Genomic DNA, 72,089 nt, shown 5'->3' on the forward strand with positions numbered 1-72,089 from the left:
TATATCTGCCTCCTTGTGTACATTTGGAGTCTCTCTGCTATTACTCTGTTGCTCTTGGTGTCTCTGACTGCTGCAGTTATTCATTCCACCTTCATTTCTGTTGTTTGCAGTGGTAGAGAAGCAAATGATCTCTTCATTGCTGGTTTTCTTTTTAAAAATATTTCAAACACTGCTTTATTTTTTAATATCCATCTCTTTTTCATGTATGGTTAAGCTCAGATTTCGAGGGTATATTACCCTGGCTTGTATTCTGACCTCCCTTGCTCTTCAGAACATATTATTCCATTCCCTCCTCCTACCTTTTCTAGTGATTCCCTCTTACATTTTCTAGTGGGTGCAGAATAGTATTGCATTATTTTACTCTCCTTTCCTTTTTATTTGAAGGTCTTTTAATCTCTTATATAACTCATTTATGAATTGAATTGTTAAATTTAAGCTCTATATATCTTGGAATTTGAGGCTTTGGGTTTTTTTTTTCTAGAGGTGATTTGCGAATTCTTTCAATTGGTATTTCATTTTCTGTATTCAGACGTTCTGGGCAGTTCTTTTCTATTATTTCCTGAATTATGATGTTAAAGTTTTTTGTCCTTTTGTGTTTTTCTCTACCCATCCTGTCTTCAAGATAAGTATGTTTTGCTTGCATTTGAGCATATTTTATTTTATACATTATTTTTTTTACTTTTCTAGAATGTCCTTCACTTCTGTCTATTTGCGTTCCCAACGTATTGGTTTCTCTTTTGTTTCTTTAATGAAACTTGCCCTTTTGATTTCATTTTTTTATTCTGCCCATTATTTTTGCTGTGCAGACCATACATTTTGCTCTCATAATTTTCATTTCTCTTTTGAGGAACTGTGTTGTGGTTCCTGAAATTCCACAGGATGCTCTGTCTATTTCATCAGGTATTAGATTATTTACCTTTGTTTTCATTCATAGATGCTTGAATTCATTTATTAGTGGAGGCCATATTTCCTACTGTATTTACCGTTTTTGTTTTTTTTTCTGTTGATTTATCTGTTTATATTCAAGGTTTTTGAGTTTTCTTCCTGAGATCTTTGGTTATTTCAGTCTTTTTTCCCCTTCCCTTATAGCTCACTTTCTGACTCCTTCCCCTCTATTGTGGTTTCCTTGGGGACTGAATCTCAGAATTTCTGTTTCCTCCCATGCTGGGAAGTTCACAGTTCACCAATGTAGGTCTCTTCATCAAGTGACTTTGAGGTGGTTAGAACTAGCCCCAGCTGGATGCTGTGCTGTTTTCCTCAGGCTTAATAGAGTGCTGGACTGCCTGCAACCCTCCCTATATGTTGTCCTCTCCTGGTGTCCTGTACCACTCCCTGTATTCCTTAATTCTTTGGCCCAATGCTGACAGTTCAAAGCTTTACTGCACTGGTGCTGCAGGGTTGTAGTCTCTAGTAGGCTTTTGCTCTTAAAGAACTGGAGTTGTGCTGGATGGGTGTCATGGCCAAGGCAAATTTCTGCAACTTGGAAAAGGGATTTTCATAAAAGTGGAAATGGGAGGGGGGATCAGTATAGGAAGGTCTATTTTGTAAACCTGTGTCATATCTTTGAACCTGCTAGAGTAACCTCACAGCTGGTATTGTGTGAGGTAGGGAAGAGGTCCTGAGCAAGCTTAGGATCAGTAAACCTCAGTGTGTGTGTGTGTGTGTGTGTGTGTGTGTGTAACCTTTTGGATTCTAGATATTTTAGAGTATGGTGATAGCTGAAGTTGCTTTATCTTTGGTGCATAATTTCTGTTTTGGAAAGATTTGAGAAGTCATGGGGACCAGGAAAAATGTCTAAGCCTCCATCTTGTTGCTTACATGACCAGGAAAGCTATCCTATCTTTTTTTTTTTTATGTTTCAAAATTTTTGAGTGTTGTGCTCCAAATTCCATTTTCCTCTATGGTTCTATGGTTTTTATTGCACAGTTTTTCCTAGCAGAGTGATTTTTAGTAACACATATGTTGAGTTATAGCAGAACTGGCTTTATATATCTTTCACTAGTTCCCTTATTTTGCATGATGTTGAATTAAATTCATGATACTTGAACACAGTTTTAAAATTCTTTTATCATGAAACCACACTTATATCACATTAGATATCAAGCCTCTCTTTGAAGAATCCATTTTTCTAAGTCTAGCCAAAATTATATCACATAGGTTTTTCAATGAGGATTTAAGCCATATGAGTTTCGTTTACCTCCATCTCTTGGAGAAGTCTTTCGTAATGGGTGGCATGGTGTAAGTTCATTTTGAAATATTCCATCTTCATTTGGGAATTTATATAATTTAGCTGCTTAGTATATTAATATGTTTGATAAAGTTCATAATTTCCTCAATGAGAACAAGACTTTTAGGATAACTAGAAGTCAAGTCTCAAGCATTTTGGGGATATATGTTTTAATTTGAACATTCCTAGGTATTTTAGGCTCCCTTAAAACTAATACTGACAGTGCTTTTAATATATGACCTTGAATTAAAAAGTGTGTTTGAGTTTATCAGTAACAATTAGTTTTTTTCAGTTTTCAGTATTCTAACCTCTGGATCATTTTGGCCATGACAGGTTTTTTCTCTTCTTCAATTCAGTGGTAAGCAGCTCTTCCCCTCTCCCCACCCCCGGTCTTAATTTTTCAAACTCCAAGAAAGTTATACCCAGTGTAGAGGAGTCATTTAACAACTCCTCCTTTTGCCAGGTCCCTCTGTAGGTCTTCAGTTGTATTCTGATGGGTTAATTGGGCTATTTCACATTAGAGTTTATCCATTCTTGGCATGTGGCTCTAAGCCAAATGGATCACTCATGTTATAGAGTGTATTAAAGGCAGGGAAACCCCTTAATCCAGTTTCATCTTGTCCAGATCAGGTGTTCTGATTCAGCCTAGTGTCAGAAGCACACATGCATGACCATCACAAAATTAAATTATCAAAAATACTACTTGTCCCAACTAATTTGAATGTGACCACCATACTTCTAATTCCTTTCAACCCTTTTAAAATCCAGTTTCCCAAAATCTAGGACACAAGTTTGGCTATTAAGTAGGCATTTCTCTCTACTTATCACTTTCCTCAGTTTTCCCCCATTTCTGCCACATCTTTAATATTTAGGACTCTTTCTGATTAAAGCATACACCCCCAAAATGCTTGAGATTTGACTTCTAAGCTACCCTGCAATAATTAAATCCATAATAGAATTTTCTGCTTATTCCTTTTTTTTTTTTAAGAATTAAGATATCATTAAGGCAAGCCAGGAAATTATTACCTCTTAGTCTTTTAGTTAGAGCATTACAGCAAATATTTGGATAACTCAAGTCTCATATCACTAATATATAGCCTCTCAGACTTTTGAGGCTGATGGGATCAGAACCCATTTAGTTCTCTTTCTGTGCAGGAGGGCTGTAGTAAAGATATTTGACAAAAGTGTTTCTGTTTCTCTTTCCATTGTTTCCACCAGGTGTTTGTTGCTATTGATTTCTGGATTTGTTTACACAAGTATGCTTTTTAGTATTCAGTGCTATTTCTAGTCTCCTCTTAACCAATCCTGACATTTTGAAAAGGGTAAACCTTTCCAGAACCATATTTAAGTATTATCACACTAAGTCTCAGTGATTCCTGAAGTCAAATTTACGTCTTACTTGCCTAAGCTTTGGGGATTTGTGTACCAACATGAGATTGTGTGGGCTTTACTACCAGTTCTTTCATTGGGTATTCCTTCTCTGGTGTATGTGTCATAACTATTTTTCCTTAATTATAGCTACTCTTTCTATGGTGTCCAGCTTTGTGAATAAACAAAGGTAATTTTATCCCTCTCCTATCCTTTTGTAGTCCTTTGTATTAGATATTTAAGAAACCAGGCAAATATGTTGATACCAGCCTTTGTTGGGTGCACTACATCCCTGCAAGAACCTGTCATTTTAGGCTGTGGTCCAGAAATCTAAAACTTATTTCCAGTCACTTTTTTTTTTTTTTACACTATTTTCTTTTAATAAATTTTTCTTCTCTGCATCCCTTGCCTTCAAAGGGCAGCAGAAAGGAAAACACCAACTCTACCCCTATGGCCTTCACTTTCTTGCACAAGACGTAGTTGTTTTTCAAGTTCCATATAATGAGTAGGTAGTAATCATCAGGTTGGATGAATTTTGGTAAGTTTTCTGTCATATTGGATATATGTGTCTGGGAAGATAACAGACTTTTTTAAAGGTTATAAAAAAAATTTACTGCTTTAGTATTTTTCACTGGGAGAATGACTAGCTACCACTCCTTTTGTCTTTTTGAACCTTTTTGAGTGATCATTCACTTAACTGCTTCAGTGACTACATTTTATCATTTCTTGGAGAACAACCTCCTTCTGAGAACATCCAATTCCTCTTTCTTTAGGGAAAGCCTCAGTATTTTTTAGATTGAAGGCAAACAGTTGTCTTCTTTTCCTGTGTGGCTTTTCCATTTTTTAATAACCTCCTGACAAAGGTCAAATATTTATTCTACTTAAGATATATATGTATATATTTTGCATCAAAGCTCCACTCATTTTTTAAATTAAAAGGCATTTCATTGCCTTTGATTACCTAAAGTCTTGTTACTGTGTAAAGAAAGTACTTTATAAACTGTCAAAGCAGTGTAAATATTACTTGCTCTACTCATTGCTTCCAGTGCCTAGAATATTTGTTAAAATGTTTCTGATGGATGGGGGAAGAGACCTCTAAAATATTGACAGTTTGGATTCAGAAATTTAAAAATAGTAAGTTGTTTGAATCAGTGCAACAATCATAATAGCAACATTTCATATTGTGTTTTAAGGCTTGCACAACACTATAATATTTGAGCTTAATAACAACCCTGAGTTGTAGGTACTGCAGGTATTATCCCCATTACACAGGTGAAGTAGCATTCTGGCTTTCCACTTACTATCACTTAATACAGAACCAACCCACTTCTAGTCACACATTTCTTTGATTTTGTTATATGCAAGTTTTCATCAACATACTGTAGCCTTTGTATACCCATCATGTCTCTCTTACTACCTTGCCTTTTAGTTGACAGCAGTTTTGATTTCTTTGAAATTCTTTTCCATGATTCCACATAGTACTGAATTAATATTGATATTTAAAAGATGAGGCTTTTATTTTGAGGAGAATCTGGAGTTCATTGAAAGTACATTCAGTTTCTCAAAGCAATTCTGTACCTCTCATTATTAATTCAACAATGGATCCAATACATCACACCTGTGTATCATCTATTACAAGGTATACCTGCTGATGGGCCTTCAGTGTTAAAACTCAGCAACCTATCCCTGTCTTCTTGCCTAGAGGGGCACTCCTGTGCGCCTCCGTAAACCTTCCACTAGGTGCTCTCTCCAACTTGCATTTCATAGCCTGGACAATGTTGCATTCTCCCTTTATGTATTTTCTGTCTGGATAGAACAATCCTACAGCTTTGGGTTTTAAGTCAGAAGATCTGACTTCAAAATCTAGAAGTTAAAATAGAAACCTAAGACCACTATTTATTACCTGCATGAGGTTAAATGTCAGATAAAAAAGTGTCTCAGGTAGCTTCTCTACATCCTAATAGCTAGTCCAACCCTTTTATACACGAGAAAGTCTTAGTTACAGAGAGGTTAGGTGACTTCTCCATTTCCTTGATGTAGGAAAAACTTTTCGCCCTAATCTCCTTGGACCTCCTCCACTAATTATTGATTTAATGCATCATTTAATTTTGGGTGAAGGGTGTATCCGAGGCGGATTGGAGTTCTAATTTTTACTAAGCTCACAAATTTCCATAGAAAATGTTCCCAATGAGTGAAGAATGTAAAGTAGCCTGAATTGTTTTTACTCAGAATATTACAGTATTATTCAAGGTCTAAATGAGTTATGACTAGGGTGTTTACGTTGATGAGTTACTAAATCTAGTGCTTTTCCTCGGTGGCGTGCCTTTGAACAACTATTCATTAACAGTACACATTTATCATGGTCTGCCAGATACAGTTGCAGTTACCGCTGGGTGCGCCGGAAAGGAGGTATAGGAAGGCTCGGGCAGGAAACGCAGCTGGTGCACGTGAGGACACTAAGTCGTGGGTGTTTCCGGTGCCCACCCACTCTCGCTTACTCCTCCCCTCCAAGCCGCGCCCGCCCCGGGATGCTTCCCCGCCCCTCGTTTGAGCTAGCCAATGAGCAGCGTAGCTCCAAGAAAGAGGTGGGACTTCCTGTTTTCAATACCCGGGATGGTTAAATCCTTCTGTGGAAAGTCAGAGTTGCTAGTAGGCTCCCGCCGAAGTCGAGGATTATGGATGGAAGCCACCATATTTTCCTTCCTACGGGGTTTTAACCTCCTCCGGTTTCTTCTGGTAGTTTCTGTTTATGCCGGCGTGCAAAGCGCTTTCATAGGAGTCTTACCGATGACTCTATGGTAGGCAGCGTAGCCATTGTTGTCCTTTTGCAGGGAAGAAAACCGAGGTTCAGGAGTCACGTGGTTCCTTCCTCCAGTTAACCGTTCCGGGCTCCGCCGAGCGCTGGGGAGAAGTGTAGTCTCCCGGGCTCACATTGCCTTGGATGGGGGAAGGGTGTTTTGGAAGCCGCAGTAATTTCCTCATAGGAAACAGTCGGCTTTCTTTGTCTCGGGCTTTGTTTCTGGCGTCTCAATGCGGAGGCCCCGCTCTTTCCCTTCTTCGCCCCCATCCCCACCGCGGGCTGGTGAGGCCTCGTCTGTAAATGCGAACGAAGCCCGCCTGTTACATCAGAATAAAGTTAGCAAAAATTATCCTAAAGTACCAAGTTCACGGACCCCGGATTAAAAACCGCCGACGTAGAGGCTGGCAGGCAGCAACAGCCTTCCTATCGCGAGAAATTCTGAGTCACCAGGCGGGAAAAGAGGTTCTCTGGGGAAGGGGAGGGGGTGGCGTTTTAGGGGTTTAGGGCCTGGACGCGGGGCTCTGGAAGGGATGGCATGGAGGAGGGGGAGCGGTGAGAGGTGGACAGAGGTAAGTTTTCGTAACTCACATTGATTTAATATTACGCGGCGCTTTACCCAGTAACCTTAGCACCGGCGTTATCTCCGGGATTCACGTGAGGGAAACTGAGGCTCACACGGTCGTAGAGCTGCTAAGTGAGAGGACGGGGATTTGGATGCAGGGCATTCACTAGAACATGGGCTTTGTGAAAGGAAGCCGTGGGAAGAGGAATTGGGGCCAGGTGGTGAAGGACTGAATGAAAGATGAGGAGTGGGAGTTCTATCTAGGAGGACTGATTAGAAGATAAGCACAATCTGACAGGCAGGAGTTAACGAGAGCTTAAACCGAGGCGTTGGTGTTGGCACCAAAGAGAAGGGCGTTTGTGAGAAAGAAAGATGATTCTGCAAAGGTAGAATCACCAGCACTTGACACCTGAGAAGAGAGAGACAAAGATGACTCCCAGGTTTTTACCCCAGAAGCCTGGGAGTAGTGATGCAGTTAACAAAAATAAGGCAAACAAGGAAATGCAGGTTGTTTAAGGGGAAAGGAGGAGTTTTGGACATACATTTGGAGTTATTCAATAAACGTTTGGAAATGGGGTCAGTCATACAGATTAGGAGTCAGTTACATAGATAGTGGGTAGTTGAAGTCAGGTGACTAGATTGTGCTTTGTTACGTAAAAGTGTAGAAAGAAAAAGAGGTCTGAGTAATTTAATACATGTAAGTCCTTGATTGAAGAATGACATTTTATCCATAATGTACAGGTAATGGAAATGAGAGACACAGAAAAGTTAATCCAGTTTTACCAAACATAACAAATAATTACTGAACAGACATTAAAACTAATGTCCTGCTGTACTAATTCAGAATGCTTTTTCTACATGGCGTCTTACTTGCTTAGGCTTGGTTGTTTAAGATTTATCTTAAGGGGCGGCCAGGTGGTGCAGTGAGTAAGAGCACCCACCCCAGAGTCGGGATGACCTGGGATCTAATCTGGGCTCTGATACCACACACAGAAATAACAAGCCTTATAATCTTGAGCGAGTTACTTAACCCCAATTGCTTTAAAAAAAAATTTATCTCAACATCTCTTTTTTTAATCTTTTGTTTTTACATCATCTCCATTGCAAAATATATTCCTTCTTTTCCCTGTAAACAAACAAGCTATTCCTTTAGTAAACCAAGCAAAACCAATGCCAACTATGTGCAGAGCTGCCTTTGCTTTCGTGGCATGCTAGTGTAAGGGTTAAATACTTCTATAATGTATATATAATATAATATAATTAATATATGACCTGCTCAGAGAGGTGAGTGGGTCAGCATTCCCATCCTTTTCTCTTGGCTTACTTCTTACTCTGTCTTTTTATGCCCAGTTTCCACTTTTATCTATGGCCAGTCAATGCTGTTCCTTAAGCATTTTGTTGAACACTAAAAAAAAAAAAAACTAGTTGGCATGGGAATTGCCTGTTGTTGAGGATCATACTATATTCACATTTATTTGTAAAAGATTACTTATTGCCAAGCAACAAAGCTTTTGCCCCCAGTGAAATGGCCTTGTTTGGGGGATCAAAGGAAAAGGAAATGGAATTGTATGGTTCAAGTCCCAGACAACACCTAAATGAAATACTATTTACTTAAAAAAAAGTTTTATTGATGCCTTTTTTCCTTTTGTTATAATTATTTCAACCCACCCTCTGTTCTGAGTCCTCCCTTGTGTCAAAAAAATAGGCAGAAAATCCCATTATAATAACCACATCAACAATTTATATGACATTGACCTCCTTCCCCTGCTTTAATGGAGAGTATTTCCTTAAGTCTTCTTCACTGATAACTTTTATTCAGTTTGATTTCCTTTGAGTAATTTGTTTACACTGCTATTGTGTATTATTCATTCTCTTACCACGTATTTTGTTATGCATTCCCATGTTTCTTCAAATTCATCATTTTTTGTTGCAAAGTAATATTCCATTACAGTTCTTACTCCCTAGTTTTTCCCAGCCCGATCAATGGGCACCTGCTTTGTTTCCAGGTTAGTATATATTGGATTTTCTTTCTGTCTTTGATTTTCTTGGAGTAAATGCCCAGGAGTGGGATTACCTTGGGATGGCATAGTTAGCTACCTTTATATGAAATACATAACTAGTATGTGTCCTATAAATATCCCTCTGATCAGTATTTTTTTTGGTAGCTGGAATCGCAAAAAATTTGGTTGTAATCCAAACATTCTGTATAATATTCCTGATGTGTTTTTTTTTTAACAATACTTGTGTGTATGTGTGTCAGAGGAAAACTGTGTGTGTGTTTAAATAGACATAGTGGGGAAAGTATTCAAAAGTATTGGGGTTTGAAAAGTATTCAAAAGTAGTGGGGAAAGTATTCAAAAAGCTTCAGGGTCTCAAGAGCCAACTACTTGGGATTACCTGAATGCATATGACTTTGAGAGAAAACAGCTTACATCATTTCACATATTTGTAATTTCTGTGGGAAATGATACAGCATTTCAGAAAACTGCTTTTTTTATATCTAAGGGTTTAGGGGAGATAAAAAATGATGGAGTTCTGAAAATGGATTGATGTTGAGATGGGGTTTTTTTTAAGTGCCTACCATTCTGAGCTAATTACTGAGGTTTTTACTTTATATAAATAAAACAAGAAAAAAAAAGGATAGTAACAATATAAACATATGGTAATGAACATTCACTCCTTTTTTTTTTATCCTTAGCACTTATCGTAGTACTGGGATATAATAAATGCTTATTATCAACTCATTAGAACCTCTGTTCCCTCCTTGCTGTACTTCCACATTAAAATAAAGATTTAATGAATAAGGGATTGCAGGGAAAATTCTAATCTCTGATTTGAATATAGCATGTGTAGTGCAGTAGAAGTAGAGTTAGAATATATAGTTTCTCTGTGGTTTTTGCCACTTATTATTATCTTGGTGTCCTCAGGCAAGTCAGTTAATTTCTCTGGCATCAGTTTCCTAATCTGTACAAATGAAGGTGCTGGACTAAATAACTTCACGTTTTATACATCTCTAAATCTATAAAACTGATCTGTTCTTTTATTTTAACAGGATTAATATGCATTGAGAAAACTGCAGTTATGGCCTATTTAGTATAGGGTTGCCCTTGGAAAACTCTTGCATTCATTAGCAATGGAGATTGAAGTTAGAATGGTGCTTTATGAAGATGATTCAGTAGAAGTACACTATATTGATGGCTCCAAATTACAGCTTTCTCCATGTGGTTCTGAATTCCTTTTTGAAAAGGCTCCTCCTATTTCAGCACATCCTTTGCAGCAGCCAGAAAGAATTCATCAAAGGACCCAATTTGTTATTAGTAATTACAGAGTACGTAAGTGTGGGATATTCCAATTATTGTTTATAATACTAAAGAATCCTTGAAGGGGGTTGGTGAAGAAGAAAAATAATTAGTGCTCTGTATAACTGTAATTCCCTCTTGATTAAAAGATGTATCAAATTAATGATTTTACTTGTTTTTCTTTCTCATAGGAGCAATTATTGCAGGCCCTAGATTTTAGAAATTGCTTTTCTAGTTGCCCTTTTTTACCTGAAAGCATCATACCTTCTGAAAGAAAACAGGTGAGCTTTTGTTTGTCTCATATTTTCTTAAATGTAATCTGAAAAAGTAAACTAGGTATCATTACTAAAGATTTTATTGTTTTAAATCATTATTGTGGCATCTGGAAATAGAATCACAGTTGTGGTATTTATAAGCCCATAGAGTCTATGTGATAACAGCTTTGAACATTTCCATATTTAGGAGAAGTATTATGTGGTCTGTCATCACCCTATCCTCAGGCCAAGCCTAAACTTTTCACAAGAGATGGCCAGCCATCTTTTTAATTCTTAAAAATCTATGCAAGTTGTATGGTCTTTGTGGTTAATAGAGACATTTAACCATTAGATTATAAAAAGATGCTATTTACAGTCTTAATATTTCTTTTTCCTTATTTAACACTTTTAACAGTGACTTTTGCTTGGAAAGTATTGATTTTATCTATTCAGTTTGACCCCTACAGAATGATTACTTATTTTTCAAAACACTGGGCTAGACCCTGAGAATGTTACACAGACAAATGAGACATAATCTGTTTCCTCAAGAGACTTGCAGTTTAGTAGGGGAAATAAGATGGACACAAATAAGTACAATACAGATTAAAATCTGATAAATGTATGAGAGGTACAAAGTGCCGTGAAAGTTCAGAGAGAAGGTCAGGGAAGGTTTCATAAAGAGGGAGGCATGTAGGCATTAAGTAGAGTTTCTACAAGGACTGATGGGAAAAGTTCATTCCATTCATAAAAAATAAGCTAAAGACATGGAGACTAGTGTAGAGTACAATTAGTTTGAGACAGTTTGAATGGTTCACTGTTAAGTCTGAAGCAAAAAATATGGGAAGAGGGTAGCTTGAGTTAAATGTGGAAAGATACTGTCCTAGAATTTAGAACTAGAAGAGATTATAAATATATCTCTAAAAGAATCTTTATAGAAATTTTCTACTTTAAATCTCTCATTTTACAGCTGAAGAAACTGAGCCCCAGAAAATTAATTGACTTACCTAAGGTCACACAGGCATTACACAACAAAACCAGGACTGAAAGTTGGGTCCTCTGAATCCAAGTACACATTAGAGCCAGATTGTGGAGGCCCTAGAATTAAGTTTGGACTTAATATTTGGTAGATAGTGAGAAACTTGAAAATTTTTTAACAAGAGTAGTGATAATTAGAAGAAATGTGTTAAGATTAATTAGGTATCAGTGTATGGGGATGGCTTGGAGGTGGGAAAGACATTGATCATTCAAGAGACAATAAGGAATTGAACCAATGTAATGGTGATGATCATTAGTTGATATATATACATCTGTATCTATCTATCTCCTTCTCTCTGTTGATAGAGATATATAGTACATTAAAGTTTTCAAAACCCTTTCCATACATTCTCATTTGAGCCTCACAGTAACTCTGAGGTAGATTGTGGCAGTAACAATGAAAAGGAGCAGATGGATGCAAGAGATAACAGAGAAGAAAGGATGGATATGTTTTGGTCCATTGGTTTGAGGAAGAAAGAAGGAAAAGATAACTATTGTTTTAATTCTAGGCGATTGGAAGAATGAGAGTAAACAAATAGATCACAGTAGAATTTAATTTGGACATGTTCAGTTTTAAGTTCAGGACCTTAAAATTGAATGTGCATACTAGACAGTTAATATACTTTGAAATGTCAGAGGGTCTGTCAAAAGAAAAATGTAGACTAGTGTTTCTTAAAAATATACTTTCTGGATGGCCGTTGTGACAATGGAATCACTCATTATTTGTGAATCTAGGCAGGGCTCCAGGAAGTTTTCATGAGCACGTCCAGAATGAGCCAGTCTTTTAAAGATTACTGTGAATAACTCAGGAATCCTGTCAGTTCTTTCCATATCCTTGGATATAGTTCATCTGGACCTGGTAACGTAAACTTATTTAGGATTAGCTATGGTCTTCTCTCAATATCTCATTAATTATCTTGGGTTACAGTTCCCTGTTAGCCATTTTTATTCTATCATTTCTATCCTGAGAATCATTCTCTGTGGCAGAGAAAATAGGAGTTCTTTAGACATCTTCATATTTTTCCTAATTGAAATTATTTCCATTTATTTTGACTTTTATTCTTGAGAGCTTCTTGCTCTTTCTTCATTAATTTCTCAGGTAGAATCTTACACCTTAGAGTTTTAACTGTCTTTTCAATGTACCTTTTGAAATCCACTATTTTTCAGACCTCGATTTTCTTTTCTTTTTCCTTCATGAATTTTAAGATGGTGTGGTCATTTTCTCCTTTCCCCCCAGCTATTTCTTTTTTTTTTTTTTTAAAGCAATATGGGTTAAGTAACTTGTTCAAGGTTACACGGCCAGTTATTTCTGGATGTGGTGGTAAGTATCCGAGCCTGGATTCGATCCCAGGTCATCCCGACTCTGGGGCCAGTGCTCTTACTCACTGAGCCACCTGGCCGCCCCTCCTCCCAGCTATTTCTATTGTTTCTACTTCATCAACCAGTTTTTCCTTCTTGGTCTGAGAACAGCAGTTCAAGCAGGTCAAGAATAGTTCAAATTCAGCCTCAGACACTAACTCAGACTAAACAAGCCTCAGACAATAGCACCTAACTCCCAGGGTTTTTATGAGGATCATATGAGATAGTATATGTAATAGATGTATAATGTAGCTGATGCACAAAGTCATTGAACAATGTAGGTATGTATAATAGTATATGGAAAGTACTTAGCAGAGTACCTGGCACATAGTAGATACTTTAAAAATGTTTTTTCCCTTTCCCATTTCCTCAGTGATTTAGGAAATAAGTTGTTTGACTTTTGTTTAGGGAGTAACTTAGCACAAGTTCAGAAAAGTGAAGTCCCCTAGTCACTGTTATATCATATCTCCATGCAAGTTTGTGATCTGTTTAATGAACTAATTTATTTCTTCTATCTAGGTAGTTTATCAAACCAGTTTCATTTCTGTTTTTCCTTCTGCTGATCCACTCTCAAATGCTTTCACTGATTCCTGAGTTTCCTAATATGAGTAGATACTTTTAATATTTAGTTTCCAGTCACCATATTCCAATCACCAGTACCTTCCCACTAAGGCTCATTCATACCTATGATGTTAAATTTGCCTTCTTGCATTTAGTATCTCATATTTACTTTCTTCATTATCCGTGTATGGCAGGCAGAAGAGAAGAAGCAAGTTAAAAAGTGAGAAATTGAAAATGACAGATGGAAAAGCAAGGACCCAGAGAAAACAGGAAGGGATGGGATTATATCTCTGCCTCTGGCTAAGCTACTTAGAAAGAGAAATGGAGCAGGAATTAGTTATGCAATAGGACATAGTACCAAGGATGAGGGATTTAAGAGTGGAGAAGAGCTTATTGTTGAAATGGCCATTTAAGACTCTGAAGAGAAGGAATAGAAGCTGGGCAGACATGTTGGATTGAGAGAAAGAAATAGAGAAAATTGACTTCATGATTGAAGTAAAGTACAGGTTCAGAAGTGAAGCTATTGACTTGTTCAAAAATAACATAGACGAGTCGGCTAGGTGGCACATTGAGTAAGAGCACCGGCCCTGGAGTCGGGAGGACCTGGGATCGGTTCCAGCCTCAGATATTTAACACCCACCCAAAAAAAACTGGCTGTGTAACCTTGGACAAGTTACTTAACCCCAATTGCTTTAAAAAAAAAAACCATAGTTCTCTGAAAAGGGAATTTCATAGTTAAAAATCTTGACATTGAGCAGTTTGAATGATAATGAAGTCTAGAGTATCACTTATTTTGGTGGGTGGCAAAAGTAAGGTGAAGATGGAGGTTGTAACAGTTGTGAGAGTTAAGACCAGGTTGTGAGAAGTAAGAATGTTAGTTAACAAGGAAGATATTAGTGGTCAGGAGGGAGAAGAAGACTGAAGAATTCAGGAGAGTACTGTGGAAGGCAGTAGATGACAGGAACCACATCTGGGGAAAGGGACATAGAATCAGTTGTGTGGGCTTAAACCTTTGTGGCACAGTGGTGCTGAGATTGGAGTTATGGTACCCACACTAAAAATTTTAGATCTACCACTTCTACTTTTGTTACCTTCAAGTTATTTACATGGGATCCTCAGTTTTCTTATCTGCGAAACAAAGGTGGTTGGACTAGATAACTTTTGACTTGTAAATCTGGGTCTTTGATATAAGAAAAGGTTATTGTGTTATGGTGGCAGAATGATGTTCTAGAAGTGATAGTGGGGAGTAAGCAGTATACCATCATTTCCTCTTACCCTTCAATTATCAATGGTGGCAGGCCAGAGTTGATGAGAGAGAGACAGAAAGAGAAAACTAGCCCTGAAGAGAGATCTTTCCTGAAAAGTGAAATTTTAGTTACCCAAAGAAAATGGAAGGACTATAAGAAGAAGAGTTCAGGGATGGTCTGGGAGTAATACTGGGAAAGTATAGGGAAGATTTTTTTTAGCCTTAAGCCATGAGAGTACAGAGTTGGAAGAGACTTAATTTAGAGCCCTGGGGTTTTAGGTGGCTTCCAGTGGCCTTTATTACCAGGGCAGGGACAGTGACTTGGACTCCAGAATGGAGGCTGAGTTGGTCCCAGTCTTTCCTTTATGAGATCTCTCAGAGGATTATCACTGGGGCAAGTTATTTAGTCCCCCAAGTTGGAATCCTAATATTGTCTGTACCCCAGCACTACATAAATGAGAGTTGAATTGCTTATAGAAAATGTTTACTTATAATCCTTATTTTTTTAAAACAGTCTGTTTTCACTGATATCTCAGAAGTCAAGTGGCCTAGTCGTGAAACACATGATGCAGTGATTTGTATGGATGATGGCACTGTGAAGATTTCATCTTTAGATGGTCGTGCTTATCTTTGCCTACCAAAACAGCAACATGAATTTACTATACATTTTTTATGCAAAATCAGCCAGAAGTCTCCCTCACTAATGATACTGGCAGAAAAAAAGAACAATAGTCTAAAGAAAGTGGATAAACAATGTGAAAAAGCAAGCAAAAACTGTATGTTTAGAGCAACTTCTGATGGACAAACCTTGACAAATAAGGAAAATAATTCATACTACCAGATCATCAAATCCAAGGAATTGTTAGGGGAAAATAACTTGATAAATGGATCTGAAGGCAAAGAGAAGGCATTTTTATCTCGCAAGAAATACACCTTTGTGTACACATGGGTGAAGCAATGCTGGTCTCTGGACTCCTGTCCAGAAGAATGGAAATACCCTTTATCATTGGCACTTGATTTTCTTCATAAATTTAATAAAATATCAAAAGCTGACCAGAATGTTAAACAGATTACAGTTTTAGCATCTCATATTTCAAAGGAAGGTGAAGAGGTTTCTGTTCTTCCCAGAGCTCTTCCTCTCAACTGTCATAATCCACATCTGCACAGGTAATAAAAGGATTACTTGTTTATTAGAAGAAGTCTACTGTTAAAACTAACTTTACATATTCATATTTAGAAAAATTCTAAAACACAATAATTTTTAAATCTTAAAATGGATATAATAAATTTTATTTTTAAGTTTTTTTTAATATACCACTATTTTTTTAGCTTATTCATTTTCAGTTAAACTTAGACCATAAACCTAGATTCAATCCCAATGAGTCCAGTTTGTTTTTCAGTCATTTCCAGCTCTTCATGACCCCATTCAGTGTTTTCTTGGCAATTTCTTGGCCATTTCTTTCTTCAGTTCATTTTACAAATGAGGAAACTGAGCCAAAAAGAGTTAAGTGACTTGCCCAGGTCACACAGCTAAGTAGGTAGAGAGTCTTCCTGACTGCAGGCCTAGAATTCTATCCACTGAGCCACCTACCTGTCCTCTAAGTCCAGTTAGCTTTGCACCCAGAAAAAAAAATATCCCAAACCATACAACTATTCCATACCATTCATTCTTAGCCCCAGACCCTAACACATCTTCATGTCAAAAATAATAATGCTTTATAGTTAAAGCATCATATGTTATGCTTTTCAATCCTTATAACAATTCTGTGAAGTAGTATGTGTATTATTTTATATTTTACAGATGAGAAAACTTGAGTCTCAAATTGTGCCTTGTCTAAGGTCATACTTAATCCAAATCCAGTTCTGTTTTGTAAGGAAAGATGTCTAGGTAGTTGAATGCCTACCTAGAGACATAATCATAACGATGATTAAACCTGAAGTTTGTTTTATCACAGAAAAAATACAAGAGTTAACTTACAGGGATTTTAGCCAGCCCCCAAATGTTGGTTAGTGCTTATGACAGTAACATAGCAAAAATTTTGAGATTCTTTGAATAAATTCATCAAAGTAAACTTAAAATAATTTAACAATCTAAACTGTTTGGTTTTTTTTTTGCTTTTTGGTGGGCAATTGGGGTTAAGTGACTTGCCCAAGGTCACATGGCTAGTTTTTTTATGTTAAGTATCTGGGGCCAGACTGGAACCCAGGTCCTCCCGAGTCCAGGGCTGATGCTGTATTCACTGCGACACCTAGCCACCCTCTAAACTGATTTTTAAAAAATTATTGATGCCTTTAGTTTTAAATCACTTATATTATCCAGTATCTCTATCCCTGTCCCAGAGTGTCATCCTTTAAAATAATGGAAGAGGGAGGAAAGTTCTACTTTAAACCAAATCTGATGTTATTCCAAATCTATAGTCTACTCACCTCTACAAAGAAGGGAAGGTGGTACATTCTCATGTCTCTTCTTTATTGCCAACCTTGGTCGTTATAATTTCATACCAGGCTAAATTGGCTTGTCTGTAATTAATTGTATTAGGATTTATTATGATGGTAACACAAAAAATCATCAAAGAAGTTGTTAAGTTTAGATAAATATTTTTCCACTGGAATTTTCTTTTGAAAATTTAGTTTCATTTTTTCATGCTCTAAATTTAGGGGAGGGAGGGAATCATTACATGATTATTGTATTATATTGAATTTTTCCAGGTAAACATGGAGTACCACTATAAATCCATATTTGTTTTTACTTTGTAACAGGTGGAATTTCTCTAATTCATCTTCACAGGAACAAGAATATACCTATCCTGAACTGGTAAAAGTAGTATGGTACAAAGGTACAGCATTTAGGTAAGATAATCATGTGATACATTTTGTTCATTTTTTAAAAAAACATTAACCAAATTTGACCTAATGTAGAAAAATGTCCTCTTTTAATCAAAATTTTGTTCTTCCTGGCTGAGCAAAGAATTGATTTTTGCATGATTATCTTATTATTTGAGTTCATATATATAGAAAAAAAAATTAACTTTGATTTAACATTGATCTTCTCTAGACTTACTCATGAAACTGTAAACTCAATAGAAATTTTTCCTGGTGATGGATCCATTCTCAAATCAGAAGGAACTTTTTTGGGGAATTACTTCACATTCTCTTCAGTACACAAAGAATCAGAACAAGTAGGTCAATAATCATTATCTCCACACAACAATATTGTTGGTTAAGTAGATGTATCTTATACTTGTAATTTTGTTTGACCTTTTAAATTGCAAGGAGATACTTCATGAAATAAATTGTTTTGCAATTCATTGTGTCATGTTATGCTGCCTAGTACTGGCACAGACTACATTATCATTCAATTTGCAGAATTTTGTTTTAATATCTTAGCATGGACATACTCATTCTGGCAGCTCATTGAAAGTGTACTTTCATCCCACTATACTTGATTTGCCTGTTCAATCTTGGTTTAAAACATTGAACAAAAGAAGTGGAAACCAACCGCACTTTAGCACTTTGATCCCATTCTATTTCTGGTGTTCACTTGCTCAAAATGTGTAACATATTGTTCTTATCTAAACTAATTGGTTACAGTTTTTTAAACATCAATAGATGTTAATATTTTGAGTATATAAATTTACTGATCAAATGAATGCATGAAGAATGGTGCAGAAATAGTGGTAGTATTAGTGAATAGTGAATTTAGTGCTGGTGGAAGATTAAATAATTGGGCTTACTAGACATAATGTGCTGAAATATGTTTAAGTAATGGACTTTAATTTACCCAGAGACTTGCATTTGATGTCTGTTCCTTAAGGGACAACATTAGAGTATCCAACTTCTCTTTGTATGTAGGATGGATCATAACAAAAAGAATTTTTCTGCCATCTAAACAGAATGGAAGATGGGATAAATAGCTTAGGAACACCGGTTGAAAATTGTCACTTTTTTTTTTTCTCTTTGGAGGGCAGTTGGGGTTAAGCAACTTGCCCAAGGTCATACAGCTAGTTTTTTTGTGTGTTAAGTGTCTGGGGCCGGATCCAAACTCAGGTCCTCCTGGCTCCAGAGCCAGTGTGCTAGCCATTTCACCACCTAACTTGCAGTCTTAACCTGTAGTGTGTAAACAGGAATGAAAAAAGTAAAATATTATGACATATAATAACAGTAGCTAGTATTTATATAGCCTTTTAAGATTGCAGAGTGTTTTACAAATATTTTTATCCCCATTTTATAGATGGGGAAACTGAAGCAGACACAAAATTTAATTGACTTGCCCAGGATTACTCAGCTAGGAAGTTTCCAAGACAGGGTTTGATCCAAGTCCAGCACTCTTATCTACTGCGCCACTGGCTGCCACAGATGAAATAGCAGTATTCTTGTCTGTAAAATGTAGTAATATGTCTCCTTTTATGCAAAGTTCAACTATTACAAAGCAATTTTGCTGTCTTTTTTAATTAAAGTTGTATTCTCCCTATACATTAAATTCACTTTTGTGTTTAAATAGAAAGGATTGAGGAGAAAACAGATACTATGACATAACTGGATTTTAGTAAGCTATGATTTAAAATTATTCAAAAATATAAATGCAGAATGATTAGTTTGAGAGGATGCTAACAATTAGGGGAGAGCAAGAATGGCTTAACGTAGAAGGTAGGAGACTGGAAGTGGTGGGGCCTCCCACAGAAGTAATAAAGTTTAGAAGAAGGAAGAGTCTTAGGAGAAAAGATAGTGAGTTAAGTTTGCACATTGTTGAGTCTGAAATGTCCCTGGGAGAAATACTGCGAAATTTCCAGTTAGGCAATTGGAGAAATATTGGGATATAGAGATGTAAGGCATCTGCATAAAGGTAATTAAAATCAGATGGGAAATGTGACGTTGCCAAGAGTGTAGCAAGAGAAGAAGGCCTAGGAAAGAACCTTGGAGAATATTCACATTTGATTATCATTCCAAAATTTTAAATTGGGAAAAAAAATAAAAAGATTCTTTTGAAATAACACCTGTGACAAGAGCTGCATGTGCCCTGTGGTATACTGGAGTTTACTCATACCAGCTTACAAGAGCCAAATGTTAAATTTTCAGTGTGAGCATTTATACCTCTGAAATTAGCCGATGCTACAAATCAGGGATTGATTTGTTTTGTTAGCTATCTAAAAATGAAGGAGAAAATGATAATAATTCCTTGTATTTATGAACTGTGATAAAAACTTCATTTTCTGTAAAATGCAGTAAGGGTGGTGATGGCCTAATAATCACTTGTTTTTTAAGTGTCAATAGTTGTACCAATTTAGAACTAATTTATTTCTAAATACATTTTCAGAAAGAAGATAAAATGTATTCAATAAGAAACCTTCCTCCAGATATACCAGGAAGACTATATTCTGTACGTTCCCTTATTACACAGGCTACCAGGTAAGCTATCCATTTTCAGCTTTATGAAATACTATGTTTATAAAAATAGTAGCACATTTTCTGTTACTTAGGAAATAAGATTAGGAGCTGGTAGGTATTATGAAAGTATGTAATCTTGGGTAAGCAACTTTACTTTCAATTTTCTCCATAAATAAAGGCCTAGAGTCCCTGATTTCTAATCTCTCTGAGCTCTAACTTTCAATGACTGGGTGTAGTTTTGAACTCCAAAAATACTTTCTTTTAGGCATCCCAGTAGGAAAATACCCCCATGCCTAGGACTTAGGTACATCTGTACATCTTCTGTCTGCCATTTATAGCTTCAACTAGGAAGACACCTAAGATAATGCAAGTTCCAAAGACATACTTATGCCTCACATTGATATTTTTCTCCTCCTAGTTAGTAAACTCTACCATAAGGAAGGCTAAAGGTGCTTTGAGAGTACTATTCCCACTATCTCTAGGCATTGCTATACTTCAGCTACTATGACTTCCCTTAGCTGACTGTGACTATTTCTTAAAGAGATAGGTTTCTGATTGACTAGTCCAATTTGGAATCACTTGGTAGATGAGACTTCAGCATAGCTGTCAAGGAAATGGAGAGGTAGCATGGCATGGGAGATACAGAGCCAGCCTTGGACTCAGGCAGACATAACTCCAGATCCTTCCTCTAACGAATGCAATGACTGTTGACAAGTCACTCAACCTCTTAGCCCCCTAGACAACTGTTAAAGTCTAGAAATTATAGATAAGTAGCCAGTCAGTGTTGGAGAGTTTCTATTCTGGAAACTCCTCATACTAAAGAAATCACAGATCCAAACCAAATTTTTTTTTTTTAGATAATTTAGGAAATCTAAGAGGGAAGTATGTACCCTAACTGAGATATTAGATGAAAGGGCAGCAGCAGTGGCTCCCTTCTAGGGCCTTAAGTATCAATCATGGGGAAAAGAAAGGTTATGACAAAACCTAATGCAACTTGCTACTGTTAAGAGCTAGAATATACTATTTAAGTTGTTTATATTTAACTAATTTTTTTGTGTTTACAGAATTCTTCAACATTGTATCAAAATTAGACTTTCTTTAAGCCATAACTATAATATATGCTGCTGGAAAATGGTATGTACTTGGCTCAGCAGAACAAAATAATTTCCTTAGTCCTCCTCAAAGCAAAGTGCCTTCTACCACCTCTGATCTCTTCTATTCTTTTAGAATCTTTTCTTGGAGATATTTTGGAAATAAACAGATGGCACCCTCAAAATTGTTTTGTCTCCAATTCAAATTCTTTCTATGTGTATTTAGTTATGTCTAACCACTGGTCCCATTTTATATTTTGAAGTGCTAGTGCCATTTCCCTACCTAGTATATCAAATTCTGAGATGTAGAGTCTGTAGAGAACGGCTTTTATGCCTCCTGTTGATGATCATTACCATTACCAAGAAGAGTAGAATGCTCAAAATGCTGGTGGAACTGTATTTTTTCACACTGGTTTTTCTTGTAGTTTCAAACACAATCACCTCAGGATAATCTGACTTATTTGGGTTTCATACATAGTTGTATTCAAGGTCATTTTCTCCTCAATTATCTTTTGCTGTTTTTAAGGTGATAATGCTCATAATTCAATCATATTCCTCCACAATATTCTACAAATAAACTTGGACTCCAAATATTTATTGCCCTTGGCTTCTTTGTTTCTCCACCAAGCAAAAGTGAACAAATATTTTTTGTATGAGACAGCATTTGGGATCTTTCACCCTTATTATGAGAATCAGTAATAATGTCTTTTGAATATTTTCCTTTTTTCAGTCTGTAGCTTGTTTGAATAGATTAAGTAGGAACTACTGTTAACAAACTTGGTAACTTCTCATTTTTATCCTTATTTAGACTAGATTTTGACCTTCAATGCCAGTTGATGGCCTTAATACAGATAGCTTATTTATTGTTGTTTTCCTGTTTTTTCTTTTTAAACTTCAGACAACTTATTTGGAAATGACTCCTAAACTAATAACCAGTCAACTTACCTCTATTATGATATATATAGTCAGTGCATATTTTGTTATAGTGATTAGTGTTTGCCATATTTCAATACCTTCTGACTCTTATAGAAAGTAATTAGCCATATGCAAATATCCAAATCATTAATAATTGGAAAAATGGAAATTAAATTCTGAACTTCTACCTCATACCTATCATATTGGTGAAGTAGACAAAAAAGAAAATGATAAATGTTGGAAAGGCTGCAGCAAAACAGGCACATTAATTAGCACATTGGTGGAACCATGAATCAAGCCATTCTTGATCCATTAATTGAGCCATTCTGAAGAGCAATTTGGAACTATGCCTCAAGCAATACTACTATCAGATCCATACCCCAAAGAGATCCAAGAAAGAGGAAAAGGACCAAAGTGTACAAAAATATTTATAGGAGTTGAGTTTTTTTGTTTTGTTTTGTATTAGCAAAGAACCAGAAACTAAGGTGGTCATCATCAGCTGGGGAATGACTAAACAAATTATGGTATATTAATGTGATGGAATACTGTTGTACTATAAGAAATGTTGAAATGGGGCGACTAGGCAGCACAGTGAACACAGCACCAGCCACACCAGCCCTGGAGTCAGAAGGACCTGAGTTCAAATCCAGCCTCAGACATTTAACACTTATTAGCTGTGTGACCTTGGGCAAGTCACTTATGATGAATGCATACTGACAGATTTTAGTAATCTATAACTTTCAGTTGTCTCTTTGACAATACAAATATCAGTCCCTCTAGGAACACAACAGCCTGATTCCTAAAAGTCCTAGTAAGTGTGTCTCATAACAGAGTACCCTCAATGCCCACCTGGAGGCTAAATCTGTCTGTCTGTTTCTCTGTCTTTCTCTTGTTCTCTTCTGGTGTTTATCTGGTTATTCCCCATCTGTTAGTATGGCCCTCCAGTCAACATTGGTTGTTCAGAGAATTTAGGAATTTGTCTTAGTTGTTAGGAGCAAGATTGATGACTGAGACTCCCAGTCTGCTTTTATGATTCTAGTTCGGGGTATTAACTGATTTTTCTCAATTTTTGATTGGTGGTTTATCACCTAATTTATCTACTACATAATTTGATTGGTAGATAGTTACATAAACTATTGACAAAAATTGTTTACAATATTTTCTCATTGGTAGGCTGTCATATCTGGGGCTTTCACATGTTTTGTCAATTGTTATGGACACACATTCTCAAACTATACTACATGAGTGTTTATCTTAATATTGAAAACATAACAGCAAAACAACTCAAATCAAACATCTGAAAATAGAGGCTTTTAAATAAAATGGAGTTGGTTATGCTAAGTTAACATACTTCATTTCATTACAGCTTATATGAGATGAAGAATGAAGTGAGCAGAAGAAAAAAGACAGTGTATACTGTAACAACATTGTAAAAACAACTCTGAAGGCTTTGAAAGCTTTGTTCAATGTAGTGACCAACCATGATTCCAGAAGACCAGTGGTGAAGCCTGCTACCCAGCTTTTGACAGTCAGGTGATGGACTTGGTATAGAATGAGACACTATGCATACACATTTGTTACAAGGGTTTTGATTTTTGCTTTTTCGGTGTTGGGGACATGGGAAGGAGAGAATTGATTTTTATAGGCAATGTAAAAACAAAATGTCAATAAAAACGACTAAAAAAACAAAGTCGTTATGACAGTAGAAGAGAGGAATTGTGAGTAGCAGAAAAAAGCTTAAAACAACTCCATTTTGTCTACAATTCTGCATTGTCCTTGACCCTGTTTGTATTGAACACCGACCCTGTTTTCAATTTTCACTGCTGAAACAGCAAAAATAGTCCTTTCAATTGGGGTGGGATTACATGATATAGCTAACCTGAATAAGAGCCTTTTCTATTACTAGCCCAGAAGCAGGCCTATCCAGTCAAAGGTTATCATATCCACTCTTTCTACCTCGCTACCCCCAGCAACAACCCTATCCAATCCTAAGGTACCCCATACCCAATTCACCTCCTGGCCAAATTGAAGTCTATATAAGCTGTGTCCTTTTGTTTCCTCAGGAGTATTTGTGTGGGTGAGGCTGTCTTTTTGGCAAACTCAGTAAACTCTTGTTGGTTCTTAAATTTATGGTATTGGGTTTGAGTAGTAGTTTGTGGCAATACCAACAATTTTACCCACAATAGGCTTGAGATATCTGAGTAGCTTATAGGTCTTTCTTTGGACTCTTCAAAATAGTATTTGCCATATACGCCTCTGTGTCATCTTTATGCTAGAAATATCAAATACCAGTCAATTTTTTTGCATAACCTGGAGGATATTGTTAAGTCTTTACATCTCCTGTACATTAACATCGTCTGCAACAAAAATTAGTACAACTACTAAGAATTATCATCATGGCAGTCTCTCAGCATATAAGTTCATTGTGAGCACTGCCTCCCAAGATAACCAAAAGTCCCATGAAATGATGATTCTTCTTATCTTTGGAAACTCAGTGAAACCTACTACCAACTCCTTTGTTCACATATCTGAGGAGAGCCTATTATGTGACCCTTTCATTTAACTATAATTCATGTCTTTAGTTTTCATTTATAGCAAGAATTTCAATCTGGATGTTGTTCAGTTACTCCAGTATTATTTCACTATTTAGACATTTATGATTGGACAGAGATCACAAATTAAGAATAATGAGATAAATTAGCATTCATAGATGGTCTAAGAATTGTGATTATTGGCATCCTGTGCTTTTTTGCCTCTCTCACTGAAGAAGTAGAAAAGGGACCAAACAAGATTGAGTCTTCTGAATTATATCTCTCCCATCAGTGGCCAGCCTTTTGTTGCTAAGCCTCTTTTTTTAAAAACTTCAAAAAAACTTTTTTTTAATGAATGAGCTTTATTTTCTGTCTCACAAACCCCACCACTGAAAAAAACCCTTGTAACAAATATGCATGGTCAAGTAAAACCATATTCCACATTTGTTATTTCTTAAAAATATTTTCCCCATTCTGTTTCTTGAGCCCATCACTTTCATCAGTTCTTTGGAATTGTGATTAGCCATTATGTGATTTAGAATTCTTGACTTTCCAAGTTGTTTATGATGCTGTTATTGTATAAATTGTTCTGGCTCTGCTTTCTTCACTCTGTATTAGTTCATACAATACTCCCTAGGTTTCTCTGAAATTGACCCTTTCAATCATTTCTAATTACACAGTATTTATTGTTCTTTTACATTCATATATCATATCTTGTTTAGCCATTCTCCAGTTAAAATTGATGGGTTCCCATTTAGTTTCCAGTCCTTTGCCCCTACAAGAAGAGTCATTATAAACATTTTTATACATATCAATTAAACTTCTCTGAGTTCAAGTACTTGATGTTCAGGTAGCATACAGTTTTTCACCCAGGCCATATCAAAGCTTTTCCATCATCAGAACCAAGGCCTATACTTTGCTGCAATAGCCTTCAAAAACCTAGGGTCTCAAAATACTAAAAAGAGCCCAAGAAAGTTGAATGGCTCTTCTTTGGAGACCGTATGGTACAATTTGAATAAAAATCATACAAGATGAAAAGACATGGAGGGGTGGCAATCTACATTAATGACAACTAATGAAATGATGGATCCATTGACATATAAAAAGTTCAGGATGCTGACAAGTGTTAAAATGCTTCATAGTTGATTATTTAAATCTTGTTTATGAATAGCTACTTTTTTTTCTTTTTTCAATTTACTTGGTTTTAGGTTCCTGGATCAAATAAAGGGAATATACCAGTGCTTTTGAGAGAAACACTCATTCCCATGATAGGAAGTTTTTTTGTATATTCTGATAATAAAGTATTTGCCATCTTTTTGGATGGTATTTCCCTAACCCTAATTTGGAACTTCAGTTCTTTCTTCAAAAAAAGACAGGTAAATATATTTCAGGGATGTCTGCCTTTTTTTATTCTGGATATTCAGCAATGTATGTTTCTTCAGTTGTGTATATAAAAATATAGAATATCTTTCACCACTATTATCTTTCCATAGAAACCTCGAATTGATTCGAACAGAAACCTATCAAAACCCTCTAGCCTCTGCCTCTGTAGCCCTATTCTTCAGCAAATGCCATTGAAACCCCTCTTCCTTGGCATTACCACATTGGAGAAGGGGGATGGGGTGCCTTTTACTTGTCTAGAACAGGAAAAAGAATGGAGAAGAATCAATTCTATCTTCTGTATGGAGTTCCAGTCTCTTTTCGAGACTGGAACAGTAACATAGAAAATATTCCTGGCTTTCTAAGTTCCAAGGTATAACTTGGAATTCATTTTCCCATATGAGAAACTACAGTGTTGTAATTCAGCAGGTTAAATAATCTTCTGTAGGGCAATTGAAGACCTAAGCATTGTTTATAACTTATTTCTATGACAAATTGTTTTCAGTATTTAATTACCAAATAATTTTTCAAACATTATTTCATTGGACCTGGGTTCAAATTTTACTTCAGACTCTAAACTGTGATCTTGGGCAGGTCATTTATTTGACCTGTTTCTGCCCCAGTTTCCTCTTTTGTAAAATGAGGGTAATAGCAACTGCCTTCCAGGGTTTCAGATGAAGTAATATTTGTTAAAATACTTTGCAAACTTTAAAGTGCTCTCTACAAATGCTAGTTTTTATTGTTGTTGTTCATAAATTGGGAATTATGTATATTCATAATTGAAAAGTGTACTGGTAATGTCCATTCTTTTACAAAATACAAAAAATAAAGAAACATGGAGAAACACTGTAGTGTTAACTCTGCTTCCTTTATAAGATACAGAAGCCATGGAAGGGACTATGCTTTCTTGATTTCTTTTGGTAGTATACTGAATTAACTTCATTGTACTTCTCTTTGTTGGTTTATCTCAATGCAAGGATAATTTGTCAAAATAGTGTCCACATCCCAAATGAAAATATTAATTACATTTAAATTATCTGGTAATTCTTTGCTGATTCAATTACTTAACTGAATATTTCTATATTGGTATTTATATAAAGTAGGAGTATTTTTTCATCTTTAGATTTATAAGGCTTTTTAAACTTTTTCTTCACCTTTTCCTTAGATAAATCAAGGTGTCACCTTAGGTTGGTGTAAATTAACTCTTCCAGATGGACAAGATCAGTTAATTCAAATTGAACATCCTGGACAATTTGAAAGGTACTGCAGTAAAACTTATCTTTTCATCCATTAGAAAGTGAAATATTAATAATTTTTTAATTTGTCTGTCAAAAACAAGTTTATCATCCAATTGTTAACAGCTTCCCAAAGGATATTGGTAAAAGAAAGCATTTCATTAAATATCAATGCCTTCTCTTATGTTGGCAAATAGTGTAACTGAACAGGTCGGCCTTGCTGAAATAAAATCTTTCTGAATCCCAACTAGTTTTCAACATAAGAGAAGGAGGGAATGGTCTTAAGCTATTAGATATAAGTAAATCCGTGTTTTGCTAATCAGTTCACCATTTTGAAATGTTGGGTTTAAAGCAAAGTTTTACATAATTCAACTTGCCTAGTTTTGTAGAAAAAAGAGTAGAGCAGATACCAGAAGGAATGGACTGAAATTTCCACAAATGAAATTGACCAATTAGGTGTTATTATTCTATTAGTCCCAATGGAGAAAGATTCTTAAGGTCATCTTACTAAAAATTATGCCTTGTCTCTTTTTAGCTTACATAATGCCATTGGTAATTACATTTTTACCCTATTTCAAAAGTGTGTAGCTTTAAGTAGTCACAAGAGAATGCTCATCTACTTTTCTTTCCCTGATGATTTTGTTTTTACTTTTAGCATTTGTTGGTGTTTAAGGCAGTTACTGCCTCCAGAAAGAAAAGAGGTAGCTGGGTGCCATTGCTTTTTAAAAAAATTAATACCTTGTCTAGTCTTTAAGGTCACATCTCCACATTTATTTAATAAATTCAGCAAGTTATTTATTACTGATTTTTATATGCACTGATTGAAAATTTCTTAATTTTTATATTTTATATATTCAAGTAAGCTTTTACTATTACAAAAAGGTTTTTGTGTAAAACTTTTGTAAAAATATATATATTTTTTAAAATAGAAAATAAATTCATTTTGCTTGGGGGGATGCCTTAATAAATGAAATTGGATTTTCTGTTTCAAGAAATCCAGGTGTCAACTTTATTTTTATTCCTAAATAAAATTTGTTAGATATTTCAAGTTTTTTTTTCCTGGTGAAAGAGGATCTTCTTTGGATTATGTAGGCGTAAAAATAAAAGTTGAATTAAATTTACATTTAGATTTTAAAATTTTAGAAATTTTCCCACTTAACACTTTATCTGCTTTTTCATTACCAGTCTTTTCCCATCATCTGCAAGAGTAGTTTTCCCTTCTCTGAAATAGATGGTTTCATTAATTTCCTTTCCTAATCACTTGTATTCAACCTAGGTATGTGGCAACAGTAATAGCTTGGTGCAGGAGTCTGACTCAGACTAATCCACAGGAAATCGTCACATATCCTCCATCATCACCTATTTCTGAAGAAAACTGGTATTCATGCTAATTTTCTACATACTTTATTTGTGTAGGGAACATAGCCAATACTGAAAGCTTGAAAACCTGAATTTGTGAAACTAGGGAAGATTTTTTCCTTTCCCTGAGTAAATTATCCTTAGTCTTAATTTAAATCTGGTTGTCTTATTTTTCATAGCTCATGGAACTTGAAAAATATGGAACTGGTTTTAAACAGAAGACTTAATATTGTAATTTTTAATATAACTTAGTAATGGAGTCTTCATATTAAAATGCTTGGCAGTATAAAGCTATATGACATACTTTATCTTTTTTTTTTTTGCCAAAATTTAAGAGATTATAAAAACAATCTGAAGACTGAGGGTTTCAGATCAGAAATCTAAAGTTCTTTTCAGTTCTAAATCCTATGATCATATGATTACATACATTTTGCCTTCATTAGGGAAATCCCAAGTACTGGCTGAAGTGCCAAATGTTATTAGAGACTTTGATATGGTTGTCCTACCTAAAAATAAATCAGTAAATCAACAAGTATTGAGCTCTTTGCCCAGTATTTTCATAGGCGCTTTAGATGATGCAAAACAAATGAGATAGGGTCCTTCCTGCCCTCTTACAGGTTTTCTCTAGTTAGAAAGGGAAAGCAAACAGGATAGAACTATGGGAGAAGTTAGGTACACTACTTCAGCCTGGGCTGGAGTAATTGGGTAAAGTTTCATAGAGAGTCTGCTTGGCCATGAAGATTAAATTTGAGTAGGTGGAGAGGAAAAGGTATTCTTTTGAAAGAAAGAGGAACAAAATTAGTATGGCCTATAAGACTAACAAGTGAACTGCTTTACTAGAATGAAGCATTATGGGGTCTGCTTAGGAGGTGGAGAAGGGATTAGATCGAAAAGGTTACAACAAAGGGTGGAAAACCTTGAAAGCCAGATAAAGGAATTTGACTGTAACATCATTAGTTACAGTTTCTTGAGCAAAAGCGTGGTATTTGTTGATGAGCTGATTGTTGAAGATTATTCTAGCAGGAGAATAAAAGGTGAGTTGGAAAGGTGACATTGGATTCAACATTATCAGGTAGAATCCTTTTCAAAGTAATTCAAGTGTGAGTTCCTTTGGACATAACTTAGAGTGGTGATAGGGAATGCAAACACCAGCCTAATTCTCCCCATCTGATAGGTAAATCACTTTCTGTTAGTAGATCAAAATAAAAGAAACCAACGAATGTATGGAGTTTTCACCCACTAAAACCTTTCCTCAGGATGCAGCCTTCTGCAAGTTCTGTTAATCTAGAAGTAGCTGGAAAAAAAAGAACCCCTTTTTGGTAGCAAAAGAACCTGCTCCTCTCTCTTCTCATTCTCCCCACTACCATCCTCAGCAACCAGCCAAAAATAAATACAAATAAGACCTATAGATCACAACTAAAATATTAAAATTGATCAGTCATTCAAAAGGAAAGGAATCCTTTGAGAATTAACTAGATAGATAGCTATAAAAAAATCCGTTTTGGAGGTAGGGGGGCGCGGGACACCAGACACATGAAAAATTACAGGAGACAAAAGATATAAGAAAAAAATTAGCAGAGATAAAGTTTATAGTTGAATCATTTCAACCCTATCTGATTCTTTGTTGACCCCATTTGGGATTTTCTTGGCAAAGATACTGGAGTGATTTGCCATTTCCTTCTCCAGATCATTTTACAGATGAAGAAAGTGAAGCAAACAGGGTTAAGTTTGTCCAGGGTCACATAGCTAGTAAGTGTCTAGGCCAGATTTGAACTTATGAAAATAAGCCTTCCTGATTTTCAAACTCAGCTCTACATTGCACCACTAGCTGCCCTACAGATGGCAGTAATATGCAGTATTGAAGCAACAATGATGAGTACTAAACAGTGACATTGGACCAGTTGTCTGCTCTGGAGAATCATAAGAGGCATCAGTGAAGAAATATGATACAGGAAAATGGCCACCTGAATTTCTGCTCAAAAAAAATCACTTTAAGAACATAATCTACTTCTTTAGGTTTTGGAGGGCAGGAGAAAAGGCAAATAACCACCAACATTGTACATAACTATTCAAATTGAATACAACAGGCTTGGAAAGCACAAGAAATTACTTCTCTGCATGAGTAAGGACAAATGGCCTCCTTTGCTCTACTTTAATATTGTTACAACATGGATGCCTCTCACTATTTCTTCACTGATCCAACTAGCAACCAGGATTTTATTTATAATGTAAAGTGTAATTACAGAAGGCATGGAAAAAATTAATGCATAAAGATAGATAAGTCCTTATCTATCTAAAAAAAAATTAATGCAGCCAGGTGGTACAGTGTGTAAGAGTGCCAGCCCCAGCATCAGGAGACCTGGGATCGGTTCCGGCCTCAGATACTTGGCACCCACACAAAATAACTGGCCATGTAATCTTGAGCAAGTTACTTAACCCCAATTGCTTAAAAATAAATAATGCCTTGTGCGTGTCCTACATAGGATTTTCCACTTGTGTCTTTAGAGATCTGATTTCTCTTCACTCTGTCCTTTATGAGAAAGAAGCATTTAACTGAATAGTAAAATTGAAATTGAGGGTTTTTTTTTTTTAAGAAATAAAGTTCTAATGATACTCATTTCCACTCAGCCCTGAGTCTCACTTTGTCTGCATTAATACTGCATCACAGTAGTTGGTACTTTAAAACCCTGAAGACATAAACGAAAAGATTTTTTCTTAGATTCTGTAAATAAAAAAAGAAGGTATGCTTTTTGGAAAGATTTCCATCAAAAAAGTTTTTTAAAGTTCTGATACTTGTATCCTTATCTATCTAAAAAATTTTACTGTTCAAAGCAATGCATTTCCCAAGGTATTAGTCTTCCCAGATATGTCATTTTATTGTTCATGCAAACCCCTCTATAAGTTGCTCCTGAAGATGCAAGGACATAAAAAACTTAACCTCACAGAACTCACAGTCTGCTTGGAAAAGTTAAATAATAAAAGATATACTAAGTGACAGTTAATAATAATAGAATTGTTATATTCAAAACTATGTTATGTGTATATATGTACAGATATACACATATATATCTATATATGTGACTTTAGAAAAATAGGGGTAATATCTAATTTATTTGGAACTTTGTATAAGTAAAATTGGGCAAAAATACATTGGTGAAATAACCATGCAACCTTTTAGTTACAAACTTTAAGGGGAGGGCACAAGGGAAAAAGCATTTATTAACTAAGCCTACTGTGTTAAGCACTGCTACAAATAATATCCCATTTGATCTTAATTTCTTTTTTTCTCCTTTGTTGCAGGTCTGTTACTTCTGAACTTGAAAAAATGCAGAAATTTAACTGTATCCTTTCAAAAGAAATTATTGTACATCACTTCTACCTTTTCAAACTAGGTTGAACTCATACTTTTTGAATGTGACTCCCAACTTACTGCCATTGTTAACATTTTATTGGATTTTATGATCTTGAAAAGGACTTTGAAGATCATTTAGTACTAATTCCCTCATTTTGAGGAAACAGGTGCAGATGAAAGAGTGATTTGCCTGCCATACAGATAATAAGTGGCAGAGCTGAGATTCAGACCCACATCCTCTGACTCTGAATCCAGTATTCTTTCCACAGCACCATATTGTTACACTTGATTTTTTCTTTGAAGAAAAGCACAGAACTTTCCAGTTTTTCAAGTGCACATTGTAGCTGTTTTTCTTAAACATTTTTGTCGACTTAAAAAAGTTGAATAACACTGCTGTACCTTTATTTGCGTTCAGGGTAAGCACAGTCACTGTACTCAGAGGTAGAAGTTAACTCTTGGAAAACTTGTCTCACACACACACATATATATACAAATATATACACATACATATATGTGTACATATCTTTGTATTTTTTTTATTCTTGATGATGACAACAGCCTTTGAAGACATGCCCTTGGCTTCTGACCCTTTCCTGCTCATTTCTTCTTCATGTAAGTAGGTTTTATTCTTTAGTGAGAATCTCTACTGCCAAAATGAGCACAATCTTCTTTTTAAAATAAATTTTTATTTTGTTTTTACATTTCTTAATGTATCCTTTCCCCTGCCCCTCTCTTATAACAAAGAATTAAAAAGAAAAAACAATTTAGCAAAACTAACCAACACTTGGGGAAAATCTGACATCTGTAATTTACCATACCCATAGTCTTCCAACTATGCAAGGGAAGAAAGTCCTATATATCTTTTGTTTGGAGCTAAGCTCAGTCATACTTAACACAGCAGTCAGTTTCGGTTATTTTGCTTTTATTCTTCCCACTTACATTATTGCAATCATTATAGATACTGTTTTCCTGGTTCTGCTTACTTCTTATCAATTCATAGAAATCTTCCCATGCTTCTTTGTATTCATATTATTATGATATCATCATTAATTCATCCTTTCTTCAGCATCATAGTACCTATTACGTTCATGTTCTACAACTTGTTTAGCTGTTCTGGCATCAATAGGTGTCAAATAACCTCCTTTCTGATTCTTTAACACTACAAAATGTACTGTTTATGTATGTGTAGCAGTGAGAATCTGTAGGTCAGAGGGTATGGATATTTTAATTGCTCTCTTCACATAATTCCAAATTGCTTTCTGGATTAGATGGACCAATTCATAGCTTCACCAACAAAATACACTGGTGTCTTCCTGTTTCTATAACCCTTTCAGCATTGATTATTCTTACATGGTGTCACCTTTGTAATTTTACTGGGTGTAAGGTAAAAAACCTCAAGATTGTTTGATTTGCATTTCTCTTTATTGTCATTAGTGACTTATTTAAAAATGTAAAAACCATTCTTGATTCCTGGGTAGAAGGTGGCTATATTTGGCCTGCCAGCTGTAGTTTGCCAACCCTTTAGTCTTAGAGCATTGTTCCATATGGTTATTAATATTTTGCAGTCCTTTGGGGAGCTGATTGGTGGGTTTCTTTCATATTGTTTGACTACCATATCCATGTTGGGGAATGCCTTTTAGTCTTATATACTTGTTTGTTCCTGATATGCTGGTTGTCAGGCCCTTATCAGAAATATTTGATTCAGAGATTTTTTTTTCTCCCCAACCCATCATTTCCTTTATCCTAGACTGACTGACTTTGTTCATGCAAAGTAAACACATGTTTTACACATTTTTTCCATTTAATTAAGAAAATACTTTTGCATTAGTTAAACAAGTCACTAACCCAAAATTCTGGTGCTTTTGTTGTTTCTTTACATAAAAAGAATATTATGCAAATTGTAAACAGATTTCATAGATTCTCTTTCAGAGTTTCCTGAGTTTTCTGTATTATTTAACACTCAAACAAGTTTGAGAGGTAGTTTGCTAGTCAAAAGACTTATAAAAATGAAATTTTTACAGAAGAGTTCCTTAATTAAACAACTCAGTTTTATTGGAGAATGACAGTGTCCTAAATCAGATTTCTAATAAGAAAAATGAGCAGTCGTCTTCTGATATTTCCAAATCAAGATCTTCGGAAGCCTGTAGTTTTATTGAAGAAGTGAATAGAAAGACTGTATCAGTAGCATTGAAGAAAACTTCAGAAATCCTTCAGGATATTGAATCTCTTCTAGCCTATTCTAAAAAGTTAAAAAAAAATAAGTAATTTTTTAAAGTAAAATTTTTAAAATTTCATCAAACTCTCAAAGTTGTATTTTGTTGGTACAAATGACTGTCCTCAAGAGAATTGTCTGTACACAGCACTATTAAAATTGAATGAGAAAATTTGCTCCTCTTGAGCTGGTTGCTCAAATATGGTGTGAAAATTTTCTAGTCTAATGTCAGTTTATTTCATACTGCTTATAAATATTTTTGTAAGAATATGCTGCTTAATGTAAATAAAATTTGAAAATGCTTTTTAAAAAAGTAAACATGAACATCAATTGTTTCAAGGAATAAAGAACTATTTGAAAAATCTGAACTACCCAATTTCTTTTGATTTCCCAGACAGTGTTCTTTTATGCAGCAATTGATATTAAGAATATCCTGTGTATACTTTGCTTTGCTAGATGTTGAAGGACAAAGATGAATGACAGTTCCTGCCCTTGAGTAGTTTGCAAATGTATAAGCAAAATGTATTTTAGTGATTATATTGTAATCTGCTGGGGCTGAACAATGAGTACATTTCTAGCCTACAGAATTCTTTTATTCAAAATAAGCAAAACTAAGGATTTGTTTACTTATCTTGTTTTTCTGATCCAAGTATTTTTTTCCTTTAAATGTATTAGAGAACTTTGGGAAAGAAGTCATAAAGGATCAGTGCCATCACTCACACATCCTTTGAAAGTGGGCCAACAACTACTTTCAGAATCAGTTTACCTCTTTATCTTTACTGGCAAGACCATCTCCCCCCCACCCTCCCCAGCAAAAAACTGTAGAAAAAAAATTCCAATTCATTTTTAGAATTTGTTTACTTACTGTTGTTGCAACAATCATTTTCTTTTATTTTTTCATTGTAATAATACAGCATTTTAGTATATCATGAACTATATGTTCCCTTGGTTTAGCTTGGGAACTTACCCACTTGTATAACTTATTTTACCTGTTAAAATGCATTTCAGGTTCTGAAAAACCAGCTTACAAATATTTGTAAAGCAACCTATTTGAAAATAGAGGATATCATGTATAGTACATAAGGAGGTAGTTTTAAAAGAATTGTGTGACATTCCATTTTTTTTAAGAATGTATTCACATTCACATTTTGTGTATAAAATTGAAATAACTAAAAGAAGTGACTACCAATAAAAAATTCTGTAAGTTACATAAAAGGGTAGTTTGTTCCCAGGCTAGGTCACAAGAATCCAGGACATGGAATTGAAAGTTGCATAGATAAGTAGGTAAATAAAAAATCAGCATGACCTTGAATATCATAAGGGAATTCTTTTTATATCTAAATAACTTGACCACTGGATAGGGAAATGGCCTTGAGGTATGTTCTTTAGTAAAAAGACTATGGCTTTCAGGTCACAAATTTACAGCTTTCACTTGATATGTTTTCTAGCTAGCAATTGCCTATTCATAAAGGAAGGATAGTTAATGGGGAAAAAAACCAAGAACTAACAAACATATCCCTATAAGGAAAAAAGGGCACAGCAACTGCAAGCTAAATTTGTGGTAGTCGCAGTTTAGTTTACTATAAGGTAATATTTCAAATATCCCTGAAACAACTGATCTTTTCCCCTGCTCCCTAAAAAACAAAGTCACCCCCCCCCCTTCCTCAAAACTCCTTTATTTCTGTGGTAGTGACCATCATCCTGCAAGTCACCCAGGTTCATCCCCCTTCCTCAAAACTCCTTTATTTCTGTGGTAGTGACCATCATCCTGCAAGTCACCCAGGTTCATTACTTTAAGTACTAGCACAGTGATTGGCATGTAGCAGGTACTGTAAAATAATGCCTGTTTTCTCCCCCCTGCACTCCCCATAATAAATCAGCTTCCTGGTCCTGTTGGTTCTACCTACACAACTTTGATGTACCCCTTTCTCTCCATCTGTATGCTATCACCATCCTAATTTAGACTCCTTATTTTTCATCTCTACTATAATCGCCTCCTAACTGGTTTTTTCTGCTCTTCCAGTTTGTCTCCTTTCCAATCTATCATCTACACAACTACCAAAATTTTCATAGGAGGTATAGGTTTGACCATGTCATCATCACTCCCCCAGTCAAAAACCTGAGTGGCTACTCTATTTCTAGGACAACATAGAAACTACTTAAACTGGCATTTAGGGTCCTTCATAGGCCGCCAGTGTTATTTCACACTCCCCACCCCCCCTTCATAAATGATATTCCAACCAAACTGGATATCTATTATTCCTTGGATTTGATACTCCATCTTCTGCCTCTGTATTGTTCAGTTGTTTCAATTGTGTCTGACTCTTCATGATCCCATTTGGGGATTTTCCTTGCCGAGATACTGGAGTAGTTTGCTATTGCTATTTTCTTCTCCAGCTCATTTTACAGATGAGAAAACTGAGGCAAACAGGATTAAGTGACTTGCCTAGGGGTTGCACAGCTAATAAATGTTGAGACCAGACTTAAACTCAGGAAGATGAGTCTTTCTGACTTCAGGCCCAGAATTATCCACTCTTCCACCTAGCTGCTTTATTCGATCTCCCATGTGCCTGTAGATACGTTCATTGTGGCTTCCTCCCCAAATCCTGGTTTTCCTTGAAGACTCAGTCCGTGATATCCTATCATGAAACTTTTCCTGACCACCCCTCCACTCCTACCAGTTGTAAGCACTCTCCATTCCACATTACCTTGTATGATACTTGTGTATGTGTTGCATTCTCCAATAAAATGTTAACACCTTCAGGTTTTTTTTTTTTACTGTGTATCTCTAGTGCCTTGCATATGGTAAGAGATGCTTAATAGCTGAATTATACCAAACTGATGCAAAGGTGATCTCATTTGTGTTCTTTCAATAAGATGTGCAAAAAACTTTTGTCACATTAACAGATAATTTTAACCCTAATTAGGTTGTTTTTGGTAAATATAAAATTTTACTATATTGGGTTGTTTTTATCCAAATCTTTTTTAAAAAGTCAGGAACACAACCTTGACAAAATACCTAGGGGAATTCTTATTTAATAAACATATTATTGATTTTATAGATTTAGCAAAGCAATTTCAAGAGGAATTTGGAGAAATTAGAAGCCACAAAACAATGACAAGAAAGGGGTCAGAAATAAACTTAGGCAAAGTAGACTGGACAAATACCCATGGACTGAGAATAAATAGACACAAAACAAATTTTATTGAGCCTTGTAAAGGTCTTTGCTGTGAAAACTAAGTATTCATAAATAAATTTTAATCTTATTATTTTTTTAATAGCACTTGGACATCTAGGAGGTAGCCTGGGGTTTAGGTCTGGGTCCTGGTCCATAATGTGTAACCCTAGGTACCTGCTTCTCTACTATACCCTTAAAAAGGGCTCTGTTTTTGCTGCTACTTGGGTGAAGTAGGAGTGCTTCATGGTGCCAGAAGTTCCCTATAGTTACTTTCACTGAAGTAGAAGTCCCTAAAAGTGAATATCAAGACAGAAGCATTCATGTATAAAGAACCCCTGGATGACAACTACAGCAATTATGATGGCAACAGAGGTATCTAGGTGACTAAGACATTCAAGGACAGTCAAGCATGACACTTGTGAATATTGTATATGTGCTCTGAAGTCCAGGAATGAACTACCTTGCATTCTGTGAAGACATTCATTGAGTGAAGACACTCAAACTGAGTAGGAATTTCTTAGTTTGTCTCCTTACCCTTATAATTATCATGACTTACACTTGCCATTAGGCCAATGACAAAGTGATTGTTGAAATAAAATGGTTTTCAGTAAATTAACTCTTCTCTGCTTATCCCTAACATATCTGATTAATAAATTCTTGGAATTTGATCAGAGACTTTTTTCAACTTAGCTGTTTGAGTTAAAGTGTGCTATGCTTGGCATTCTTTTCTTTATCAAATAAATGAATCTTTTTGACAGAAAACCAAAGATTTGACAAGTAGTAAATGATGCCTCATAACTGAAAGGAAAATTCAGTCAAATAGGGCAGATCTCTTAAATCAATATTGCCTAAGTAGTAGTATAACACTTGGAGAAGCTAAGGTTCTAATTCTCCAATGTCCCTTTCACCTCTAAAATTCTGATTCTAATTACAGTTACTGTCTGAATTTGGTGTTGACTTTTAATCTCTGAATCTGTTTCCTCATTTGCATGTAAAATTTTAGAAAGAAAGGACTAGATTAGCACATTCAAGACAAATATGGGTAGAGACCACTTTTCTTCCAGTTGCCCTTGGAATTTTTCTATTAATCAACAACTATTGAGTACCTACTGTGTGCTCGGTGCTAAGCATTCTGGGGTATTGAGCAGTAAGACAAGTCCCTGACAATTCACATTTTAGCTAGGGAGATGACTAAGACAGTTATCAAACATTACTGCAGGGTTCCTGCTTCCCATGATAGGGTATATACAAACTGCTACAGGAGTTCAGAGAAGGTAAAATAAATGAGATTTTCCCCCATCTTTATTCTACTCAGTGCCTTTGCCATCGTTCAGGCACTTATCAGTTCTCTCCCGGGCAAAAAAATGGCTGGTCTTTTTGTCCCTAGTCACTCCCTCTTCAGTCTAACTTTCAAATAGTTGCCAAAATAATCTTTTTAAAGCACAGGTCTGATTACGTCACTCTACTACCCAAGAGCTTGCAATGGTTCCTTATTACCTATGGCAAACCTTTTAGCCTGGCTTCTAAGGCTTTCCATAATCTAGCTCCAACCTAGCTTTCCAGTCTTATTTCAGATCACTACCCTTCACACGCATTCTAGCAAAACTGGAAGATCTTCATCTTGTTCTGCATTCTCCCGCTGCTTTAGATGTATGCAGACTATCTTCCATATGTGAAACACACTCTTGTCACATCTCTTCATCTTGAAATAGTTCTCTCCATTCAAAACTCAATGCAGGTGTCACTCCATCAAAGCCTTCCCTAATCCTCCCAGCTAAAAGTCATCTTTCCCTCTTCAAATTTGCTTAAAGCATTTTGTATATTACAGTATGAGTTGATTGGGGGCAGTACCATTTTTTTTTTAAATCTAGCATAATCATACATAGTAAGCACATAATATTTGTTGAATGAGAGATGGAGTAACCAGGGAAAGCATCCTAAAAGAGGGATGATGAGATTTGGATGAGCAGAGGGGAAAAGGAAGACACCATAGGCAAGGGGTATAATATGAGCAAAGGTAGGGAAATTGTGTTTGGCCTGTTTGTGACAGTGAAGAAATTAACTTGATTAAAGTACACATTGAGGATTAAATTCTCCTTGATCATAAGATCATAAACGAGGAGCTGAAAAATATCTTCTTAGATATTATCTAGTTCAACCCCCTCATTTTATAAATGAAACAATGAAGGCCTAGAGAGGTTGGGAGGCATTTCAAAAGTAGTGCATGGTAAGTGACAGCCAGGATAGGCCATGTTCTCTGACTAGTTTCCCACTACACTGTGATACTTCCTGATGAGAAAATATGATTGGATGGATAGGGCCAAATTAAGGAAGGCATTGAAACCCAAAACAGGAGTTCAGATTAGCAAGCTTTTGAGCCCAGTAGTGACATGGTAAAAGCTGTATCTATGGAATAATAGTATGACAGAGTTCTTTGGGTGGATTGAAGGCAAAGGTTAACTATTCTCAGAACAGGATGTAAGGGTAGGGAAGCTTCTAGCTAAACAATTAAGACAGACACCTAAATGAAAATCCACACCACCATCCCTCCCCCCCCACACACACACACACATAAAGACCCACAGATCTGGCCCAAGCCTAGAGGTTTGAGCTCAGAGGATCTATAAGAAATGACCTTGCCTCTGTACCCAAGATCACCTAAGGTTTGCCTAAATTTCCTAGGGCAAACTTTGGTCTGACTAGTAAAGAAGTCCCCTTTAGTCATGGACCAGAATGAATCCAGTTTTGGAGAATAAGAAGCTTTCACTTGTATATTTGGTACTTTGTGGAGTTATTCCAAGAAACTTTCTCCCACCCCAGAGAAGATAAATAAGCTATATCTAAGTATCGGTGAAAGGAGAAAGACTTCCTCTTTCCTGAAAGGAACGAGTTATATGCCAGCTCCTATCTTTTATTAGAAGTCATCTTTCCCCTAATGGGGGCACTAGCATACTTAACTATACTTAGCATAGACTTAACATATATATGTTAGCATACTAACATACTTAGCAGGCTAAGGTATTCACTTTATGTTTTGGGCCCATCTTGAGATTTCCACTTCTGAGTAACTGTCTATACATGGTGGTTTTCAGAAAGCATTATTTCCATTTGTTTTATTTATATAACATACCGACAGAATCTCATGGAAGTGAATTGAGGATCAGTCAAGATGGTCTGGCAACTCTTACAGAATCAGGGTGTAGTCCTCTGGAGGATACACCAGTAGGATGTGATGTATAGATCACCTGGACATACCAGGCTGAGATGATTCATAGGGTCAGTATCTGACAACCACTCTTTCTCTCTCCCTACACATACATAACTCAGTGACAAAGCAAAGACAAACCAAAAGAACATAGAGTGTCCTTCTGTAGTAGTGACAAAAAAGACTGTGGCCTTGAATAAGCTCCTACCTGAATGCAGAAAGAACCTTCAGACCAGAAGACATCAAAATTAGAACATATGGAAGACTGGTATGTAAAGGCTCTTGATGTTCACCTATAAATGACCCTTGAAGAAAGAATACATCCTGATATATTATGGATTAGGCTTTCTGCTAATTTTTAAATTTTCCCTTAAAGTGCTTTTAGTAAATTATATGTTGTCTTCCTCAATTAGTTTGCAGGCTCCTTTAAGGCAGGAACTGTCTTTGTTTTTATTTGTATATCCAGCATTTAGCACAGTGCCTGCACATGTTGTTCAGTTGTTTTTCAGTCCTGTCCAACTCTTTGTCACTCCATTTGGGGTTTTCTTAGCAGAGATACAGAAGTGATTTGCCATTTCCTTCTCCAGCTCATTTTAGGAAAGAGGAAATGGAGGTATATAGGGTTAAGTGAATTGCCCAAAGTCACTCAGCTAGTAAGTGTCTGAGGCCAGATTTGAACTTAGGAAGATAGGTCTTCCTGACTCCTGGCCTAGCATACTATCCACTTTGCTATCTACCTGCCTGGCAGAGAGTAGGTGCTAAATAAATATTTGACTGGCTACAGCCAGTCATTTTAAAAAGAGGAGGTGGTGCTAGCCTTTTGGACTCAACTGTAAATAAATTATCTATTTTCTGGATGAGGGCTGAGACCAAGTGAAATGTGATTTTTAAATACCTAAAAGTATCAAGGTATCAGGGCCCTTGGTACACAGATTACATGTTAACTAAGGTTTATATATCTAAAAAATATTTCAGAGTCTAGATTTCAAGAAAAGATGTGGGTTAGGTGATTGATAGTACAATGAGATAATTTTGGAACTGGTTAAGTGGATCCAATGAGTAGTCATCACCTTGGAGGAGGGCTCTAAGCCTTTGATCTATTTTTTAATCAATGACTTAGATAAAGGCATATTAGACATGCTTGTCAGATTTGCAAATGACATGTAACTAGGAGTAATAGTTATCATGTTAGATAACAGAGTCAGGATCCAAAAAATATCTCAGCAAGTACTGAGCAATGAAAACAATCTAATATGATGAAATTGAAACAGGAAGAAATGTAAAGTTCTACATCTGGGTTGAAAAAAGTAATTTCATAAATACAGGATGGGAATGACATTTCATATGAAAAAGATTTAGAAGATTGTAAGCTCAATATCAATTAACAGGGTGACATAGAAGCCAGGGGGACCTAAGCTTTGTCAAAAGGCATTATGTTCCAGAGCAAAAGGGATGATAGTTGCATTGTATTCTGCCCTGATATCTGGGGTGTTCAAATTCTGGGAAGCACATTTTTATCTCCATCTAGAAGAAAACCAAAATGGTGCGAAGTCTGGGATACATCCTGTAAAAGTTTTGGGGCAACTTCGGGTGTCTAGTCTGGAGAGGGGTCTATGAGATACCTCGTGCTCAGACCAGCCTAGTTAAGTATGTAAGGGCTTGTCACCAGTAGGCTGTACACTAAACAAAGAAATTTTTACAAAAAGTCCTCAGTCCTGTTCAGCCACACCGCAGTGATGGTGGAGTGCTAGAAATCCAAGTAGCGGGTAGGTACTGCAAGCACAGACTTTAGAGAGTCTGCAAACATTGATTTAACTGCTGGTTGTCCGTCCTATGTCATAACCAAGAAGCCTATGCTTCAAGAACTGAACCATATTAATAGTCATCCTCCCTATAAAAAGTAATGAGAAAAGATAACGAAGTGCCGGAGATCGTCTTCAACTTATCTCGTCTGTGTTCCCGTGTGTTCGCACGAGCGTGAGGTCCTGGGCCGGTTTTTCTGACTCCCCGGAGCTTGGCCGGGCGCCCGGCTCGGAGCTGGCTGGCTGTGGCTTACAGGTTCTCCTCGGAGCCCCCCTCTCAGCAGCAAAGCGGGTCCTCCCGTGGCAGAGTCCCTGACACAAGCCGGCACCAAGCCCGCCGATGACACCGCCGAGGCTACTGTCCGCGAGCAGCCCAGGCAGACGCTGGGCGAGGGCTGCCCGTGCCAGGGAAAGCTCCACCGAGTCGCTGAGGCTCCGAACTCAAGCCGCAGGCTTCCCTGAGAAGGCGGCTACGGGGGGAGGGGATGGTGGAAAAGAAGATTCACGATTTAGAACGAAAAGAATTAAAAGCTCGTAGCCTTTCAGAGAGTTCCGCCAGACAGCCTTTCCCTCCCTTCCCCTCTTCCTTCTTCCTCCCGTCCTCTTTCATCCCCTTTCCTCTTCATCTCATCCTTCCTCCCTCCTCCTCCTTCCGTTCCTATCCGCCTCCCCTTCTCCCTTCTCCTCCCGGGAGTCCAGCCAGGTATCCCGTCAGCCCCCGGGCGGCGCGGCGTCAGCCACTGCGGGGGCTTCTCTAGCCCGCTCCGAGCGTCTCGCTGGTGCGCAGCTGTAGAGCCGCGGGTTCGGCTTCACACCAAGATCGCTCTCGCTCCCGGTCCCGCGGACAGACGGACTGACAACGCCGGAGTCATTCGGTCGGTAGGCGCGGGCGGGAGGGCGGCTCCTCCTGGAACCCCGTCGGCTTCGACCTGGACGGGTCTGGGGCGACCCCGGAGGTCGCTGGTAGGGGGCGGAGGGAGGGCTGGGGATAGGTGGAGAGGCTGGAGCCGGAGGTCCCGGAGCCACCCCCCCGAAGCTCCGAAGGTAAAGAAGCCCCGCAGCTCGGGCGGGGCGGCCCCTGAGTCCTCCCCTGCCTTCGGCTCCGCCGCTCTCCGGGAAGGAGATCGCAGTCCGGTCCGGCTCGGGTCCGGGCGGGCTGGACTCCGCGAGTCTCCGCGCCCCCAGCCCGGCCCCGCGCCCCGGGAGCTGTCCAGCACCGGCGGAGCCGAAGCTGAGGCAGGCCTCCGTCGGTGCTGCACCCGCCCCCCTGGCCCCCTTTACCCCCCCCCCCCCCCCTCCCCCCCCCCCCCCCCCCCCCCTCCCCGCCCTCCGGCTCCCTCTGCTCCCCTCGGGCTGCGAGAGAAGCTGTGGAGATTAATTGACTGAGAAACTCCAGGCTCCTCTTTTCTCCCGGGAGCAAAAGCGCTAATTGAATCCTGACACTTCCTGGTCCACCCTCCCTCTCCATAAAAAAAAAAAACAACTTAATCTTTACCGAAGCTTTTTGCTGTTCTAGATTGACTTTAAGAACTTGTATCACCCTGAAACATCACAAAATTTATAAATGTCATTTTTATCAGTTACTGTCACGGGAACCTGATAAAAGGAGGCTAGGACTAGCAGGGATATTTTGGAAAGAGTTCTCTATTAGAATTCCCAAGGATGTGTTTGACCCTGTGCTGTTTACAATACAGGGTGTTCCAAGAATCAATGTGCAGTTTTAAGCTATTAAAACTATGCCAGCTTATGACTGCACTAAGATTTTTGGAACACTTCGTAAACGTACATAGATGGCATGCTTATCAGATTTTTAGATCCAAAAGTCTTCTCTCAGATTCCTTTGGGGGCAATTGACGAAAGGGGTATTTATAAATTTCAATTCACCATTTATTTATTAAGCATCTTCTGTGTGTAAAACCCTGTTAGGCACTGGGGATACAAAGGCAAAAATGAAAAATATTCATAAGATTATAGATAGGACGTCAAAAGCCACCTCGTCCAACCCCTTCATTTTACAGAGAAGGCAGCGTGGGGAGTTTAGGTGACTTGCCCAAGGTCACCCAAATAATAAGTGTCACAGGTGTCATTTGAAACCTAGGTCCTCTGAAACTACCACTATACTATGCTACCTCCCTCTTTGCCCTCAAAGGGCTTATATTCTACTGAGTGCAATATTTTGTAAACTTATAAATAAGTACAAAGTAATTTGACATTAGAAACTAGGGAGATCAGGAGAAACATCCTATAGCTGGTAGCACTTGTGAGCCTTGAATAAAATTAAAGGTAGAGATGAGAAGACAGTGCATTCCCAGAATGGAGGGATAGCCTATGCAAAGACAAAGAGACCAAAGGAGTTCTAAGTTCAAGGGACAAATGTTGACTAATCTGAGCAGAAGGTAGACTAAATGAAGGTGAATATTTGAAATAAGTCTGGAAAGGGAAACTAGAGCTAGATTTTGAAGAATCTTCAGTGCCATGCTGGAGAATTTGCCCTTTATTCTAAAAGCACTAGGAAACTACTCATGAATAGGGCTACATGATATGGTTAGACTTATACTTTAGGATTATTTTGACAGTAGTGTAAAGAATGAATTGGAAATGGGAAGAGAATGAAATCAGGGAAACAAATTGGAGGCTATTATGTCAGTCCAGAAAAAAAAAGATAAGGTGGTGGTTGTCTCAGAAGTGTAGAGAAGAAGATGACAGTTGCAAAAGAAGACAGAGCTGAAAGACTTAGGAGCTGTTTGAATGAGGACATCAGTGAACAGGAAGAGTTATGGATATCATTGATGAAGTGAACTGGAATGACTAGAAGGGTGGTAATACCCTCAAAAAAATCAGGAAAAGTTGGAGGGGCAGTTTTATATTTGTGTGTTACTAACAGCACATTGCAGATAGTAGGCACTTAATAAGTATTTGTGGAATGTTTAAATGAACATGTCTTCTGGCAACTTTAATTCCACATCTTCAAGGTGTTCAGACTGCTTTCACAATTTCCCTGGATCCTTAACTTTTCACATCCTATTCATAAACAGGAAGGGAGAGTTGGGGGGAAAGGAAGATAACTCCTTTCTTTTTGTCTGCAAGTCCTATGTTGTTACAACTATCCAATAGTAATACTAATCTATAACTGAACCAACTAAAGCTTCTTGAAATTTCAGTTCACTTTAATGGTGTCCAACAAAAGCCACTGTAGAAAGCCAATACAAACAAGAAAAAGCCATGTCTATCTCCAAATATAAAACACAGATATCAGATAGCTCTCTTCTGTCCCTGAGTTCTTATAAATGTTTTTTTGTGTTTTTCTGTTTTTAGTTCCCATTAAACTGGGTCTCAGTTTCTTATGGTAAATGATGTTCTAGTTCACTCCCTCATGATATCACATCACCTACCAGACCCTTTTGGTGTCTGCAACCTGCATATAGATGTAAGGTTAGTATTATAAGTTTTGTGGTTTGTTAAATAGTTGATAGTAAAAAGAAAATGAGATGAAACAGATTTGTGGAATTACTTTACACATTTTTCAGGGTTTTTTTTTTTTTTTGCTTATCTAACACAAATTACAGATATAACTAGGACTGGGTAGCTGGGGCTTTGCCTCTGGTCACTGATATGGAAGAAGATTTCTTCTTCTCTGTGATGGTCTAGACACTTCTGTCCCCAAGTCTCATGGTTCTTTGCTGGTCTATGCTACCTAATAAGACCCTGTTCCCTTATCTGTCCCCATTAACCATTCTCATGGTCCCATCACCATAAAATTTCTACTTTCTTCTTTCTCTCTAATCTCTCTTCCTTCTCCCTAGAGGCCCACCTCTGGCACTTGCTCTTCACAGAGACACAAGTTGGACTCTAAGACCAGACTGTCTCAGCTCCTGACACAACTCCACTTTAGTTAAGACTGCCTTCTGTCATGCTATTGCTGCCACCTCCCCCTCAACCCCCCCAAAGTTTTTATCTCAGGTGAAAAAATTTTGCAGTTATAACTCTGACATCCATTTGAAACTGTCAAAGAAAGGAGTCATTAGATGTGGTTCAAATTAATCTTACATATATGCAATGCAACTTTTATGTATTTCCTGCCTTCATTATGCATTCATATTTCAAATTTAATTGTATTAACAACATTTATTACACTGATTTAATTTGAAGTAAAAGTTAGTGACATAATTTGAAGAGATTACAAAGTCTAAGGTTTTTCAACAAAGAATGAATCAGTCTTCAAAGTAAACTGAAGCATCTACTGGCCCTTTATCAGTATTTAACCTATGTTAGTGGTACCTGAAAATAGGTATCATTACTGGGATATTAATGTAGCACCTTAAGTTTTACAAAGTATTTTATATACAAATGTTATTACCCTTTAGTAAATTAATTTAATTTAATTAATGTTGTTACCATTTATAGATAATGAAACCAAAGTCTCAGAGAAGTTAAATAGTTTTTGTTACATGTTATGTACGTGTGTCACATAGGCAATGTATGAAGAGGCAGGATTCAAACCCACATCTTTCTGATTCCAGTACTTTGTTGACACAGTGGATAGAGCCCTGGGCCTCAAGTCAGGAAGACCTGAGTTCAAATTCAGCCTCAGACACTTGCCAACTGTACCTTGGACAAGTCACTTAATTTCTATTTGTCTCAGTTTCCTGAGTCATATAATGGAGATAATAACTAGATACATAACTACCTCTTAGAGTTGTTGAGAAGATCAAGTGAGATAATGTTTGTTTAAAAAATAAAAGTGTGCCATTTGGTCTTGGGCAAGTCACTTAACCCCAATTGCCCTGCCTTCCCCCCTCCAAAAAGAAAAAAAAATTAAAAAATAAAAGCACTTAACAGTTCCTAGCACAGAGTACACACTAGATAAATGCTTATTCCCTTCCTTCCTCCTACCCCATCCACTGTGCTATTTCCATAAGAATGTCAGAGAAGTGTTAGTCTCAGTGTACTTCCTAAATTCTGCATGCTATACTTGACTATTACAGAGTCACCAAAAGTTCTATGTAGCTTTACAGAATTATTCATATTTATAGTCATTTGTCCTGTCAGTCCACACAAGAAAGGCCAAGTAGATGAATACTATTGCCCATATATCAATATAAGTATAGATAGATAACTTGTAAATCTTGTTCATAATTATGTATATCTGGGAGAGCAGTATAGATGGATGAATTGGGTCCAGAATTGAACAGAAGAAAGGAGCAGAATAGGTTGGATTATCTTTGAGTAATTATAAATATCCTGTATTGACCCTGAGTTTCCCAGAAAAATAAAGACCTGTCAGTTTAGTATTAACCAGTATTGTTAAATAACAGCAAAACACAGAATATAATAATCTTTGAAAAATTAGAAGTGAGTATAACTCAGAGGGCAGTGGAGAGGCTCATAATAGGTGTATATATTTCATAATAGGAATATTTTTACTGGACCTGTGATTTCATTGGTAGAGGAAACTTCCATTGAGGACATTCCCTTTACCAATGCATACCAGCAACTGCCCTGCAATTTATAGTCTTAGAATATTTCCTGGGGACATTGAGAGATTAAGTTTAAAATTAAATTTTAAGATTAAACAAATGTTCAGGATCTTGTAGCCAATATGTGTCAGAGGCAGAACTTGAACCCAGGTCCTCCTAGCTCCTAGGCTGGCCCTCTATCTATCACACGCCGTGTTGCCTCTCTCACATATGTGATTTTCATAGTAATATTATCTTGTGTGTAAGTAGTGAACATTGACCCAAATCTTAATCATGTTTTGTACATTCTGTTACAGGATATGTGAATATGTAAACAACAATAGGCTATAAGTTCCCTGATGGCATTTACAATACAGCAACATGTCGATTGTGATGGCAACTGAGACTGAAAAGACCTTTGCTCTCCTCCAGACATTTAGCACTCTGTCTGTCATTTCTAGCCTTGGTTTAGGTTTATTCTGCTTTGTAGCAGATAGACTGTTGCAGTTTTCTTTCATTCAGCAAAATGAATGGCTTAGGGCCCTCTCTGATAATGCAGTGCATGGTATAATTGGAATGTGGTCATGGGCAATAGTAATTGGGCTCAAGAAGAAGAGTGATTTTGGAGAAGTCATTTTGGCTGGATTTTTAGCTTCTTTTATTGATGTGGACCACTTTTTTCTAGCTGGATCTCTATCTTTAAAGGTAAGAAACATATTATTTCTTTTTCTTGTTATCCTTTTAAATAATCTTAGCTATGTATTCTTCATATCAGTTCTTAAAAACTTAAGGCTTATTTTGATTCTTTTTCTTATCACTTTATAATAATGACATACAGTTAAAAACAATTATTACACAGCATTTATAAAAGACCAAAACACACAAAAAAACTGATTTTTTTTTATTTTTTTGGAGGGGAGGGGGCAGGGCAACTGAGGCTAAGTGATTTGTCCAAGGTCACACAGCTAGTAGGTATTAAGTATCTGAGGCTGAATTTGAACTCAGGTCATCCTGACTCCAGGGCTGGTGCTCTGTTCACTGTGCCACCTAGCCTCCCAAAAACTGACTTTTTTTTTAATCCAACCCCATCATTTTCTTTTTTATTATAAACTTAGTCAACAAACATTTTGTTATGTAAGAAACAAAGTTGACATCATATATAAAATTGTAAGCTTGTTGCATACGCTAAACTAACAAGGTAGTAACAAAATTACCCTGTTTTTGTCTCCTTTTTGAACTTCAACAGATTGTTCTGTGTTTTTTTTAAATGTTTTATTGATACTGTTTTCTTTCTTTCATTTCTATCACTACCAACTAATTCTCCCTTGCCCCTAAATGGAAGCCTTCCTCCATAACCATAAGTATAAAGAAGCAAATCAAATCAATATATTGGCCATGTCTGAAAATATGTCTGATTTTTGAGGTTTAAATCAATCATGGCTCTGCTAAAAGAGGGAAAGCATGTTTCAGCTTCAGTCTTTTAAAATCTCTATCACTGCATTGATCAGAGTTCTGAAAACTTTCAGAGTTATCCTTGACAATACTGTGGTCATCCTGTAGATTGTTCTCTGTTTCTACTCATTTTTCTCTGCAATAGTCATACAAGTATTCCCAAGGTTCTCAGAAACTTCCATAGTTATAATTTCTTACAGTGCAATGATATTCAGTTACATCCACATATCACAGTTTGTCCAGCTATTTACCCTGTCAGGTCATTGCTACAACAAAAAGTACTTCTAGAAATCCTTTTTGTACTGATGGGTCATTCCCCTCCATTTTTTGAATTTGGGAGTACATGCAAGTACTGGTATATGTGGATCAAAGGATACGTACATTCAGTGATGTAACTTTTGGCAGAACTCCAAATTAATTTCCGTAATGGTGGTGTTACAGTTTAAATTCTGCTCACCCAGATTTGCCAAAAAAACTGATGCAGTTTCATGATGTGTTGTGGTAGAATCATCTCAAAAGAATTCAAAGTCAGACCACCTCTAATCCAAGCATAGGCATTTATTGAGATTGATGCCTCTCATGAAGTGGGTGAAGTTCCAAGAGGAACCAGCAACTTCAGAGAAAGCAAGATGGATTTTTATAGGGTAAAGATGAAATTACATAACATAAATTATGAATATTAAAAAGGCAGGAGGGGTTTGTTAAGGGAGGGGTCCCAGTCCCAGTAGAACTACACATGTGATTACCCACAATGCATTCAGAAAAACCCATTTGGGGGGATATGTATGTATGATAATGATATTATAATAAGACTCTCTATGTCATAAGTTCACTCTAGGTCAGTTCTTTACTCTTACTGCACAGATGTCTACTTAGGGAAAGTCCCTTCTATTGTTTTGGGGTCCACATCCTGCTCAGGCATCCTGGTGGTGCTGCTTTCTGATTGACTGAGTATTTTGGTCCTATCTGAGACTAGATGGATGTGGTTGTGGTTGAGTGCATGGAGACACCTACTATTTCTGTGGGAAATATGAGGAGTGGGTTTGGGGGCAGTGGCTAGCTAGAGGCAGTGACTGGGATCCCATCACATGGACACCCCTGCTGTTTCTGTGAGAAATATGAATTCATGGACATACCTGTTGTTCTAGTGAGCAGAGAGGCATATATGAAGAAGTTAGGATATTGAGTCAGAGAGGAGGAGTGAGTGACTAGGTAGGGGCAGTGGGCCTGCTGTTCACTGGGGTCTGTCTTTATTATAATTCCATCAGTTGGACAAATTCATTGTTCTAACAGCAGTCTATTAGTGTGTCTGCCCTTCCAAATCTCTTCTAACCTATGTTATTTTCTTCTTTTGTTATCTTTGCCTTCTTAGTGTGGTAAGGTAGAACCTCAGGGTTATTTTAATTCTTATTTCTCATATATTATTGATTGGGAACTTTTTAACATATGTTTATTTTTCATATGGTTATTGGTATCTTGCTTTTTTTTTTAATTTGAAAACTTCCTGTTCATGTCCTTTTTTTTTTTTTTTACCCTTTATCTATTGGGGATTGGCTCTTGTTCTTCTGTATTTATAGCAATTCTAGATATATCTTGGATAGCACATTAGAGAAATTTGCTGCAAAGATTTTTTTCTGTGCCAATTCCTTTTTAACTCTAAGTTTCCTGGAACAGAAGCTTTTCAATTTTATGTAACTGAAATTGTCCATTTTGTCTCCTGTGATCACTTATGTCCTTGGTTAATGTAAGAATTCTGTACCTAGCAATCACTGTTAAATTTACCTCTTCTCTAATTTTTTCTATAAGAACATATATTTGGGTCATACATCCATTTTGAGTTTATTGTGGTATATAGTACAATATGTTGGTCTAAATCTAATTTCTGTAAGATTGCTCTCAAGTAATCCCAGCATATTTTAAGTTCTCACCCCAGTATTTGGTGTCCTTGGACTTCTCAGACACAATATTATGTCTGATAGTTCTGGGAGTTGTAGAACTAACATGTTGTTTCTATTTTTAATCAGTACCAAAATACTTTTAACAATTATAATCTTATAGTATAAATTGAAATCTGGTATTTCCAGACCTCCATTATTCCTGCTTCTTTCATTATTTCTGTTTGAAATAATGACCTTTTTTTCTCTGTATGAATGTCTTTGATTATCAGTAAAATTGAGTATTTTTTCAAGTGATATTTGTCAATTTGTGTTTGTCATCAAAACTGATTTTTTATATCCTTTGACTATCCATTGTGGACTTGGAGTTAGTTACCTTTGTAAATTTTAACACCATTTTATATATTTTAGATGTCAGGTTTTCATCTGTTATAGTTTGCCTAATGCAATCTGTTGTTGTCCTTTTGTTTACTTTGTACAAAATTTTTTATTCAAATATTTTTAAGGATCTCCAATTTGTCCTTAATAATTTTTCCTATTTGTTTAACAGGAAAAAAAAGTTCTTTCCATGTATTGTTCCATTTTCTCCCATTCTTTTTGTAAGTTAAAAAAAAATGGTTGTCTATCATCCTGCTGAAGTTCACTAAGTATGTGATACAAAAGGTGTGCCTAAATCCCCTTTCTACTAAATTATTAGCCAAATTTTTCATGGACAATTGTTAAATAATGAATTCTTTATCCAGCTTTTTAAAAAAAATTATCAAAGATTAATTTTTTGTTTACATTTGGTTAGTTATCTGGTATCTTTATTCTGTCCCACTGATTTCTTTCTGATTTTTTTTGGTCCAGTAACTATTTTGATGATAACCATTTTATAATATGTGGTAAAGCCTGAGGGAAATGAGGGGATTTTGTTCTTTTTTAAAGTAATATGATAGTTTAATTTCACAACAATTACATATTTAGAAATTATTTTTAATCTGTGACCCAAAGTAAATATTCAAATGTTGATTTAGTAAAAAAAAAAAAAACAACCCACTGTTTTTGTTTAAAACCATTATAAAATCATGACTCATATAGCAGGTAATTTTCATCAGGCTAAATATTATACCAGTCCTTTAATTTCTTCAGAGTAGAATATTGAAAATCATTTCCTTCACATTTACCACTAGATGACACAGATCAGCAATAAATATCCGTGAAGATTTATTTGGTTATTTTTGAGTAATGAATGGTCTTTACATTTGTTTTTGCAGCAATCTACTCTTTTTATTCATTACTCATGATTTGTTTGTAAACAAGTTGTCTGTTAACATTCTAGCAAGAAACCTGGAAACAAGAAGTTCCTTGTTATTTCTTTTCATATCTATTAACAACAGGATCCAATACCTAAAATGAAGGACTAAGCAATACCAACAAACTTTAAATAGTCATAGAAAATTGCCATCTTTGCCTGTAGAATAGTGGAGAGCTAAGTGGTTGAAAAAGGTTGAACCATACCAACATAACCCTAGGATTCTATAAACACTCATGTAATCATTGACCTACATTTTTTTTCTTCTCACACCAAGGATAACTTTTATATCCCATTGGAAATAAAATTTCCCAGTTAATTGTATGATTCCATGTTTGTATTTATTTCCTTTTTTAAAAAATCATTATCTATTTATTTTTAACATTGATTTTTAAAAAATTTTGAGTTCTAAATTCTCTTGTTCCTCCAGTCTTCCCCTGCCCTTTGAGAGGGCAAGCAGTATGATATGACTCATTTGTATTTGTTTCAAATTAGAATTTTTAATTACATCTTTCATGCTCTAGGTTAGCAGTTCTCAAATTGTGATCCCAGGATCCCTGGGGGTCCCCAAGACCCTTTCAAAGGGTCTTCATGGTCAAAACTTTATATAACAATAACAAAATGCTGTTAGCCTATTAGAATACTTCTCCCTTTTCCAACTACATGTCTGTGTGAGGTGAGATTTTCTTCATGTACTTCAACCATAACAACATATTGCAGTAGATCAACTGCAAAAGCAGATGTGGAAATCCAGCTGTTTTCTATTAAGCCAGACATTAAAGAGACTTGCAAAATTATGTGACTGTCATTTTTCCTCACTATTTTTTTCATTTTGAAAATATAGTTTTTTAATGTTACTTATGTTAATTTGTAATGGACTTATTATTTTTACATTAATTAACAGTTTAAATGTTATTAATTTTAATTTCTAATATAGTAAATATTGCTACAAACATAAAGAAAGCTCTTTAGGGTTCTCAGTAATTTTTAAGACTACGAAGAGGTCCTGAGATTTAAAAAAAAAAGTTTAGAGTTTCTGCTCTACCTACATAAAAATACAATATAATAAATTAATTTCCATAGAAAAATTCAATAATTCAGAGATATAGATGTTTTGGAATCTGTGTATTCACATGTGAGATTTTGGCCAAGAGTTAAATGGTTTTTTACTTTACTATAAAAAATTATATTCTACTTTCTTATGGGATGATCAGAGCTAACTTACTTGAAAATTAGTTCTTCTGTGTTAATTTTCTTGTTAATAATGATAGTAGTAGTAATTGCTAGCATTTATATAGTACCTGTTATGTGGCAGGCACTGTACTAAGTACTTTACAAATATCTCATTTGATCCCCACAACAACCCTTAAAGGTAAGCTATATTATTATCCCCATTTTACAGTAAAGGAAACTGAGACAAGCGGAAGTTGAGACTGGCTCAGGGTCACACAGCTAGTAAATGTCTGAGGTCTGATTTTTTTGAATTTGTGTTTTCTTGACTCCAGGCTCAGCAGCCTATCCACTGCATCACCAGCTGTCTCTGTTCTTCCTAACTGTTCAGATTAATCTGTATTTAGAATCAAGGGCATATTTGTTCAGAGTATAACTTGTTTATGCCAGCTGAATGCAAGCTCTTGAATGTCCTAGCACATTGAAAAAGCATGAAAGGATGGGCCCAGGGATGATATATCCATCCCTGAGGTAAGACAGAAGCGGATATTTTTTTCTTTCTGCTATAGCAACCCATGACGCCAATCTCCTAAGGTACAGTGAGATATTACAGAAATTTTGAAATATTAGGAAAGTATACATAATATTGCTACATGGTTCTGGCAACTTAGAGGAGAAATGAAGTGATAATGTAATCAGTTTACTAATACTTTATAATATTTGATTCACTGCTTTGTGTTGACACAGAACAAGGAAGATTCTGGAGACACTTTAAAAGTCCAACATTTCTGTTAAATCCAACTTTGCTAAGTGTAAAATGTATCATTAACCATATGGTTCCTCAAATCTGATTAAGAAAATGGCTCCTAATTCACACATTGCCTACCTTTCTGTATATTCTGTGTTTTGATTCATGTATTAGGATGGTTGGAATGGCCAACAGAGAAAAAGTTTTACCTGGCACTTCAGTTAAGAAACTGGAAAGTAACTGGTAAATATCTAAAAAAAAAAATTCTCTTCCAAGATACAAACAATAGTTGATATTTCTTTTTCTTTTCCCCCAGGCTGCTTTGAACCTTCCACACAGGCCTTTTCTCCACTGTTCTACTCTGATACCTATTGTGGTTCTGACACTAAAGTTGCTTATGCATCTTTTCCGGCTCAAAGACTCATGGTGCTTTCTTCCCTGGATGTTATTTATATCTTGGACTTCTCACCATGTTCGGGATGGAATTCGTCATGGCTTATGGATTTGCCCTTTTGGAAAAACATCTCCCCTGCCCTATTGGCTCTATGTGACAATCACAGCATCTTTACCTCACTTAAGTTCATTCATTATGTATTTAATAGGGACTAGAGAGATGATGTCTATAAAACATGGAATTCATATCGATGTCTAAAGGGAACTAGATGGCAACTTTTGGAGAACACTTTTTAAAAGTAATCATTGAATGTACTCATCGTTGAAGTGAATTTTTAAAATACATGTCACCTCTGCAGCAATTGTAGTTCTAATATTTAGTTACTTTGGTTCTGGAATTGTTTTATGTGGTCACCAAAATAATTTTAATGTGAAGAATCTCATTTATATAGTTCTAGTTAGTCATCTGTTCTATATATGTATGTACGCAAATATTGTTTTATTTCTTCTAACTCAGCTTTTTTATAATATTCAGTTTTTCTTGCTTTACCATCAGTATTTTGATTTTGGTTTTATTTATTATTTAGATCATGATTGTTTCCAAAAAGAATTTTAAGGGGCTATTTCCAAGCAATCTTCCATATTTGTTGAGTTGAATTGAAGTTTTGAAGAATTGTATTTTTAAGCAGCCTGTTTCCTTCTGAAAAGAAGCTCAGGGTCTAGGCTGCCCAAGTTATAGACATTTAACATTATATTTAGCTGCTTAACTCCTGTGAATCTTGAAATACTGAAATAACTAAAATTGAATTCTATTTCTTTGTAAAAATGACTGCTAGTATTTATTCTGAATTTTTATCTTGCCTGAAAATACAACTTGCCAGGTGCTAATTATTAATTAAGGACAGAATTAGTTTTTCTAAATAGAGTATTAAGAGAGATTTGGTGGTTTGTATTGGATAGGTTGGAATTTATGAATCTAATTATCTAATTTTAGAACTAATTTATTATTTCAGGAAATACATCCCTGCTACAATAAAGTATTAGCTATAATGTAATGGTTATAATAATATTTTATCAAAGTGTTGTTTATCTGGACCTTTTGCCCATGAATCCTGTGCACTGGGGTTTTATCTGTTTTAAAAAAGGTACTACTACTGCTAGATATGAATATGTTTACACTGTTTACAGAATAATAGTTAAATGGATTCTTCAGTTATGTCGGTGGAACTTTAACTGACCTTTTATCTAAGAACATAACCAATAATAATGTAATATCAAGTATAGGATCACATATATGCCATTAAGATTATGCCAGTTGCCACCAATTTGTTTATATGCTATGTCAAAATAATGTATTAGTTAAAATGATTTTTAAAACTTAAATTGCTTGCTACTTAAAATGAAAAGTATAACTTTTCAGAAAATAGTCTAGTTTAAGGAAACTTATTTTTTATTATATTTATTTAAATCAGTGTCTGTTAAAATGGTTAAGTTTAAAGGAGAAATGAACAACTATAACTCTTGGATTTACATACAGTTTAATACTACCTTCCTGAAGGTCAGTGCATTCAGGGTCATATGATGCAGTTTACTGCACACAAAATTAATTGTCTTCAGATGTTATTTATATTTTCTTATGGATACTTGAACTACAATGCCAATAATGATGTGTGCCTTAATCTGTGAGAAATTATGGATGGTTTGTGGAGCCTACTTCAGAAAAGTAGATTTTTTTAAATGTAACACCAAATTAATGTTCAGTAAATTGTCATTAAGGTCTACTCAGGCTCTGACTAATTCATTTAAGTCCATCAATGAAAAAGAACACTCTTTATTCTCTCCTTTCCAAAAAGGAAAAAATAGCCTATTTTCAGAAATTAATAAATCAAAGTAAGATTATTCTTTTGTTACTTCTTTTTAATAAAGTTTTAAAATATGTCATACTTTTTCTTTCTGCAAACCAGGTTGGAATTAAATAAAAATACAGGATGTTATTAAAGAATATTACATTGGTATTTGTCTCTTATTTCTTAAATTAGTTGGAGGGAGGGGGATAACTTTAAAAATGGTACTATGTTTAAGTGACTTAATATTAAGAGCAGGTTAGGGTTGATTTCTCTTTCCAACATAGTCTTTTCCTTTGATCATTCTGTGGAAGCTATAATTATAAGGTCTGGTTAGACATAAGGCATCTGTTTTTCTATCAAGTTCCCCTCCTCGAATGCTACCTTGAATTCCATTGTGGTAGCTATGACTTTGTTAGATCCCGGTGATACATTTGTGCCCAACACTACCATCACAATATTCCATTCAAAGAATTGGGGTTGTTGGGGTGGCTAGGTCGTGCAATGAATAGAGCACCAGCCCTGGAATCAGGAGGACCTGAGTTCAAATTCGAACTCAAAGACACTTAACATGTACTAGCCGTGTGACCCTGGACAAGTCATTTAACCCCAATTGCCCTGACTTCCACTCCTCCAAAAAGAAAAAAAAAAGACTTGGGGTTGTGCTTTGTCTGCCTGAATATGTATTTACTACTTTAAACATTCTCAGGCAATAATTCTGCCCATATATTATTCTCCCTTTGCTACCAATATATACTTGTACCTGCCTTTACCTACTTCCCTTATCCATATTATTCATATCTGCCACTCAAAGGACATCCTTTTGCTTTATTTGTGTTCCCTCCTCTAAACAAGGGGCCATGTTATTTCCTCATGGATTTTGTCCCTTTCCACCTTTTTTTTCTATTTTGCCTGACTTGGGATCCATTCCTACAGGAGACAAAGAGCATAGATGTATTGCTCCATAGTAGAAATTTCCCTGTGTCCTTGACTCTGCAGTTCATTATTACCTCCTGTCCTCCCCCATGATAGTTTTTCCCCCATTTGCCATGAAATTTCTCAGGATTCATACCCTCTCATTCTTCAGTTGCCCCTAGAAGCTCTAATTTCCCTTGTTCTGAGGGAGGGTGCTGCCCACAGAGGCACAACCATCTCTCAGAGGGAGCAGTCTCTCTAAGCACTAATTCTCTTATTATCTAGTCCCCATTAGACAATGTGTCTCTCCCACCATGACTGTGTTCTTCACTGGAACCCTCCCCCAACACTGAATTAAGAGTTCCTTCCTTTCTCCCTATTTCAATCCCTTTCTTTGTCACACCACCCATTCTCCTGTAAGCCCTCTTTTTCCTAAGATACTAACAGGATACTTAATAGGAGTTATTTCCCCTTCATTGTTTACCATTGACTTGGGGCGACATCATGCATTTATTTCCCTCTGTCTTCTTCCTTCCCTCTTCCTTTTTGTGTTTCTTCCTATTATGGAATTTAGTTCCATAAATAATTTCCATTCACCTGCCGATGGGGTGTTTTGAAGTTTAGCCCCTGATGTTTTGGGCCTATTCCTCCACCATTGTTTCTATTTAAGATCTGTTTTCACTTTTTGTTTCTTTGTACTCTTAAAAAGAAATCTACTAATGGTTCCTTTGTTATTTTGTTGTTGTTGTTGTTTTTAACCCCATTGGTATCTTACAGTTTTTTTCTCCTTTTCTTTCTGTGATAATTTATTTCATTATTTGTGCCTCTTTGGTTGCTGTATTTGGGGAGAGATGGATAGAATGCCAGACCTGGAGTCAGGAAGACCTGAGCTCAAATCTGACTTCAGACACTTAACTAGCTTGTGACACTGGGCAAGTCACTTAATCCTGTTTGCTTCATCTGTAAAATGAACTGGAGAAGGAAATGGCAAATTTACTCTAGTATCTTTGCTAAGAAAATCCCAAATGGAGTCACAATTTGGACATGACTAAAACAACTGAACAACTATCATTTATGTTGTCTGAAGTCTTTGCAAAGAAAATTGTCCACATTTTGGGGTAGGAATACTTCAAAATCCTCTTATTGGAGTCCTTTTTTCATTGATTATTTGACTGATTTGCAGGGTATATCACCTTGAGTCATACCTTAAGCTCCTTTGCTATTTAGAACTCATTATTCCATTCCCTTCTGCAATTTCTGGTGAGTGAAGAATAGTCTGCAGTATGTAAGTTTCCTTTGCTTTATATTTGAAGGTCTTTGCTTCTGGATCCTTGCAGAATTTGTTGCTATTGGAACTGTTAAATTTAACCACTTACAAGTCTTGAAATTTGCAGTATAGGAGTTTTATTTTTCTTCTGAAGGCAGTCTATGGATTTTTTGCAATTGTTAACTTTGTTTTCTATTTTCAAAAGTTTTGGATGATTTTCTCATATCATTTCTTGTCATGTGGTGTTTGGGTTTTTTGGCTTAGATCCTTCTTCGAAACCTAAAATCCTTAAATTGCCTCCATGCATCTTATCTTTGAGATCAATATGTTTTGCTTGTGTAGAGATTGTTTTCTTTTAATTCTATTGCCTTTTGCTTCTCTTCTTCCAAATTGTCTTTTACTTCTAGGGTTTTTATTCCCAATCAGTGATTTTTTTTTTGGTGAGATTTATTACTGTGAATTCTATTCTGCCAATTGTTTCTGCCATTGCAGGCCACAAACCCTGCACTTGTGATTTTTATTTCTCTCTAGAAACTTAACTGCCACCCACAGGGCAGGCAGTCCTCCTCCTCCCCTAGTAGTTCATGGTGGCTGTGAGCTCTCAGAAATGACAGGATTATTTTAGATTCCATAAAGAAGAAAAAACAGCTGTGGCCACATACTAAAATTTACCAGCTAATGAATAAGTAGGAGAGTATGTTTACTGGGTTGTAAATGCTTCCATGGGAGAGTTCAACCATCAAAACAGAACTAAGGAAACCTAAAAATTCTGACAAACATGATTTCAGTTTAACTCCACTCCTGCTGCAAGCCTGGGGTAGTTTCTTGAAAGACAGTTTGTAAAGTTGAGTGCTGCATACATGGAGGGAGATGTGTGGCTCCTGATTTGGGGAGAGTCCTTTAAGCCCCTGAAGCTGTATAGGTGGAGAGAATTGAGAGAAATGCTTAAGGAGAGGGAAACAAATTCTGGAGAAAGACAGGACAAGAGAGGTAAGGTACAAACTTTTGAATAGCAAAATAATCATTTCAGAGTCAGCTATCTGTGTGTAGTCAGATCAAATAGTTAGAGCAAAGGTCAAAAGCAATACCAAATTAAAAGAAAGAACAAATATGAGAAGATGATACTATAATCGAAATCACACCAACCCAATCGGTTTAAAAAGGCTCTGTGCTATAAAAAATGGAAAAGATAAAATTAAAGATATTGATTCTGACTTTAATAAAAATTTTAGAAGTTAAACTTTACAAGTTTAACCAATACAAAATAAGGACCACAAGGAAGCTGAAAGAATTCCCCATCTGCCTTAATCAGCAAACATTTAATCTCCTAGAAAGCAAAGACCAGAAGTTCATCTGCAAAGCATTTCAGAAGAGGAATTTAGAAGACTATAAATGGCACCACCACACAGTACACAAAAAGAACTTCAAAGGAAAAGAAACCTGCAGAAAACTTGTCATAAGTCCCAACTAAGTCAGATAATCCTGAGATTCATAAATGAACCTGGAATGAGGTCAACAAATAGGCATAACATTAAACAGATCTTTGGGCATTTCTGTAATGGTCTATACACAATAGTAGCAGTAGTGAAAATCCTGAATTTAGATTCCATCATCTCAGTATTCAATATTCCATGTGAAGAATAGCATTGAAATGGCCCTGAAGAACAAAGATAAAATTGTGAAGAATGGCTAGACTTGAAGAAATACATTTTTTTAGTCCCTGCTAGAAGCAGTACAATTTTAAAAGAACCCAGTTTGATTTTCAAGTTATCTCAAATGAAGAATCTAAGAGAATATAAAATATCACAGTCTATATGATGACTAAAACATTACAGATGATATGGTGTAAGTCTTCATTAATTCATTCTCTGTCTGCAGAATAGTCTCAGGAGCTCTTGAACCAACAGCAAGGTTCCAGAACCTCTGCAACAACAGGACTGTCTTTCACCAGTGGACAAATCTGGCAAAACAACATCAAAACAGACAGACAAAGTACCAGCATAACAGCCATGTCTCCTCAGTCCTTGGCAGCTCTGGGTGGCAGCTCTCAAAAGTCCTGGGCAGTTCAAACTGGCCTCTCCATCTCTGCCTCCACGATGCTGCTTCCAAAATGCCTAGTATTTGCAAGTTTACAAAATGCTTTACATAGATTATCTCATTTGATCCTTACAACAAACCTAAAGCAGCTGCTATTATTTTCCCCACTTTAGACAAGAGGAAACAGACTGAGAGATGCTAAGTGATTTATTCAGGGTCAAATAACTAGCAAGTATCTGAGGCAGGATTTGAATTCAAATTTGAATTTGAATTCAGTTAGAAATTGAATTTCTTGGGGCAGCCAGGTAGCACAGCAAGTAAGATCACCGGCTCCAATGTCGGGATCAAATCTGGGCTCAGACACTTAGCACCACACCCAGAAATAACTGGCCATGTAACCTTGATCAAGTTACTTAACCCCGATTGCTTTAAAAAAAAAAAAAAAGAAATTGAATTTCTAACTCCAGGTCCAGCACTCTATCTACTACCTAAAACAAGTTGTTCATTTCTTTGACTAGAGATGTAAAGTTTACATATAATGGAAGTCCCTGATTTCTGATGCAATTAGGGGTACTTGGCATTGATGAGGGATTGATGGCTATTAGGTTCAGCAGGAACTCTGATCTTATCTAAGACCAGAACCTTCGATTCAGTCTGGAAAGAATTCATCTCAGCCTTACTTGGAGTCAGAGTTGAAAAAGTTTATTATATGCTTTACAGAGGGCAAGGATCCTTAGGGGACCTGCAAGTGAAAGGGGGCACAGGATTTTACTTTTAAAGGGTAGGGCTGCCATTGTCAGGGCTGACCGGGATGGACATAAGGGAACCAAGGCTAACTTGTTAGATAAAAGTTTGAGGAGTTTAACCTGGAGATGAGATTTGGGCCAGACAGGAGGAGACATGAGGATATTAAGCAAGGACAAAGGAGTCACAAGTTGTTGCCTAGGCTGAGTTCAGATAGGGGGAAGGGGCACAGTTTGAGGCTGGGAAAGGGATTTTACAGACTGGTTTTACAAATTGCTATTACAATTTTACAATACAAATTGCAGTTACAATTATACAAACTGGTTTTACAAATTGATGTTATAAGACTGATGTTGCCAATTGGTTTTACAAATTGCTGTTACAGATATAGATCCCAAGCACCCCAAGCACCCCATCAGCATGATCTTATAGGAACTAAGTAAATATTAGGCTGATTGAGTAAGTGGCAGTCTCATATCTCCATGTATGGAATTCTCCAGAAACCTGTTGTTGAACTGTGTGCCACGCTTTATTACCACCATGCCCTGATAAATATGGGCAGCCCTGAAAGTAGAACATTCCAGAAGTCCAATCTATTTTACAGCCATACAATAAATGTAATCACACCAGACTGGGTTGATTAAAAAGCAGTGAAAAGAATAAGAAGTTGGTAAAGTACAACTCTGATTTTCTAGTTTGTAATTTTGAAATCAAGTTGAATTTTATACTCACAGAGGGAAGTTGTCTCAGGCTGACCAGAATTTGTTCTGATGCCATGGGACTCTCAGAGCTTGAATGTACAAACAAATGATTCTTTACTTAAGCAGCAGCGCAAAGATACATAGTGTGGGTAAAGATAGCTTGCACAGAGCTAGAGACTGCATCAGGTCTGGGAAATGTAGGAGGAGCCTGGAAACAGGAGGGAAGCCCCCAGAAGCTCTTTGGAGAGGGCCCTCCCTTCCACTCCAGGGTTCCAGTCTGGGCCCAGCTTATCTACCTGGGGGAATTCCCTCATTAGCTCTTCCAACATGCACCCTCCTTGGATTTAAAAGAAGAATTTCCTCATCTTTGCTGAATGATTCTGGTGCCCATACTGGAGTGTCTCTTCAATAAGAAGCTAAGTCATTTAACTTCTCTTACTTTCAGTTTCTCCATCTGTAAAGTGGGGGAAAAAATGGCATCTACTTCACAGCACTAATGTAAGGATTAAATGAGATAATATGTGCATAGTGCTTTATAAACCTTAAAGTGCTAGATAAATGCATACTATATAGTAGTGGTTTCCTTTGTCATCCTGTGTATTTCATTTTATGCATTTAAAAACATGATTCTAAGAAGACTTCACCAGACTATCAAAGGGGTCCATGACACAAAAAAAGTTAAGAACTCTTGAGCTTTAGTTATAGATATATAGATATAGCTCAAGGTTTCTTAACTTTTATACATATGTGTGTGTGTGTGTGTGTGTGTGTGTATAGTAGATGCTGAAATGCCCATGGCCTCATATACTAAGCCCCTGTATGTAACAAGTTTGGAAATTACTGAATTCTTCCTGAACTCGTGCATGCTTAGCCAGGAGCCCCTCTCTTGTGAGAAACAGACCTGGCCATACTTCCTGATAAGATGTCAGAATGATCCTGGACATCTGGGTCTCACAATAAATCAGGGCAAGGACTATACAACCGTCCAGACCCAGGCCTGGCTACAACGGATGTGCTTATCTACCATTGTCAGACTAACTTTACTTCCCACAAGACTAACTTTGTTTCCCACACCTATTTTTGGTAGTTTTTGACTTTAAATATTCCCCCTTTCCCTATGGTCAGGGCAGCTCTCCTAAGGTTTCCTTGGGAGACTGTCGCTGGCCAGCTCAATAAACTGATGCTCAGAACAATTGGCATGGCTTGGGTCATTTCAGATGCCACAATTATTTACATATGTTATTTCATTTAGTCCTCACAACAACCCTAGGAGGTAGGTACTATTATATTTAGGTATTTTTATATGTGCCGGTTTTATTATTGTTAATCATTATCATTATTCATCCAGAAAGTTGGATGAAGGAACCTTTAAAAGCCTCAGACTTTTACTAGTTCACCCCAGATAGGTAGAATGTTTGCTCTTTCTGACAAGCCCCCGATTTAGGGGGCTGAATAGAGCCCATTGCCCTAAACTTGTATGAAAGCTTCTGATGTTTTAGTTAATTTACCTGTATTTCTCCTCTGGGCCTGAATCACAAGGTTAGAAAATGCCGATTTGATTTTTTAGTGATAGACAAAGTTGCAAAGCAAGAGCCTGAGAGGGATTCTGTAGAGGACCACGGGCCAGTGGGACTCTGACAGTGATGGCTGAATAAGCACTCTCAGCTGAAAAGCCTGCTTTCAGGCATGGACTGGTTTCCCATCCCCCAGGAAGGAGCTCAAACACACAGGTGTGAGCATTATGTGCTCGAGATAAGCATGGCTTACACACCTGGCCTGGGAACAAAGAAGTGTGCAGTGTCCTCAGGGGAAAACAATTAGGAAGTGTCCTATAAAAGCTTGTACATGGGGTAATAAAAATGGCTGTATTTTCCACCACTCTCAGAGTCCTACCTCTTTTGTGCTCCCTTTCCCCTCTCCCCCTGGGTAGGTCACTCCCCACAGGATTCCTTTCTTAATTATCAATTAGGGATTTCCTCTTTTCTTCATCTGTCTCAGGAAATACAAAATCAAATGATCTTGAGGTGCCTAATTATCTCTTGCCTGGAGGCAGTGAAGTTCAAACTCTCCTCCAGATGTGAATCTTTCTTAGTCTAAAGATCTCTAGAAGAAAGGTTTTCATCACTTCCCAGAGCAAACTGTCAGTCTTTAACTTATATATCTTAATTCCTTGACATAAAGGCTATTGTGAGTTTATTTTATTCCAGTAGCCTCTAGAGAAGCTATTAAGTTATCTGATTTTTGTCCAGTTTCAATATGAATTATCTATTATTGCATTTGAAAGGCATTTAAAAAATTTTTCTGCTACTTAAATGTTTGCCAGCCGACTTACAATTATTTATATTAGACTTTGGTTATAGTCGATATTCTGTAACTCCCTTCTGAGCTGGTCCCAGCACTTATGAGCCCCAGTTCCTTAGAAGGTTTACTTAATATCCTAGCCACTATCTTGGACACTTTAATGATCATTGGCTTCATTTAAAGCCCTGCTATTTCCATATTTAGTTCTATTTTTCTATTAGACTCAATTAGATAATTGACTATCTTCTTTTATATACTTATTTTCTCTAGACTCTGTGATAGTAATGGAATATAAAGATTCCCTGTATTGGCTTGGTTTTCAAACTGATGGTGTTAAAACCCAGAGTTTGTTAATCCCACCTGTGGGATAGACTTGTTGACGTGAAAAGAGTCCTGAACTGGGAGGAACTGGTGATGTAGATTTGGAGAGACACAGGAGAGAGGCAGAAGAACTTTTTGGAAGCAGCACCCTCGTGGAGGCAGAGAGAGACTGAGAGGATTGCTGAGGGCCACTTTGAATTGCCCTGGACTTTTGAGACCTGCTCCCAGAGCTGCCAAGGACTGAGGAGACATGGCTGTTATGCTGGTACTTTGTCTGTTTTGATGTTGTTTTGCCAGATTTGTCCACTGGTGAAAGACAGTTCTGTTGTTGAAGAAGTCCTGGAACCTGGCTGTTGGTTAAGAGCTCCTGAGACTGTCCTGCAGACAGAGAGTGAATACTGTCCATTGGTGAAGGACAGTGCTGTTGTTGCAGGGGTCTGGGAACCTTTCTGTTGGTTCAGAAGCCCTGAAGAAGGATTTTCTTGTTGTATGTTTACAGAAATCCTGGGAGAGGGTTTTGCTAATGTTTTCAGGGGTCCTAGGACTGTTCTGCAGACAGAGGATGAAATAATGAAGAGACTGGCAATGTATCTTGTGGCCTTGCTAAGCTTTGTCTCCCCAGGAACAAAGATTGCTGAGAACTTACCTCCTGTCAAGATGAAAAAAAGACCTCCATTTGGGTTATTAAGTGCTGTGCTTAAACTTGTAATTCTGGGGTAGATTCAATTGTGATCCAGGGGTGGGGAACTTTTGACCTTTTTGTGTTCTATGATTGAACACATGAAGGTACTTTACTTATGTTTGGAAACTAATCTCCATTTGAGAAGAGGGGCTTTGTCATGGACTAAATGAAGGTACAGCCTAGGGGTGGAGTAGTATTTAGAACAGGGACTTTGTAATTGATTGAATGAATGTAAGGTCCTGGGGTGGGGTAGTACTTGGAGATTATTTAATCACACTTAGTAAATGCTGTATTTTGAAAGATGTCATATTTTGATCTTCTCTGTTCTTAAATTGTCACTGAATAAAATGGAGAGTTCCTATGCTGGTATTCTGAACCTTGGGAAGTTGCCTTTCCTTGGCATTGCATTACACTTGCCCAGGGTCACATAATTGTTAAGTTTCTGACACTGGGATTTGAATTCAGGTGTTCCTGACTTCAGGCACAATGCTCTAGACACTGTACCACCTAGATGCCTTGCAAACTTTTTATAATAATACATCTAATATTTATTGAATATCTGTTATGTGCAGGGCCACCTGTGCTAGGTGCAGTTAGGAATACAAGCATAAGCTCTGCTCTCAAGGATCTTACAGTCTAGTTGGAGAGGCAAATACAGAAGGGCTAAATAACTGGTTCAGACAATATCCGAATTCAGAAAACATTTATTAAGCCCTACTATGTGCCAGACACTGTATTAAGCTCTGGGGATGCCAATTTCAAAAATATAGCCCTTGCCTTCAAGGAGCTTACAATCTTTTAAAAAATTTTTATTTCTTTATTATTTTTTATTAAATTTATTTTATTTTTAATTTATGGAGTAAAACAATTTCAATAACATAGCAAAAATAAAAAAAGATAATTGCACATGAAATTATAAATCTATTATGTACAACTTGCTGTTTCTTTTAACTATATAATGAAGTTATCATGTAATTTTTTTTTCCTTTTTTCCCCTCCCCACCCCACTCTAGAGATGGCTACCATTAGACACAAATAGGTGTGTGTGTATATATATATATGCATATATATATATATACACACATATGTATTCTATACATACTTCTAGTTATCTTACAACATAATGAGAGAAGACAATATACAAAAAGGAATTGAAAAGCAATGGGGGTAAGGCCCAGAGGAGTAGAAATGATGTTCTATGGAATTTGAATCCAAACAGAGCTCTGATGAAGATGGAGAATCCTTTGCAAAGTTCAGGTCCCAGCCCTCTCTAAGGGGAAGCTCTGGGGGGACTTCAGTGCTCCTCCCATCAGAAGGAGCTGAGAGTAGTGCTTATAAACAATTAACAATAAATCAACAAGCATTTATTATTTATTTATCTACTGTGTACCTGGCATTGTGCAAAGTATTGGGGTCAAATGACAAAAAAAGGAAACTGTTCCTGACCTGAAGCTCCTTATGTTCTCTTTGGAAAGGGTAATATGCATATGCATAAAACTATATTCAAGGTGTATCTAGATCTGTGGCTCTGCATGGAAGGTGAAGCTGGAGCGGAATTCTGAGAAATTCTCAGAGGAGCAGGTAAGAAAGAAGTGTATTCCAGGTAGGGGACATTCTGTGTGAAAGCATGGGACCAGAGATGGGATACCATAATAATAAGAGCTAACATTAATATAGTCCCTAGCATGTGCCAGGCATTGCCCTAAGCACATTACCAATATTATCTCATTTGATCCTCACAACAATCCTGGGAGGAAGGTGCTATTATCACCCCCATTTTACAGATAAGGGAGCTGAGACAAAAAGAGGCTAAGTGACTTGCTTAAGATCACATATCTACTGTGACAGAGGCCGGATTTGAACTCTGGTCTTCCTGACTCTAGGGGCAGTTAGGTGTCATAATGGATAAAATGCTGGGTCTAGAGTCAGGCAGACTTATCTTCCTGAGTTCAAATCTGACCTCAGACACTTCCTAGTTGTGTGACTCTGGGCAAGTTGGTTTCAGTTTCCTCATCTGTAAAATGAGCTGGAGAGAAAAATGGCAAACCTCCAGTATTTTTGCCAAGAAAACCCCAAATATGGTCATAAGAGTGAGACATGACTGAAATAGCTGAACAACAGCTTCCTGACTCCACGTGCTCTTTTCTGTCCCACCTAGCTATGTATGAGGAGCACAAAGTAGGCCTGTCTAATTAGACTAAAGATTTATGAAGGTTAGTCACATGTAATTAGGCTAGAAAGGAGGGTTGAGGCCAGTCTGTGAAGGATTTTAAATGCCACACAGAGGGGTTGGTATTTGACCCTAGAGGTAATAGGGATCTCATGAAGTTTGTTGAGTCATGGAGTGACATGGTCAACCCTTTGGAATGTTACTTTGGGAGTTGTGTAGAGGATTGTTATAGTAGCACATAGTAGATACTGAAAAATTCTTGTTGCATGGTTAAGCACAGCCATTCCCTTCCCTGCCATCATACATCTCTTCAGTGTATGTTGGGAGGAGCAATGGCGCTCAGCTAGGGGAGCTGGCATTGGGAAAGAATCATATGCCTGATCCTTCACCCCTCTGACCTTTCTTCTGGTTACTGAACTTGCAAGGCCAGTGTAGTTCTCACTTGTCCAGGAATTTCCCAATCATGACAGCAATCCTGACCACACTTCCTTTCTCCCAACACACATAGACACACACTTTCTGGGAAGGCATCAGTTATCACCATGCAGCCCACTCAGTGGGGTACAGTGGAGGGATGGCAGAGACATCTTAGATGAAGAATAAAATATAGCTGTGGTCTAGTCAAATATGAGAAGAGTCAGAGAGTTTAATGGAACCCCCAGTTACCTATTAGGATCAATCAATCAATAAATGTTTATTAATTATCTGCCATACACCAGGGATAGAGCTAAGATGGTTGGGGACACCAACTATTGTCAAATGTCACCCTGTCGAAAGGACAGGTATCAGAAAACTGGCTGCTACCTGAAGGAAAGCTGGTCACTGGGCCAAAGAGCTCACTAAAATGTCCCTCATACTGTGCCTCCTGCTGCGAGGGCCATATATTGCACATTGTAAATGTCTTCTCCTTGGATGCACTCTTCCTTTCCTCATGAATCATGGAGGCTCTGTGCTAAAGGCATGTGTGGCAATAAATCCTTCCTTCTCCGTGCCTGACTCTTTGACTGGCACAGCATCTGTTTCCCTGTATGCTTCTATACTGGAAAGGAACTGTAAGTTCATGGATGTGGGTGCTCCCCATGCAGTCTCAGCTTATCCCTCTACTCCCCGAGTTGCATTGGTGATGAGTCATTTTTCATGTAGATTCCCTACTTTTCCCAAAGGGGAGTGGTCACCTCCTAAAATTGCATAATATTCTGGTCATGGCAGACAATTTTCATTTACAATGAGAGATGAATTGTCCCATAATTAAAAAAAAAAAAAGCAATAAGCTTTATGAAGAAAGGACTGGACTGGAAGCCAAGGAACCTAAAGTCTAATCTCAGGTATGCCACTAATAAGCTATGTGACTTTAAGCAAGCCACTTCCCCTCACTGGGCCTCAGTCTCCTCATCTGTAAAATGAAGGAGGTAGTCTGGAATGACATCTAAGGGCCCTTCTAGCTCTATCTAACAGTTTATGACTGCTAAGTCAGAAAAGGATCATGTGGTGCTCGAGGTGTGAGGAGAAGTGAGGAGAGGCAGTTTCACTACCTGGTTTTAGCATCTGGGGGTGGGGTGGATTTCAGCCCATTTGGGGTGTATATATAAAGCTCTAAGGACTTTTTGGCAACTACATGAGGCAATGGACCCTAAGTTACTATGAGAGCCCCAGGAATTGTTCTACAGCTGATAAAATAAACTATTGCCTTTGATTATAAACTCCTTTGGGGTTGTGATTTTTGCCCTTCCCTATTCTTTGGGGGCTTGGGTTTTTTTTTTTTTGCTTTTTGGAGGGGGGAAGGCAAGACAATTGGGGTAAAGCCCAAGGTCACACTGGCTAGTAAGTGTTAAGTGTCTGAGGCTGGATTTGAACTCAGGTCCTCCTGACTCCAGGGCCGGTGCTCCGTTCACTTTGCCACCTAACCGACCCTCTTCCCTATTCTTTTGGTGCAGAAATACTTGGAATTTCATGTTCCTAAATTCCCCATGATTGCTTTAGAAAAAAAAAGAAAATAGGTAGTGAGGTAAGGTAGATAGGGGGTCTGGAGTGAGAAGACCTTATTAATTATTAGCTGTGCAACCTTGGGGAAATCATTTCATTTCTCTGAAGCTCAGTTTCCTCACCTGTGAAATAGGGATAATAAGACTCTCCCTACTTATCTTACAGAATTGAGAGCTCAGAGCCTTATCAACAAGATGGGAAAATGTGGGTTAGATAAAAGCACATTTTGATGTATCTGGGGACAATTTAATGATATAACTTGAAAAGTAGTCATTAATGGATTGATATCAACCTGGCTGCTAAGTGGCAAAGTGGATAGAGAGCTGGGCCTACAGTCAGGAAGACCTGAGTTCAAATTGTACCGCAGACATGTACTGATTGTGTGACCTTGGACAAGTCACTTAACCTTGTTTGCCTCAGTTTCCTCATCTGTAAAAAAAAAGCTGGAGAAGGCAATGGTAATCCATTCCTGTATCTTTGCCAAGAAAACCCCAAATGGGGTCATGAAGAATCAGACGTGACTGGAATAACAGAACAACAACAATAATAATTGACTTGGAGGGAAGTCTCTCCAGCAGAGGGTCCTGAGGGTCTGTCCTTGACACCATGTCATTAACCTGCTTATCAGAACCTCAGATGACACAGAAAGATTTGCAGATGAGACAAAATCCGGAAGAATAGCTAGCACATTGATGACGGGACCAAAAAAGTTTTCAGTTATACTAATGCTGACTCTAACAAAACAAAAATCAGGAGGGATAAATGTAAAGGGTCACAGATTTTTTAAAAAACTCTACACAAGACAGAAAGAAGTAACTAGACCAGTGGTCTCTGAGCTTTTTTGATCATGCACTGTTATCAATAAATAAATGTTGAGCATGAACTTCTAATATATGTATCTTTATAAATTATGTATTTCCTGTTGTTCAGTCATGTCTGACTCTGTGACTTCATTTGGGGTTTTCTTGGCAAAGATACTGGAGCAGTTTGCCATTTTCTTCTCATGATCATTTTACAGAGGAGGAACTGAGGCAAATGGTGTTAAGTGACTTGCCCAGGGTCACACAGCTAGGAAGTGTCTGAAGTCAGACTTGAACTCAGGAAGAGCAGGCTTCCTAACTTTAGGACCAGCACTCTTTCCACTGTGGCACCTAGTTACTTCTGCTACTGTACTAACAAAGCTTGCACAAAATGGAAATTTTAAAAAGATAATATAAAGATGAGATAATATTCATGTTAGAGGCAATAGGAAGCCGCTGAAATTTGTTGCATCGGGTCGTGATGTGGTCAGACCTGCACTCCAGGAAAACCATTTTTGGTTGATATTTGGAGGAGGGATTAGATTAAAGAGACACAAGGCAGGGAGACCAACTGGGAAACTACTGCAAATAGTCCAGCTGGGAGGGCTAAGAGCCTGAGCCAGGTAGAGGTTGTGCAAATAGAGCAGATCTGCATAATTTGTCAATAGGTGGGGGCCAAAATTAAAACAGGCTAAACTTCAGGCCACATACAGGTTAGACTAGAGACTGACTGATGATGGTCGGTTGCACAAGACAAATAGGAAAATGACTACATTTTTCACAGCCTGGGGGAAATCCTTTGGTGAGTAGCAAGCTGTTGAGGGCTGTATATTGTGCAGGCCTGGACTAGAGAAAAGGGAAGGTGCAGAAGATGTTTGTGGGAATAGAAAAGACAAGATTTGGCAACTGATTGGATGTAGTGGATCAAAGATAACACCGAGATTGTGAAGCTGGATGCCTCTGCCCTCAAATGAAAGAGGACAGTTTGGGAGACAGGTAGGTTTGGAGGGAAAGATGATGGAACGAGATCAGCCAATGCAGATTCCAGCTCATTTCTACCTGCTTCTTCTTCGAGACTTGCTTTGTTCCACCCAAGAGAAAAGGGGATGAGGTGGGGCTCTTGCTCATGGGAAACTGTCCCAGTAGTGCAGAGTCCACCATATGAGGTTACTAACACCATGAAATTATCTAGGGAATAGAGGGCTGGAAAGCTGTGGAGAGAAGCAATTTTTTTTCCCCAATGGTTCCTGAGTCTTTAATGCTACAGGTGCCCAGGTGGTGGTCAGGTTATAACTGCTCTGAGGGGCCAATGCCTGTTTCAGAAGGAAGGAGGTTGGGAGTTTGCACAGTGGAGGGAAGGGGCAGAATGGGGGAGTGTTGAGGGACAATGTGGGTGTAGTTGTGTTGGAGACAAAGTCCGTGGTTGATGCTTGAGGGGACAGTGGGATGCAACTCATCTTCCAACCCTCTGATTGTTCACACACCCCTCAGAGACCTCTGAGCTAGATGATAGTTTGTGTTTGGGGTGAAGACAGGGAGGTAGGGGGGGGGATTTTAAT

At 37.1% G+C, this 72,089-nt stretch overlaps 3 protein-coding genes across 12 annotated transcripts in view; all 3 read left to right on the forward strand.

Annotated features, from left to right (window-relative positions):
- The first annotated feature begins 5,920 nt into the window (after positions 1–5,920).
- CUNH5orf34 (chromosome unknown C5orf34 homolog) lies at positions 5,921–34,539 on the forward strand. 5 transcript variants are annotated; one of them, XM_069095319.1, is made up of 13 exons: positions 5,921–6,964; positions 10,010–10,285; positions 10,448–10,537; positions 15,226–15,878; positions 17,472–17,561; positions 17,767–17,890; positions 20,026–20,117; positions 21,161–21,230; positions 25,842–26,009; positions 27,179–27,273; positions 28,525–28,626; positions 31,908–31,948; positions 34,007–34,539. In XM_069095319.1, exons 2-13 carry the CDS (start codon positions 10,091–10,093, stop codon positions 34,222–34,224), a joined length of 1,938 nt encoding a protein of 645 aa, XP_068951420.1. In that variant the 5' UTR covers positions 5,921–6,964; positions 10,010–10,090; the 3' UTR covers positions 34,225–34,539. The 5 variants fall into 5 exon arrangements, with proteins under 5 accessions (XP_068951420.1, XP_068951419.1, XP_068951421.1 ...); XM_069095318.1 differs by having other exon boundaries at positions 5,921–6,393; XM_069095320.1 differs by having other exon boundaries at positions 5,921–6,331.
- A 6,126-nt stretch (positions 34,540–40,665) lies between these two features.
- Positions 40,666–56,767, forward strand: TMEM267 (transmembrane protein 267). Of its 5 annotated transcripts, none has more exons than XM_069095327.1 (5): positions 40,666–40,823; positions 45,673–45,789; positions 46,161–46,317; positions 48,131–48,518; positions 54,689–56,767. In XM_069095327.1, the coding sequence occupies exons 4-5, from the start codon at positions 48,195–48,197 to the stop codon at positions 55,022–55,024; spliced, it is 660 nt and encodes a 219-aa protein (XP_068951428.1). In that variant the 5' UTR covers positions 40,666–40,823; positions 45,673–45,789; positions 46,161–46,317; positions 48,131–48,194; the 3' UTR covers positions 55,025–56,767. The 5 variants fall into 5 exon arrangements, with proteins under 5 accessions (XP_068951428.1, XP_068951424.1, XP_068951427.1 ...); XM_069095326.1 differs by lacking the exon at positions 40,666–40,823 and adding an exon at positions 43,079–43,232; XM_069095323.1 differs by lacking the exon at positions 46,161–46,317.
- A 7,353-nt stretch (positions 56,768–64,120) lies between these two features.
- The window catches only part of HMGCS1 (3-hydroxy-3-methylglutaryl-CoA synthase 1), a 161,043-nt gene continuing 153,074 nt past the window's right edge, over positions 64,121–72,089 (forward strand). For both annotated transcript variants that reach the window (XM_069095338.1, XM_069095339.1), the window contains exon 1: positions 64,121–64,124. The gene's annotated coding sequence lies outside the window, so the exon portion shown is untranslated. The remainder of the gene's footprint in view (positions 64,125–72,089) is intronic.

Source organism: Petaurus breviceps, unplaced genomic scaffold (genome assembly GCF_028583685.1).
Source record: "Petaurus breviceps papuanus isolate PSGF00001 unplaced genomic scaffold, PetGlider_PUasm1.0 226, whole genome shotgun sequence".
Lineage (NCBI taxonomy): Eukaryota > Metazoa > Chordata > Mammalia > Diprotodontia > Petauridae > Petaurus > Petaurus breviceps.

Excerpts from the sequence above, each read along its gene's own strand:
- TMEM267 (XM_069095327.1), top strand. The coding sequence starts at position 48,195 with ATGTCGATTGTGATGGCAACTGAGACTGAAAAGACCTTTGCTCTCCTC. Across the intron at positions 48,519-54,688 it reads CTGGATCTCTATCTTTAAAG|GCTGCTTTGAACCTTCCACA; the intron begins GTAAGAAACATA and ends CTTTTCCCCCAG.
- CUNH5orf34 (XM_069095319.1), top strand. The coding sequence starts at position 10,091 with ATGGAGATTGAAGTTAGAATGGTGCTTTATGAAGATGATTCAGTAGAA. Across the intron at positions 17,562-17,766 it reads TACAAAGGTACAGCATTTAG|ACTTACTCATGAAACTGTAA; the intron begins GTAAGATAATCA and ends GATCTTCTCTAG. Across the intron at positions 20,118-21,160 it reads CTTATTACACAGGCTACCAG|AATTCTTCAACATTGTATCA; the intron begins GTAAGCTATCCA and ends TTGTGTTTACAG.